The 72089-nt window shown below is 46.0% G+C and overlaps 3 protein-coding genes and 1 pseudogene across 3 annotated transcripts; 3 read left to right on the top strand and 1 right to left on the bottom strand.

Moving 5' to 3' along the window:
* Nucleotides 1–1602: 1602 nt before the first annotated feature.
* On the bottom strand, nt 1603–2540 carry LOC119857409 (annotated as a pseudogene).
* A 19778-nt stretch (nt 2541–22318) lies between these two features.
* On the top strand, nt 22319–23408 carry LOC119849810 (olfactory receptor 51G2-like). Its single transcript, XM_038387039.2, has one exon. It carries the CDS (start codon nt 22473–22475, stop codon nt 23406–23408), a length of 936 nt encoding a protein of 311 aa, XP_038242967.2. The 5' UTR covers nt 22319–22472.
* A 17250-nt stretch (nt 23409–40658) lies between these two features.
* On the top strand, nt 40659–41594 carry LOC119858199 (olfactory receptor 51G2-like). The gene has a single exon (XM_038408228.2). The coding sequence runs from the start codon at nt 40659–40661 to the stop codon at nt 41592–41594; it is 936 nt and encodes a 311-aa protein (XP_038264156.2).
* A 22111-nt stretch (nt 41595–63705) lies between these two features.
* LOC119857109 (olfactory receptor 51G2-like) lies at nt 63706–64771 on the top strand. Its single transcript, XM_038405537.2, has one exon. The coding sequence runs from the start codon at nt 63741–63743 to the stop codon at nt 64674–64676; it is 936 nt and encodes a 311-aa protein (XP_038261465.1). The 5' UTR covers nt 63706–63740; the 3' UTR covers nt 64677–64771.
* The last annotated feature ends 7318 nt before the right edge of the window (nt 64772–72089 follow it).

Below are 72089 nucleotides of genomic sequence, written 5' to 3'. Positions count from 1 at the left end.
CCGTTTCCACCTTCCTACACCTAGCGACACATAGTTGTGACGGGTTGGGTCACAGAAACCCCCTTGGGGCTGCCAACTGATGTGCTGAGACTACCTCTAAGCCCGCTTTCCCTGGAAGCTTGGGACTCCAGTGCCCTGCCTGGTTTGAGCCAGACATGCTAGCCTGCTACAAATACAGCCCCAGGTCTGAACAACATCCCCCAAAAGCTGCAGGCTTAACTGAAAACAGCGTAAGAAGTGTTCCTGTCTCCAACACTCAGATGCCCAGCTCCCAATAGGGTCCAAACCCCAAATAAATCCGTTTTACCCTATATAAAGCTTTTTGTTCACCGTCTATAACACTGATAGAGAGATATGCATAGCTGTTTCACCCCACCCCCAGGTATTAATACATACTCTGGGTTAATTAATAAGTTAACAGTGATTTTATTAAATACAAAAAGTAGGATTTAAGTGGTTCCAAGTAATAACAGACAGAACAAAGTGAATTACCAAGCAAAATAAAATAAAACACGCAAGTCTAAACCTAGTACAGTAAGAAAATGACTACAGATGAAATCTCACCCTCAGAGATGTTCCAGTAAGTTTCTTTGACAGACTAGCCACCTTCTAGTCTGGGTCCAGCAATCACTCACACCCCTGTGGTTACTGTCCTTTGTTTCCGTTTCTTTCAGGTATCCTTTGGGGGTGGAAAGGCTATCTCTTGAGCCAGCTGAAGACAAAATGGAGGGGTCTCCCACAGGCTTAAATAGATTTTCTCTTGTGGATGGAAACCCCTTCTGTCTCTTATGCAGAATCCAGCTTCAAACTGCAGTTTTGGAGTCACATGGGCAAGTCACATGTCCATGCATGACTCAGAACTTTACAGGTGGCAGCCATTGTTCACATGCTACCTTGAACATCACAAGTAGACTTCTTATCTGGATTGGAGTCTTCCATTGTCATTTAAGTGTTTCTTGATTGTGCAATTCTTTTCTTAAGAAGCTGACCAAATTCTTTGGGCTACTTAAAATCAAACAAGTACACAGCCAATATTCATAACTTCGAATACAACAATGACACATGCATACAAATAGGATGAATATATTCAGTAGATCATAACATTTACATGGATATGTTACATGGCATATGTAGAATAAAACATATTCCAGTTATGTCATATTTATATTCATGAGCATATTTGCATAAAGCATTATAGGGTGCAACGTCACAGTGGTGTCACCAGGCACTGTGGGATACATACTCACAGTGCATCGCTCATGTTGTTGACAATGGTGCCCCGAATGTGGACACAATCTGTTGACAGACTTGCTTTGGCAACTTTGCTTTTGTTGATTTTTTCGTGTTGACATAAGTTTCATTGACAAAACTTGGTAGTGTAGACTTTGTAAATGCTGCTGAGTGCTTAGTCTTTATCCTCCAGTGAGCTGTCCTCCCTCACCAGCCCCTCTCCCCTTGCTCTTGGCCTTAAACACTGTCTGAACCTCTCTCTACAGACTGTCGATCAATAGCTTATGTTGTCTCAGGTCTAAGGGTCCAGCAAGGAATAGGTGGCCCATGTTTTTCATCTCCCAGGTCAACTCCAGTGCCAGCATTGACCTTTCACTTTATGAACACTCTGATTATCCTCCCACGAAGGTGTTTGCTTTTCACACTGTACACGATTGGGTTCATCAGGGGTGGGACGAGCAGGTAGATGTATCCCAGGACAATCTGTAGTAAGGGAGAAGAGCCCTTCCCCAATCTGTGTATCAAAGACAAGCTGATATCTGGTGTGTAGAAGAGCAGGACGGCACAGAGGTGGGAGACGCAAGTGTGCAGGGCCCTGAGGCACTCCGTGTGGGATGCAACACTCAGCACTGTTTTGAGGATCATCACATAAGAGAGGAAGATGAGCAGTGAATCTAACCCCACCATGGAGACTGTAAGAAACAAGCCATAGATGTAGTTGACTGTGATATCCGAACAAGCCAGATTCATGACATCCTGGTGCAGGCAGTAGGAATGGGAGAGGACATTGACTCGACAGTATTGGAACCGTTTCAGGAGAAAGGGTAATGGGAATGATACAGCCACCCCTCTTAGCACACATTACAGTCCCATCTTGGATATTCTCAGCAGGGTTAAGATGGAAGCATATCTCAGTGGGTTAGAGATTGCAACAAAGCGGTCAAACGCCATCAGCAAGAGTATGGAGGATTCAATGAATGCAAATGAGTGGATGAAGAACAGCTGGGCAAAACAGGCATCGAGGCTGATCTCCCTAGAGTTAAACAAGTATATGCCCAGTATCGTCGGTATGGTGGATATCGATAAGCCAAGGTCTGTGATGGCCAACATGGAAAGGAAAATGTACATGGGCTCATGGAGGCTTGGATCTGTTTTTATAATGAACAGAATGGGAATGAATTTCCCAATATTGAAAAAACATAAATGAAGCGGAAGGGGATAAAGATCCAGAGATGGACGTCTTCCTGCCCAGGTATGCCAGTGAGAAGGAACATTACAGATTTGAGTTTGGTGTCATTGACAGCTGACATAATGTACAGGACAGGTACCAGGAGTTTTGGACTTTCCCTCCTGAAAGGAAAAAGAACAGGTGACAAGGTGATATTTAATGAGACATCATTCTGCTCTCAGTGCAATTCTAGAGACTCCCAGGAGCTCAAGGAAGATCAGCAAAAACAGTCTTGGATTTACACCACGCATAAGAAGATAGGCACTGCCAGACTGGACCTGCAGTCCATCTAGCTCAGTATCCAGTGACCAGCTCTAGATGCTTTAGTGGAAGGTGGAAGAAGCCCTATAATAGGCAGCTATGAGATTACCTGCTCTCAGGAAAAGTTTCCCTCGACATCCACTAGTAAGACATATTTTGTGGTATAAATCAGGAAGGTTATGGGCCCTTCCAAGACTTTTTAAAACAATCCCCAATACTGGAATTGAATTTTCTGGTTACCTATATACACACCTAGTCACTCTTTGAAAGGTTCTAAGCTCTTGGCCCCATTGATATCTTGTGACTTTGAGTTCTGCAGCCTACTTGAACATGTTATTTTACAATTCACACAGACTCCCTTTCTGGCTTTTAACTTCTGAGTACGGCCCATTGTATCATGACATGTGTGTAAACATATGGAAAGTGCATGGTGAAAATGGTCATTGTATTTATCTGCCCTGCATAGAAGCTATTCATAAACGTGTTTCATTGCCTCATTATATATATATATATGTATATATATATATATATATATATATATATATATATATATATATATATATATAATTTTTTCACCTCCTGAGAGTCCAAATTATGCCACTGTCTCTTAGATTCATAGATACTAAGGTCAGAAGGGACCATTCTGATCATCTAGTCTGACCTCCTGCACAGCGCAGGCCACAGAATCTCACCCACCCACTCCTGCGATAAACTTCTCACCTATGTCTGAGCTATTGAAGTCCTCAAATCGTTGTTTAAAGACTTCAAGGAGCAGAGAATCCTCCATCAAGTGACCCGTGCCCCATGCTACAATCTGCCCTGGCGGAAAATTCCTTCCCAACTCCAAATATGGCGATCAGCTAAACCCTGAGCATATGGGCAAGATTCACCAGCCAGATACTACAGAAAAGTCTTTCCTGGGTAACTCAGATCCCACCCATCTAATATCCCATCACAGGCCATTAGGCCTATTTACCATGAATATTTAAAGATCAATTAATTTCCAAAATCACATTATCCCATCATACCATCACCTCCATAAACTTATCGAGTTTAATCTTAAAGCCAGATAGATCTTTTGCCCCCACTTCTTCCCTTGGAAGGCTATTCCAAAACTTCACTCCTCTGATGGTTAGAAACCTTCGTCTAACTTCAAGTCTAATCTAATTTCAAGTCTAAAGGTACTCTTAAGGTACATGGTATAAAATCTTAGGGCCAGGCTCTTAATTCAATAATAGTGACTTCAACTACATCACTCTAGATTTAAATGTATAAATCTGATCAGAACTGGGAACTATTAATTTTCCCTTACCAAATGCTCCCGGTGATACAATCTGAGCCCCAAGAATCCCACCAAGAGAAGCTGAAGTGCTTTGCCTGAATAGTGTTTTCTGAATCCAGAGGTGTGGATCATCCTACAGCCTTCTCTTCATCCTCATAGGACCTGAATCCTCTCCCCATGCAAGGGATTGTAGTCATCTGGCAAGTTATAAGCTAACATGGACAGTTACTTCCGCTGGATGGGGGAGGGGTTGGCGTCATTCATGGGTGACGTGTGCAAACACTAGGTTTTCCCTAATATCCAGTTGACTGTTCAAGTTACTTCTGCCAAGCTCATGTAAGAGGTGATATTTGTAAATTTCATACAACCTCTATAAAATTCCTCTTTCCTGCACCTCAGCTCTATACTACTGAAACAGAGACTTGCAGAGGGATTGTGTACATGACCCTGACTGTAAGTATTAGAAGCAGCTTCTGGTCAGTTACCAGGAGACAGTATCATTCAACTGTTCACTGAACAAAGAGTTAATAGCACAAACCCATTGCAAACAGTATGTGGAGTACTTCCGAAATACTTTCTAAAGCAAAAGGCATTAAGCAGTAAAGTTTCTACTACTCTTTCCTGTAGAGATTCCAACAACTCTCCTGCTGGCTTTCAATATACAGGCATGTCATGAAAGTTTGATTTGTAATATTTGTATTACAATGAGAAGTTTTGACATAACATTTACACAGCTGTACTTTAATACACACATTATTTCACGAGGAGGATGGTGAAGGAATGGGTTACCTAGGGAGGTGGTGGAATCTCCATCCTTTGAGGTTTTTAAGGCCTGGCTTGACAAAGCCTTGGCTGGGATGATTTAGTTGGGGATTGGTCCTGCTTTGAGCAGGGGATTGGACTAGATGACCTCCTGAGGTCCCTTCCAACCCTAATATTCTATAATTTCACAGGATACAGTGGGCCTTAACATGTAGCGTCTGTCATCTGGATTTCTTCAGAATCTGAAAAGATCACAGTGTCTCAACCCTCATTCAGTTGCTTGTCAGCAAACAAAAGTCTAGTAGCGCCCCTGTCCCTGGGTTTATAGCTGACTGGTTCTCCTCAGGTTCTGTTCTGTCAGTCTGTAGCCTGTATCCGGAGTATCTGCAGCTCTGAATTCCTGCATTCACAATTGAGCCAGAGAGTAAAATCTTTGAAAATGGCATTAGGAAACCAGAGAGAGGACAGAGATGCCGGTAGCCCTGTAACTGTGAGGGGTTTCTACAGGGCAGAGATTCTAGAGCCCTCAGCCATTCAGAAACAGACATACACCCTATCGGACCTGTTACCACAGAGCAATGCAGCTCTGAATTCCTGCGTTCAAAATCGAACCAGACAATAAAACCTTTGAAAATGCATTTGCTCCAATAAAATTCCAGGAGCAAATAAACCTGAGGGGATTTGGGAACTAGTCACTGATAATCCATGGGATCTCCTCTCGCTCAGCCCCTGGCAGGATCGGGCCCAGAGCACATGGCACCTCTAGAAATAGGACCCCTTGAGAAATCCTGATGCAGGGCATTGGAATTTTCATAGTCTGAGCTCACTTTGAATGTCAGATTTCTGTGTAGCTTGAACAGCCCACCATGGAGCATGGTTCCCAAGCTGTCTAGCACTGCCTGTCTTCCAAACCCATCACTGAGTCACCCCGACAGCCCAGCTGTGTCCTCTGCCACTGCACAGAACACCTGCAAATGGAAACAGCTTCTAGCCTTTCCCCTCCACTTCCCATTTTAAAGATAATGAAACCTGCCAACGTACCCAGTTCCTGCTAGGCGTGGAGCCGCTGACACAAAAGGTCTTCACCCTAAAGGACAAGGAGTCATCGGAGAGGTTGCATGGGCAGCAAGCAGTATCTGTTCAGATAGGGAGGCAGTTGTCTTTATGAAGCATGCCGGCACAGTCCCTTGGGGGCCACTTGGACATCAGGGAATGTCAACTGCGTGGCTTTGTATGCACCAGCTTTAACCCCTGTCGTGACGAATGGCAAACTGCTGGAGGCCAATTCACAGGGTTTGCGCGGTGATGCCGCCCAACTGGACTGCAGCTCCAGCCTTGCCACAGTCTCTATTCCTGGAATCCGGGCTTGTCGTTACCAGTGGGGGATTTACAGTTAGTGGGGCCCTATGTGTAGCTTTATTTTTGGGTCCTCCCCCCCCGGTTTGGGACACAGCCAAGAAAATAACATTCTCTCTTATCTGCCCCTCCCATTTTTCATTCTGTTTTTCGTCCTCCTCCTCCTATATTATAAGTAATAGGAAGTAAATGAAAGTAAAGTGAGGTACCTTTATTGGCGCAGGGGGTTGGGGTGTGGGAGGGGGTGTGGGTGCGGGGTCCAAGCTCTGGCCTGGGGCAGGGGGTTGGGGTGTGGGAGTGGGTGTGGGTGCGGGGTGCAGGCTCTGGCCTGGGGCGGGGGTTGGGGTGTGGGAAGGGGTGTGGGGAGTCGGGTTCTGAGAGTACATTTGGGTGCGGGGTGCAGGCTCTGGCTTGGGGCAGGGGGTTGGTATGTGGGAAGGGATGTGGGGGTCGAGCTCTGGGAGGACGTTTGGGTGCGGGTTCTGGGCTGGGGCAGGGGATTGGGGTGTGGGAAGGGATGTGGGGGTCGGGCTCCAGGAGGTCATTTGGGTGCGGGTTCTGGGCTGGGGCAGGGGGTTGGGGTTTGGGATGGGGTGTGGGGGTTGAACTCTGGGAGGACATTTGGGTGTGGGTTCTGGGCTGGGGCACAGGGTTGGGGTGTGGGAAGGTGTGTGGGGGGTTGGGCTCTGGGAGGAAGTTTGGGTGCAGGGTGCAGGCTCTGGCCTGGGGCAGGGGGTTGGGGTGTGGGAAGGGGTGTGGGGGTCAGACTCCAGGAGGACATTTGGGTGTGGGGTGCAGGCTTTGGCCTGGGGCAGGGGGTTGGGGTATGGGAAGGGGTGTGGGGAGTCAGGTTCCGGGAGGAAGTTTGGGTGCGAGTTCTGGGCTGGGGCAGGGGGTTGGGGTGTGGGAAGGGGTGTGGGGGTCAGACTCCAGGAGGACATTTGGGTGTGGGGTGCAGGCTTTGGTCTGGGGCAGGGGGTTGGGGTATGGGAGGGGGTGTGGGGGTCTAGCTCTGGGAGGACATTTGGGTGCGGGTTCTGGGCTGGGGCAGGGGGTTGGGGTGTGGGAAGGAGTGTGGGGAATCAGGTTCTGGGAGGACGTTTGGGTGCAAGCTCTGGCCTGGGGCAGGGGGTTGGGGTGTGGGAAGGGATGTGGGGGTCGGGCTCCAGGAGGACATTTGGGTGCGAGTTCTGGGCTGGGGCAGGGGGTTGGGGTGTTGGAAGGGGTATGGGGGGTTGGGCTCTGGGAGGAAGTTTGGGTGCAGGGTGCAGGCTCTGGCCTGGGGCAGGGGGTTGGGGTGTGGGAAGGGGTGTGGGGGTCAGACTCCAGGAGGACATTTGGATGTGGGGTGCAGGCTTTGGCTTGGGGCAGGGGGTTGAGGTATGGGAGGGGGTGTGGGGAGTCAGGTTCTGGGAGGAAGTTTGGGTGCGAGTTCTGGGCTGGGGCACGGGGTTGGGGTGTGGGAGAGGGTGTGGGGGGTCAGGCTCTGGGAGGAAGTTTGGGTGCAGGGTGCAGGCTCTGGCCTGGGGCAGGGGGTTGGGGTGTGGGAAGGGATGTGGGGGTCAGGCTCCAGGAAGACATTTGGGTGTGGGTTCTGGGCTGGTGCAGGGTTTTGGGGTGTGGGAAGGGGTGTGGGGGTCAGGCTCCAGGAGGACATTTTGGTGCGGGTTCTGGGCTGGGGCAGGGGGTTGGGATGTGGGAAGTGGTGTGGGGAGTCGGGTTCTGGGAGGAAGTTTGGGTGCAGGTTCTGGGCTGGGGCAGGGGGTTGGGGTGCAGGCTCTGGCCTGGGGTAGGGAGTTTGGGTATGGGAGGGGTACGAGGGGTCAGGTTCTGGGAGGAAGTTTGGGTGCAGAGTTCAGGCTCTGGCTTGGGGCAGGGGGTTGGGGTATGGGAGGGGGTGTGCGGGTCGGGCTCTGGGAGGACGTTTGGGTGCAGGGTGCAGGCTCTGGCCTGGGGCAGGGGGTTGGGGTGTGGGGCGTTGGGTTCTGGAAGGAAGTTTGGGTGCGGGTTCTGGGCTGGGGCAAGGGGTTGGAGTGCAGGCTCTGGCCTAGGGCAGTGGGTTGGGGTATGGGAAGGGTGTGGGGGGTCGGGTTCTGGGAGGAAGTTTGGGAGTGGGCTCTGGGCTGAGGCAGGGGTTTGGGGTGCAGGAGTGGGTGAGGAGTGTGGGCTCTGAAGAAGTTTGGGTGCGGTAGTGGTGTGGGCTCTGGGCTGGGGCAGGGAGTTGCGGTGTGGGAGGGGGTGGGGGGATGGGCTCTGGGAGGAAGTTTGGGTGATGGGTGTGGGTTCCGGGCTGGGCCAGGGCCTTGGGGTGCGGGAGGGGTCAGGGGGGTGGCACTTACCTAGGGTGGCGCGGCTCCCAAAGTGACTGGTATTCACACCCCTCTGGCAGCAGCTTCTAGGCCGGGGGGGGGGGGCAGGTGCCACCCCAGCAGCTCCCATTGGCAGCAGTTCCTGGCCAATAGGAGCTGTGGAGTTTGCGCTTGGGGTGAGGGCAGCACACAGTGACACCCCCCCAGGGGCTGGAAGGACATGCCTGCCACTTCTGGGAGCGGGGTGGAGGGAGGGAGGCAGAGTGGGGAGGGAGCTGCCTTAGCCCTGTGTGATATTATTGACATAAACTGTGACCATATAGATCATTGTTGCAATCACTGTTATATATTTGCAGCAAATATTGTACAAAGGTTGTCATATGAGGTGTCTATGAAAAGGTTATGATTTGCTGGTTATGATTATGCTCTCTGTATGTGTGTATCATTTTGTAGTTGAAATTATGAATATTGGCTACGTACTTGTATCTCAATGTGTAGCATAAGTGAAGCATTTGGTCAGCTTCTTGAGAAGGGACTCTGCAGATTAAGTGCCCAATCAAGAAACACTTAATCGACAATGGACTTTAAGAGACTCCAAACCACATCTGAGTTTTCCTGGGAATGTTCAAACTATCATGTAAACAATGGCGTTGGCCTGCAAAGAACTGAGTCATATATGGACATGGGACTCCAAACTCCATCTTGCTGCTGTGATTTCCACAGTAAGAATAAAGGGGTGTCCTTCCACATGGCAGAGAATATAAAAGGCCCTGGAAATTCCTCCATTTTGTCTTCAATCCTGCTTCTTACCTCTGGAGGAAGCTTGCTACAAACTGAAGCTCTGAACAAAGGACTGAATGACCCATCCCAGCTGTGGATGTTCTCCAGAGACTTGATTTGAGCCTGCAGTTTATTCCATCACTGCTACAAGCCTGAACTGTATGTAATTGATTCCATTTAACCAATTTTAGCTCTCATCTATATTTCTTTCTTTTTATGAATAAACCTTTAGGTTTTAGATTCTAAAGGATTGGCAACAGCGTGATTTGTGGGTAAGATCTAACTTGTATATTGACCTGGGTCTGGGGCTTGTTCCTATGGGATTGGGGGAACCTTTTTTCTTTTACTGGGGCATTGGTTTTCATAACCATTCACCCCATAACAAGTGGCACTGGTGGTGATACTGGGAAACTGGAGTGTCTAAGGGAATTGCTTGTGTGATTTCTGGTTAGCCAGTGGGGTGAGACCAAAGTCCTCTCTCTTTGGCTGGTTTGGCTTGCCTTAAACGTAAAGGACCCCCAGCCTGGGGCTGTGACTGCCCTGCTCTAAGCCATTGGTCCTGAATTGATACTCTCAGTGATGTCCCGCCAGAGACAACGTCGTTATACCCCGGTCCGCTGTGCCGCTGCTGGAACATCTCTGTGTGCCCCTGGAGGGGAGTGGGTCTCCGGGGCAGGGGGAGCACATAGAAATGCCTCCTGTGAGGGGCTGGGTCACAGAAACCCCCTGGGGGCTGCCGCCTGATGTGCCAAGATGACTACTCCTGCTCTTGCTTTCCTGCCCTGGCAGCTTAGGACTTCAGTGCCCTGCCTGGTTTGAGCCAGACCCGCTAGCCTGCTGCAAACCCAGACCCAGGCCTGAACCACGTCCCCTAACAGCTGTAGGCTTAACTGAAAGCAATTTAAGAAGTGTTCCTGCCTTTAACACTCAGATGCCCAACTCCCAATGGGGTCCAAACCCTAAACAAAACCGTTTTACCCTGTATAAAGCTTAAATTGTTCACCCTCTATCACACTGATAGAAAGATATTCACAGCTGTTTGCCCCCCCCCCCCCGAGGTATTAATACATACCCTGGGTTAATTAATAAGTAAAAAGTGATTTTATTAAATACAGAAAGTAGGATTTAAGTGGCCACAGCATGCAAGCAGGCTGCCTGCCTGAGCCCTGCTGCACCGCCAGTCAGGACTTGGGGACAGGTTGTCAGATGAGATTTATCCTGCATTTTGTGAGCCCCTCCTGTTGTTGGGGGACCCATGTCACCACATGGTTTGTTTAATGGTTAATCCACTCCTGGTCATCACTGTTCATATGGTTCCGATTAGGCACATGGCTACCTTGGGGGTGGCCAAGTGGTACTGATGATGCTGTCAGAGGTATGATCGTGCTGAAATAAACTAAAATAGAATAATAATATGTGACCTGATTTCTCCCCAGTAGCCCCCTTTCCTTCATTACAAACCCAGGGTGCAGGCCATGGAAGGGAGATTCCACAAGACTCCGTACAAGGAAATTTCCCTCGGATTGTTCTGTGGAGGGGTTTCCTTCCCTTCTCCCTGAGGAATGAAAAGGGGGACCCAGCCTCCAGTGATCCCCAAAGTTAGGCACAGTTCTCAGTGATCCACTGGTCGACTGGCCCACCCACCCCAGTCTCTGGGCCTCCACAACTGCTCTAGGACCTTCTCCAGCTCCCTGCTAGCACAGGTTCATCAGAGATGTGCTACCAGGGCCTGTCACAGCAGCCACTGCCCACAGGATCTGCTGAAGGGGCATTGTACAGGGTGGAGGGGGCTGCACAGAGATGGGAAGGCTGGGTAGAGTAGCTGAGGGGCACAGTATCCCAGTCATAGACTGGTCAGGAGGTTTTGACATTTCCATACCCACTGTGTAGCCATAAGAAAAGGAGTACTTGTGGCACCTTAAAGACTAACAAATTTATTAGAGCATAAGCTTTCGTGAGCTACAGCTCACTTCATCGGATGCATTCACGAAAGCTTATGCTCTAATAAATTTGTTAGTCTTTAAGGTGCCACAAGTACTCCTTTTCTTTTTGCGAATACAGACTAACACGGCTGCTACTCTGAAACCTGTGTAGCCATAGACTCTGTCAGTGCAACCTTCATTGACGTTATAAGGACCAAGCAGATGAAAATCCTCCAATTTCTCTTGGGGATCCAGGCAGCTGCATCTGGGCAGCATCATGGCAGCTAAGCTTTCAGAGAAAAATGATCCATTTCCTATGAAAACTCATCCTGAATAAATGGGTGAAAAGGGAACATTTCAGTTTGAATCTCAGTTATTTACGGCATCTGTTTTCCAGCCGAGCATGAGCCTCTGTCCCTTGTGCTATAGGACCACTTACCTGGGTGGCAGCACTCCCACACTGGGCAGTCCTTTAGGGTGACCATATTTCCTAAGGAGAAAACAGGAGACATCTAGCTGCTCGCCAGAGGCCACCCCTGTCCCCTCCTGTGCAAGGCTGTCTCCTGTGGCTGGAACACTGCCTCCCTGCCTCCAGCTCTGCCTCACCCCATGCGGGGAGCTGGCATCTCCATTCATCTCCACCGAACATTCCTCTGCTCCCCACCATTTTGACAGGAATGGACATTTCTCCTGTTAGCATTTAGAAAGTCAGCAAGATCATATGGGACAAAAGCCTCTTTTAAAAAAAAATGTCAGGTCAGCTGTGACAGGACTTAACTTAGGGACTGTACAAGCCAAAATGGGACCAATGGGCACCCTACCACATGCTCAAATGTGAAATTGCAGAACTACTAACTATGGTTCGGAACCTATCACTTAGCTTCTGTACCAAAAGATTGGAGGGTAGCTAACTTTGATGCCAATTTTTAAAAAGGGCTCCAGAGGTGATCCGAGCAATTACAGGCTGGTAAGACTAATTTCGGTAGTGGGCAAGCTGATTGAAACTATAGTAAAGAACAAAATTGTCAGACATATAGATAAATATAATTGTGGGGGGGGGAAGAGTAAACGTGGTTTTTGTAAAGGGAAATCACGCCTCACCAATCTACTAGATTTCAATCTACTAGAATTATCATAGAATCATAGAATAGCAGGGTTGGAAGAGACTCAGGAGGTCATCTAGTCTAATCCCCTGCTCAAAACAGGACCAACACCAACTAAATCATCCCAGCCAGGGCTTTGTCAAGCCGGGCTGTAAAAACCTCCCAGGATGGAGATTCCATCACCTCTCTAGGTAACCCATGCCAGTGCTTCACCTCCCTCCTAGTGAAATAGTGTTTCCTAATATCCAACCTAGATCTCCCCCACTGCAACTTGAGATCGTTGCTCCTTGTTCTGTCAGTTGCCACCACTGAGAACAGGCAAGCTCCATCCTCTTTGGAACCCCGCTTCAGGTAGTTGAAGGCTGCTATCATATCCCCCCTCACTCTTCTTTTCTACAGACTAAATAACCCCAGTTCCCTCAGCCTCTCCTCATAAGTCATGTGCCCCAACCCCCTAATTATTTTCATTGCCCTCCTCTGGACACTCTCCAATTTGTCCACATCCCTTCTGTAGTGGGAGGACCAAAACTGGATGCAATACTCCAGGTGTGGCCTCACCAGTGCTGAATAGAGGGGAATAATCACTTCCCTCGATCTCCTCGCAATGCTCCGACTAATAAAGCCCAATATTCCGTTGGCCTTCTTGGCTACAAGGGCAAACTGTTGACTCATATCCAGCTTCTCGTCCACTGTAATCCCCAGATCCTTTTCTGCAGAACTGATGCTTAGCCAGTCGGTCCCCAGCCTGTAGCAGTGCATGGAACAGATAATCATCAAGTGACCCATCTCCTGCCTCCCAGTTCCCAGCTTCTGGCAAAAGGAGGCTAGGGACACCATCCCTACCAATCCTGGTTAATACCCATTGATAGACCTATTCTCCATGAATTTATCTAGTTCTTTTTTGAACCCTGTTATTGTCCTGGCCTTCACGACATCCTCTGGCAAGGAGTTCCACAGGTTGACTGTGTGTTATGTGAAAAAATACTTCCTTTTATTTGTTTTAAACCTGCTGCCTATTGATTTCATTTGGTGCCACCTAGTTCTTATGTTATGAGAAGGAGTAAATAACACTTCCTTATCTACTTTTTCCAAGCCAGTCATGATTTTATAGACCTCTGTCATACCCCCCTTAGTCGTCTCTTTTCCAGCTGAAAAGTCCCAGTCTTATTAATTTCTCCTCACATGGCAGCCGTTCCATTCACCTAATCATTTTTCTTGCCCTTTTCTGAACCTTTTCCAATTCCAATATATCTTTTTTTAGATAGGGTAACCACATATTCACACAGTATTCAAGATGTGGGCATACCATGGATTTATATTTTCTGTCTTATTATCTATCCTTTTCTTAATGATTCTCAACATTTTGATATGGTTTTTTTTTGACTGCTGCTGCATATTGAGTGGATGTTTTCAGGGAACTCTTCACAATTACTCCAGGATCTCTTTCTTTAGTGGTAACAGCTAATTTAGACTCCAACATCTTATATGTGTAGTTGGGATTATGTTTTCCAGTATGCATTACTTTGCATTTATCAACATTGAATTTCATCTGCCATTTTGTTGTCCAGTCATGCAATTTTGTGAAATCGTTCGGAAGAACTTTGCAGTCTGCTTGGGACTTAACTATGTTGAGCTGTTTTGTATCATCTGCAAATTTTACTACCTCACTCTTTAGCCCTTTTTCCAGATCATTTATGAATATGTTGAATAGGACTGGTCCAAGGACAGACCCCCGGGGGACACCACTATTTACCTCTCTTCATTCTGAAACTGACTATTTATTCCTACCCTTTGTTTCCTATCTTTTAACCAGTTACCAATCCATGAGAAGAAATTCCCTACACAAAGTAATTTTCCTTCTTGTCAACTGTTGGAAATGGGCCACCCTGATTCCATTGGCCTCATTAGCATTTTCCTTCCCTTGGTATTCACCCCTTCTTGTCAACTGTTGAGAATAGAACACTTCCACCTTAATTGAATTGGCTCGTTAGCACTGACCCCCTGACTTGGGCAACTCCCATCTTTTCATGTGCTTTGATATATATTCTGCTTACTGTATTTTTCACTCCATGCATCTGATGAAGTGGGTTTTAGCCCATAAAAGCTTATGCCCAAATAAATTTGTTAGTCTCTAAGGTGCCACAAGGTCTCCTCGTTGTTTTTTTGTCTTATCCCCTGACATCTTAATTTGCTTAAGAACCTTTGGTGAGGGTCCCTGATAAAACTTAGGACACTATATCCACTGAATCCCCCTTGTCCACCAGCTTGTTGACCCCATGAAATGGCCATTGGCTATTATCTCTGAAAATCTGTGATTTTCCAGATGATTGGAAAAAGGCAAATATAGTGCCTATATTTAAAAAAGGGAAGAAAGAGAACCCAGGGAACTGGTCAGCATCACTTCAGTCCCTGGCAAAATCATGGAGCAGGTCCTCCGGGAATCCATTCTGTAGTACTTGGAGGAGAGGAAGGTGATCAGGAACAGTCAACATGGATTCACCAAGGGCAAGTCAATCCTGACCAACCTGATTGCCTTCTTTGATGAGATAACTGGCTCTGTGGATATAGGGAAAGTAGTGGACGTGTTATTCCTTGACTTTAGCAAAGCTTTTGATACGGTCTCCCATAGTATTCTTGTCAGCAAGTTCAAGAAGTATGGGCTGGATGAATGGACTATAAGGTGGATAGAAAGCTGGCTAGATTGTCTGGCTCAATGGATAGGGATCAACCGCTTGATGTCTAGTTGGCAGCCAGTATGAAGTGAAATGCCCCAAGAGTCAGTCCTGGGTCAGGTTTTGTTCAACATCTTTATTAAAGATCTGGATGATGGGATGAATTTCACCCTCAGCAAGTTCGCAGATGACAATAAGCTTAGGGAGAGGTAGATATGCTGGAGGGTTGGGAGAGGGCCCAGAGTGACCTAGACAAATTGGAGGATTGGGCCAAAAGAAATCTGATGATGTTCAACAAGGACAAGTGCAGAGTCCTGTACTTAGTAAGGAAGAATCCCATGCACTGCTACAAGCTGGGGACCAACTGGCTAAGCAGCAGTTCTGCGGAAAAGGACCTGGGTATTACAGTGGACGAGAAGCTGGAGATGAGTCAGCAGTGTGCCCTCGTTGCCAAGAAGGCCAACGGCATATTGGGCTGTATTAGTAGGAGCATTGCCAGCAGATCGAGGGACATGATTATTCTCCTCTATTTATCACTGGTCAGGCCACCTCTGGAGTATTGGGTCCAGTTTTGCTCCCCCCCCACTACAGAAGGGATGTGGACAAATTGGAGAGAGGGACTGGGATTATTTAGTCTGCGGAAGAGAAGAATGAGGTGGGATTTCATAGCAGCCTTCAACTACCTGAAAGGGGGTTCCAAAGAGGATGGAGCTTGGCTGTTCTCAGTGGTGACAGATGACAGAACAAGAAGCAATGGTCTCAAGATGCAGTAGGGGAGGTCTAGGTTGGATATTGGGAAACACTGTTTTACTAGGAGGGAGGTAAAGCACTGGCATGGTTTACCTAGGGAGGTGGTATCTCTGTCCTTGGAGGTTTTTAAGGCCCGGCTTAACAAAGCCCTGGCTGGGATGATTTAGTTGGTGTTGGTCCTGCTTTGAGCAGGGGATAGGACTAGATGACCTTCAGAGGTCCCTTCCAACCTGAATCTTGAGTGATTCTATGATCATCGTTACTGCTTAGCTGCCCTCGAGATAGCTTTGTGATTAATTGGAACCATAAACAGTGATGACAAGCCCAGATTCCAGGAGCAGAACCTGCAGCACGGCTGGCACTGCAGTCCACTTGGGCAGTATCACCACAAATCTCCTGTGATTTGGCCTCCTGCAGTTTGCCATTGGCCATGACGGGGTTAAAACTGATGCACAGGAAACCAAGCAGCTGAAGTTCCCTGATGGCCAAGTGGACCCCAGGGGAATGTGCCGACATGCTTCATAAAGACACCTGCCTCCCCATCTGAACAGATGCTGCCTGCTGCCCGTGCCACCTCTCCGATGACTCCTTGTCCTTTTGGGTGAAGACCTCTGGTGTCAGCGGCTCCACGCCTAGCAGGAACTGGGTACGTTGGCAGGTTTCACTATCTTTAAAATGCGAAGTGAAGGGGAAAGGCTGGAAGCTGTTTCCATTGGCAGATGTTCTCTGCAGCGGCAGAGAACTCAGCGGGGCTGTCGGGGTGACTCAGTGATGGAGCTGGAGGGCAGGCAGCGCTAGATAGCTTGGGAACTCCTCCCCTCCATCTGCTCATTGTTCATAGTGGACAGTTCAAGCAACACAGAAGTCCTCACATTGAAAGCAACTTTAAAGTGTTAAAACCCTGATGCCCTGAGTCAGGATTTCTCAAGGGGTCCCATTTCTAGAGGTGCTGTGTGCTCTGGGACGATTTTGCCAGGGGCTGAGTGAGAAGAAACCCCACGGAATACCAGTGACTAGTTCCCAAATCATCTCAGTTGTAGCCTGATTTAGGGTGCACTAATAATATTAATTTAATTAATCAATTTTAACTTAATTTAATTTGATTAATAATATTAATACTAATTACTTACTAATATTAATAGTATGGATTTTAGGCTTGCCAATCTGTTTGATCAGAAGATAAAAGTTCTTGTCCCAAATCAGGCTCCACAGAATTTACAAAGGACCCTCGGGGTTTGATGGGAAGCTCACGCTGAGACAGATATAGCCTTAAAGACTTTTTATTAAAATCAGTAATAGTAAGTAAATGGTAAAATACTCAGAGTTTCAAAGTTACAATTGCATTACTGCTATTCAAAAGATACATATGATAATATGGTATTATATGCAACAAAGCTTTGGTTAATATACTCACACCCTTCCTTGATAACCTGGTGGTAAGAGACACAGGAGCAGTCTTGCGGTTCAGGTTTCTCAATTCTTGAGTGAGGGATGCAGTGTTTCAAAGACACAAATGCTACGAGCTATTGAAGCGAACTTAGGGTTTATTTGACTAACTTAAACTTAAAATCAAAACCTAATAAACAAAGAATAAAAACTTAGGAAAACCAAGCTTATCCTATTTCCTTTGAAACTTAAAGTTTAAGAATAACAAGTATAGCCTACTATTAGTAGCAGTCATCATGGATAGAGAGAGAGAGACAGAGAGAGAGAGTAGAAACATAATAAGTAAGAATAGAAAATGGAGTACTCTGTTGAGGTGGGTCACCTTTTTCCCTATGCCCAAATTTCATTCCTCACCCACAAAATGTTAGGGTACTCTTACCCCATAGGCTTGTATGTTTGTGTGTATTGATGACAAGTATATATGCTGTGACGGGGTAAGGCCAGATAGCTATGGAAAAGTAGTGGGAGATAGATATATTAGCTCCAGGCCAAACAAATCCCTGGTACCTGGTTAAGTGAAATGGAAGCTGCTCCAGGTCAATTAAGACACCTGGGGCCAATTAAGAACTTTCCAGAAGGCAGGGAGAAGGCTAGGTTGATTGGGACACCTGAAGCCAGTCAGGGGCTGGCTGAAACTAGTTAAAAGCCTCCCAGTCAGTCAGATGGGAGTGCATGTCAGGAGCTGTGGGAAGAAGTTGCGCGGTTGGACAGGCTGAGTAGTACACACCATATCAGGCACAAGGAAGGAGGCCCTGAGGTAAGGGTGAAGTGAAGCTTGAGGAAGCATGGGCTGCTGTGGGGGAAGTAGCCCAGGGAATTGTACATGTCATGTTTCTAAAAGGTCAGCTACCATCGCTGATACTATTAGGGTCCCTGGGCTGGAGCATGGAGTAGAGGGTGGGCCTAGGCTCCCCCCCTCCTTTGCCCCCTGTTTAATCACTGAGACTGGGAGACAACAGAGACTGTGCAAGGGAGGATAATTTCTCCTCGCCTCCCTCACTGGTTTATGATGAAAATGGCTCAGTAGACTGTGACCCTTGTCTCTAGAGAAAGAAGGGTTACATGGAGGGTCACAGTGAACCTCTGAGGCTAGCGAAATCCACCAGGAAACGTGGGACTCACGGAGGCAAGGACAGAGCTTTGTCACAATGCACATAAGTTTCCTTGCGGTGTATCTGTTAAGTCTGTGGGTACAACATTGCAAAAACCCCTATGCAATTCTCCATTGTCTATTGGTCTAGATAAAAGATCATAGACATAGATGTGGGTACTTATCTATTTAGGTAACAAGGTATAGGTCAACTTTACTTTTCTAAGTAAAAGGTCTTAATATAGATATGCTAACTTTGCCTTAGCTTAACATAGAGGATATGGCTTGTAGGTCTCTTGCATTACAGCCAAACTTACTTTAATATAAATCTATAAACCTATTACAATACATCAAATACTTAAGCTATAAGAAAAGATATATATATATATATCTATATCTATATGCAAGATATATATATCTATATATATCTATATATATGCAAGCAAGCAGGTTAGTCCTATAGGCTACACGGGGAAATGTATTTATGTATTTTTGCAGGGAAATGTAACCATCAAATGTATTTTCAAAGGTCTTATTCTCTTCTCGATTGTCAACGCAGGAATTCAGAGCTGCGTTGCTCTCTGGTAAGAGCTGCAATAGGGCATATTTCCATTTCCTGACTGGCTGAGGCTCCAGCATTTCTACACTGTAGCTACAGGGGTAGCCCTGTAGAGTTACAGGGCTACCAGTATCTCTGCCCCCTCTCTGGTCTTTGAGTGCCAGATGTCAGGCCTTGTAGTCTTCCTTCTCATGGGGTGGAATCCCACGATTCTCTCACCCTCAAACTAGGCCCTGGCTACAACACACTACGGGTCGACTGTGCTTGCCGAGGAGGTCCGAGTGTCTGTGGTTCTTCCCTCTGGGAGTCTGTGACCAGTGATGAGACGAGTGACCAGCCAGCCTTCTTGAACCAAAATACTGTTTAATCTGAACAGCAGGAAGAAAAAAGAAAAGCAGTACTTGTGGCACCTTAGAGACTAACAAATTTATTAGAGCATAAGCTTTCGTGAGCTACAGCTCACGAAAGCTTATGCTCTAATAAATTTGTTAGTCTCTAAGGTGCCACAAGTACTGCTTTTCTTTTTGCGAATACAGACTAACACGGCTGCTACTCTGAAACCTGTCAGCAGGAAGAAAGTGTAACATGGGAGAATCAGAAGGTTTTAAAGCAGCAATTTGAACAGATCTCTGACCCCAAGCCCTTCTGCTCCGATGGGGACCCAGCCAGGCCGAGGGCCTTCAGACTTCCCAGCAGTGTCTGTGCCTGTCAGTCTGAAGAGATTCTCAGCAACAGCTGCCCCACCTCTGGACAGATTCACAGAACTGGCAAAACAAGCTGTGTAATGCAGCTGGAACTCAGAAACGGGCTCTTCCCAGCTTGTAGCTTCTGTGTCGTCTCTTGATCTTCCTGGGGTGGTGACTGAGCGACGGCTTTTCATGAGCTATTGCTTCACTTCTTGCTTGTTTTCCAACAGCCTGCTATTAAATTAGGAAAATCCCAAATGTTAACCCAAAATAGCTCTACAGCAAACATCCCAAGAACTGGGTCTAACATACACATTCATTATGGCAGCTCAGCTCCATGTCTGTCACAATGCTGTTCCCAGATGCCACATATTTTATGAACACAGGACAGAGACAGTCAAAGTGCACGAGAGAGAGAGAGAGAGAGCAATAGACTTCTTTCACATGGGAAATGAAGTTCCATTTCCATGACTACTCATGCATTTGACTTTGAAATCCATTTCCTGCAAAGCCTTATCGTGGATGAATAACAGGTGCTGGGGTTACTATGTACTAGTGAGTCAGAGCTCAGGGAATGAATATTTTCTATACTGACCCCAAGGCTTGTTACCACTCTGGATACAGGCTACAGACTGAGAGAACAGAACCTGAGGAGAACCAGTCAGCTATTAACCCAGGGACAGGGGAGCTACTAGACTTCTGTTTGCTGACAAGGGACTAAATGAGGGCTGAGACACTGCAATCTTTTCAGATTCTGAAGAAATCCAGATGACAAACGCTACATTTTAAGTTCTACTGTAACCTGAGAAATCATCTCTGAAAGAAGATCAGAGGGGAAGGAATGGGTTGACATGTGTGTGCTAAACTACAGATGTGTAAATTTTATGCCAAAACTTCTCATTGTAATAAAATATTGCAAACCAAACTTTCATGAGGAACAGTGGAAACTCTACTGCTTAATGGCTTTTACTCTAGAAAGTATTTCAGAAGTTCTCCACATACTTTTTGCAATGGTTTGTGCTAATAACTCTTGTGCAGTTAACAGCTGTATGATAGTATCCCCTGGTAGCTGACCAGAAGCTGTTTCTAATACATTCGGGGTCATGAACATAATCCCTCACAAATACCGCTGCAAGTCTTTCCAAAAAGTTATAAGAGAACAGAACCACTGGTCTTTGTTTCAGTAGTATTACAGAGCTGAGGTGCAGGAAAGGGAAGTGTTATATTAGTTGTAAGTAATTTGCGCCCATCACCTCTTACATGAGCATGGCTGAAGTAATTTGCACACACAAGTGGGTATTAGTGCAAACGTAGTGTTTGCATATTCACCTATTTGTGATGCCAATTCCTCTCCCAGCCATCTGAAGTAACTGTCTGTATTAGTTTGTAACTTGCCAAGTATCTATAGACCCGTGCATGGGGAGAGGATGCAGGTCCTGTGAGGAAGATCGAATGCTCTGGCTTCAGTTAACATTGGCCAGGCAAAGCACTTCAGCTTCCCTTGGAGGGATTTTTGGGGGTCAGAGTGTATCACCCGGAGCATATTGTAAGGGAAATTTAACATAGCCCGGTTCTGACTGAATTTACACATGTAAATCTGGAGCAACCCAGTAGAAGTCACGATTATTGAATTAAGAACCTGGCACTAAGAATTTATCCCATGTGCTGGAAAGAGAGAGTGGAATAATTTGAAGTCTCAGGAATGGAGAAAATAAAAAGTATATCTGTGAGGCAATGAAACACGTTTATAAATAGCTTCAATGCAGGGCAGATACATAAAATGACCGTCTTCACCATGCACTTGCCATGTGTTTATGGCCATCATGATACAATGGGCCAACTCAGAAGTGGATGACCAGAAAGAGTGTCTGTCTGAAGGTCAGAATTGTAAAATCACAAAGTACTCAAGTAGGCTATGGAACTCCCAGGCACAAGATAGCAATGTGGCCAAGAAAGTCTCAGGCTTCAAAGAGGGATGTGATGTTTAAATGGGTAATCAGGAAATCCAATTACATAAGAACATAGGAATGGCCACACTGGGTCAGCCCAAAGGTCCATCCAGTCCAGTGTCCTGTCTACCAACAGTGGCCAATGCCAGGTGCCCCAGAGGGAGTGAACCTAACAGGTAATGATCAAGTGATTTCTCTCCTGCCATCCATCTCCACCCTCTGACAAACAGAGGCTAGGGACACCATTCCTTACCCATCCTGGCTAATAGCCATTAATGGACTTAACTTCCATGAATGTATCCAGTTCTCTTTTAAACCCTTTTATAGTCCCAGACTTTACAACTTCCTCAGGCAAGGAGTTCCACAGGTTGACTGAGTGAAGAAGAACTTCCTTTTCTTTGTTTTAAACCTGCTGCCCATTAATTTAATTTGGTGGCCCCTAGTTCTTATATTATGGGAACAAGTAAATAACTTTTCCTTTTTCACTTTCTCCACAGCAGTCATGATTTTATAGACCTTTATCATATCCCCCCTCAGTCTTCTCTTTTCCAAGCTGAAAAGTCCTAGCCTACTTAATCTCTCCTCATATGGGACCCGTTCCAAACCCCTAATCATTTTAGTTGCACTTTTCTTAACCTTTTTGAATGCCAGTATATCTTTTTTGAGTTGAGGGGACCACATCTGTATGCAGTATTCAAGATGTGGGCACACCATGGATTTATATAAGGGCAATAAGATATTCTCCGTCTCTATCCCTTTTTTAATGATTTCTAACATCCAGTTTGCTTTTTTTGACTGCTGCTGTGCACTGCGTGGACGTCTTCAGAGAACTATCCATGATGACTCCAAGATCTTTCTCCTGATTAGTTGTAGTTAAATGAGACCCCATCATATTGTATGTATACTTTGGGAATATTTATTTTGCTGATTTTTTTGCTGATTTTCCTTGAGGTCCTGAAAATCTCTAGACTTGCACTGAGAGCAGAAAGATTTCTCGCTAACTATCATCTAGTCTCCTGTTCTTTCTCCTGTTCTTTCTCTTTTCAGGAAGAAAAGTTCAAAAGTCCCCAGACCTGCCCAGGACATTATGTCAGGTGTCAATGACACTAAATTCAACTCTGTAATGTTCCTTCTAACCGGGATACCTGGACTGGAAGACATCCACCTCTGGATCTCTATCCCCTTCTGCTTAATGTATGTTATTTCAATAGTAGGAAATTCAGTCATTCTGTTCATTATTAAAACAGAGCCAAGCCTCCATGAGCCCATGTACATTTTCCTTTCCATGTTGGCTGTCACGGACCTTGGCTTATCCATAGCCACCATACCGACGATACTGGGCATATACTTGTTTAACTCTAGGAGAATCAGCCTCAATGCCTGTTTTGCCCAGATGTTCTTCATCCACTCGCTTTCAAAAATTGAGTCCTTTGTCCTCTTGTTGATGGCCTTTGACCGCTTCATCGCAATTTGTAACCCACTGAGATATGCCTCCATCTTAACTCCACCGAGAATAGCCAAGATGGGCCTGGTGGCTGTGGTAAGATCGGTGGCCGTAATACTCCCACTCCCCATTCTCCTAAAACACTTCCGATACTATCGAGACAATGTCCTCTCCCATTCCTACTGCCTGCACCAGGACATCATGAAGGCAGCTTGTTCAGACATCTCAGTGAACAGCATCTATGGCTTGTTTGTTAAAGTCATGACGGATGGATTGGACTCATTCCTCATCTTCCTCTCTTATGTGATGATCCTCAAAACAGTGCTGAGCATCGCTTCCCACAGAGAGTGCCTCAGGGCCCTGAACACCTGTGTCTCCCATCTCTGCGCAGTTGTGGTCTTCTACATATCAGACATTGGCCTGTCTGTGATACACAGATTCGGAAATAGCTCTACTCACTTGCTTCAGATTATCCTCGGCTACATCTACCTGCTGGTCCCGCCCCTGATGAACCCAATCGTGTATAGTGTGAAAAGCAAACACCTTCGTGAGAGGATAATCAGGGCATTTGTCAAGTGAAGGGTCAGTTCATCACCTGGCTCCAGTGCTGGTGACATGGGGGAGGAAAAACATGAGCTATGGGCATGGCCACGTATTCCATCCTGGATCCTCTTCCCCTGAGGCCCTTTCCTCTGCCCCATCTCTTCTGCGAAGACCACACCTCTCCTATTCCCCTTTCCCTGAGACTCTGCCCCCTTAGCAAGAGTCAGGCCTTGCTAAGAATTGCACAGGGAACCGGAGCCACTGTGAGGTGCCCTAAACCCTCTACATTTTATCCCCCAGGATGTACAAGTAAGGGAATGTGGAGAGTCTTGGTCTCCCCACAGCAACCTTTGCTCCCAGGGCAGCTCTTACAATGGCCTGACTCTGGCCTGGCTCAGAGGCAGAGCCTTGGGGAAAGTGGAGGAGCAAGAGGCTGGGCTTAGTGAGAAAATATGGGACAGAGGACAGGACTTCAGGGGAAAAAGGGGAGTAGGGTCTGAACCAACGCTGACTGCAGTAATCAGGACCGTGGGGGTGATCCTGAGTAAAGGAGAAGGCTGGGGCTGGAGGGTAAGAGACCTGGTGTTTTGGAGAAGACTAAATAAATGCAACCCCCAAAGGGGGCTCTTCTTTTAAGTATCCTTGGCTGACACTAAGTGATTGCAAGGACCTTAGAGGGATGGGCAGGGTTCCTGCAGGGCCACCTCAGACCCCAAAGGGGCACTCTGGGGTGGCCCCCCATCCACAGGGACTTGGCCAGAGTGGGCTGTGCTCTTGGAAGCCGTTACCAATGGGCAGAGGTCATCCCAGCCCCCAGGCTGCTCTAAACTCTGCTGAAGCAGGGAGAAAACAGCCCCGGGAATCAAATCCCTGTAACTGGCTCCTGGCCATCCCCACTCTATACAGCGCAGTGGGGAGCTCTGCTGGTGCAGCAGAGAGTGCAACCAGACCTGTCACCGCTCAGGTGTCTGGAAGGCTGGTCCTGTGGTCTGGGCACGGCTCTGCAACTCCAGACAGCTGGGTTTGATTCCCAGGCCATGCGTGACTGTGGCCAAGCCATTGGATATCTCTGCACAGGTGGATAATAGCCTTGCCCTGCCTCACAGCGGTGGTGGGAGGATAAATACATTCAATGTAGTTAGATACTCTGAGACCCTAAGATCAGGGCAGTGTCAGGGTTCCACAGAGCAACACCTCTGACATTTGTCTATAAAAGGCCTCTTACCACAGCCTCCTGTGACAGCTGGTTTCTGGGAAGCCCTGTGACTCCAGCCCTTTAGTGTCTGTGGCAGATGTGGGGATGACAGTGAGGGTTAAGTAGTGGATTTCTGAGAGTAATGTTGGAGTGTCACAGGGAGTTTCAGCACGGTCACAGAACCAGTGGTTGTAAGCCATTGAGGCTAAATGGGTCTAACTGCCAAACTATGGATCAATGGCCATGGGGGTCTCATCTTTGATGGTCTGGTTGAGAGAAAGCAGTCTGAGGGCGAAGGTCACCTTCACACCTAGGCCCTGTAACATGGACGTGGCTGAGCACTATGGTGGCTGCGCCCAGGATCACACAGGTTTCACAAAGGCTGCTTCCACAGGAAAAGGGCAGACAGATGGGACGATGCTCTAAGAGACACAGGGAAACTCGGCTGGGTCCCAAGAGCTTCTTGTCTTCCCAAAAGAATGTAAGTTGGGCCAGTTCTGTTTGCTAATAAACCTACTCATTTTAAGGAGTTTGGGGGTGACTGTATAGCTCTGGTCACAAGTAAGAGTCTCTAGTGTCCAATCAGTGCTGCTGGGTGATAAGCTTTTATCATAGATGGGATGTTGTTCCCAGCTCAAATAGTTGGGCAATTAAAAACATCAGAATACAAGAACAGCCATATGGGATCAGACAAATGTTCCATCTAACCCAGTATCCTGTTTTCCAATAGTGGCCAATGCCAGGTGCCCCAGGGGAATGAACAGAACAGGCAATCATCAAGTGACCCATCCCTTGTAGCCCATTCCTAACTTCAGGGAAAAGTAAGGCAGAGATACCATCCCTGCACATCCTGGCTAATAGGCATTGAAAGACCTCCTCTCCACTAATTTATCTAGTTCTTCTTTGATCCCTGTTATAATCTTGGCCTTCACTAAATCCTGTGGCAAGGAGTTCCATAGGGTGGCTGTGCTTTGTGTGAAGAGATACTTCCTTTTGTTGTTTTAAACCTGCTGCCTATTAGCTTCATTTGGCAATCCCTAGTTCTTGTGTTATAAGAAGGAGTAAATAACACTTCCCTATGTACTTTCTCCACACCTGTCATGATTAAATTGTGATATTCCTCTCATGACAGGAAAGGATCTGGTTTACAGGGTAAAGAGACCAGATATCCCTGTTTCACTGTGACAATCTTGAGTCTTCTAGGCCAGCATATATTCTTGTTGAGTGATTATAAAGAAGGGACCATTAGATTATCGAGTCCAACCTCCTGGAAAATTTCTCCCAGTTTCCCCCATATTGAGCCCAATGACTTCTTTTTGACTAAAGCATCACTTCTGTTCCTCTAAAGCATATCTTTTAGGGAGGCATCTAATACTGGTTTAGAGATATCAGGAGAATCCACAACATCCTTTGAGAGTTTGTTCCCCTGGTTAATTACCAACACAGCCAAAAATATGTGTTCCTCATTTCCAAATTTAATTTCTCTGGCTTCAGTTTCCAGCTATTGGTCCTTGTTATATCTTTCCCTGCTAGGTTAAAGAGCCCATTAGTACCTGGTATTTCATTCCTGTAAAAGTGCTTTTACACTGGTATCATGTCAGTTCTGAATCTTCCCTAGTTCGATTCACTATGTGCCAGTTTATATAGCCAAGGGTAAGTTGGAACTGACCAAGGAGGGGAAAGATATATTAATCAGTCCCAGGATGACTGTGAGCCCCCAGTATGATGCAGGAGTGAACAATTCAAATGAGATCCTAGAATGTGTCCGAGATAGGGAAGATAGGGAAGTATTAATATCCTTGTAACACTCCTACCAACACTACAAGAAGAAGAATTCTGTGTGGACTCCTCCTGATGGTTGAAATGACAGAGTGGACTTCTACATAGAGTGCTTCCGCAGACGTGCACAGGCTGAAATGGTGAACAAACAGCATTACTGGCCCCATAACCTCATCAGTACAGAATGCAACACCATCCACAGCCTCAGAAACAACTCTGACATTATAATCAAAGGGGCTGACAAAGGAGGTGCTGCAATCATAATGAACAGGTTGTATTATGACCAGGAGGCTGCCAGGCAACTCTCCAGCCCCACATTCTACAGGCCATTATCCTCTGATCCCACTGAGGAGTACCAAAAGAAACTACACCATCTGCTGAAGAAACTCCCTGCTATAGCACGGGAACAAATCTACATGGACACACCCCTAGAGCCCCAACCAGGGGTATTCGTTCTGCTACCCAAGATCCATAAACCTGGAAACCCTAGATGCCCCATCATCTCAGGCATTGACACACTAACGGCAGGATTATTGGGCTATTTGGACTCTCTCCTCAAACCCTATGCTACCAGCATGCCTAGCTATCTTCGAGACACTACTGACTTCCTGAGGAAACTACAATGCATTGATGATCTTCCTGAAAACACCATCCTGACCACCATGGATGTAGAAGCCTCTACACCAATATTCTACAAAAGGATGGACTACAATCTGTCAGGAACAGTATCCCTGATGAGGCCAGGGCACATCTGGTGGCTGAGCTTTGTGACTTTGTCTTCACCCACAACCATTTCAGATTTGGGGACAACTTATACCTTCAAGTCAGCAGCACTGCTATGGGTACCCGCATGGCCCCACAGGATGCCAACATTTTTATGGTTGACTTAGAACAATGGTTCCTCAGCTCTCGTCCCCTAGTGCCTCTCCTGTACTTGTGCTACATTGATGACATCTTCATCATATGGACCCACGGGAAGGAGGCTGTCAAAGTTCCTTCCCCACTCTGCACTCTAGGGTACAGATGTGGGGACCTGCATGAAAACCTCCTAAGCTTACTTTTATCAGCTTAGGTTAAAACGTCCCCAAAGTAAAAACTATTTTACCCTTTGCCCTTGGACTTCCACTGCCACCACCAAACGTTTGACTGGGTTTACTGGGAAAATGTTGTTTGGAAATGTCTTTCCCCCCAAAATCCTCACCAAAACCTTGCACCCCCCTGCCTGTGGAGGGCTTGATAAAAATTCTCACCAATTTGCATAGGTGAACACAGACCCAAACCCTTGGATCTTAAGAACAATGAAAAAAAGCATTCAATTTCTGACAAGAAGAATTTTAATATAAGAAAAGGTAAAAAGAATCACCTCTCTAAAATCAGGATGGTAAATACCTTACAGGGTAATTAGATTCAAAACACAGAGAATCCCTCTAGGCAAAACCTTAAGTTACAAGAAAGACACAGAGACAAGAATATTTATTCTATTCAGCAAAGTCTAATTTCTCAGCCATTTAAAGAAATCGGAATCTAACGCATCTCTAGCTAGGTTACTTACTAAGTTCTAAGACTCCATTCCTGTTCTGTCCCCGGCAAAAGCATCACACACACAGACAGACCCTTTGTTTCTCCCTCCCTCCAACTTTGAAAGTATCTTGTCTCCTCATTGGTCATTGTGGCCAGGTGCCAGCGAGGTTATCCTAGCTTCTTAACCCTTTACAGGTGAAAGGGTTTTTCCTCTGGCCAGGAAGGATTTAAAGGTGTTTACCCTTCCCTTTATATTTATGACAGAGGCCCTTGAAGAATTCCACCTGAATTTCAACCATTTCCACCCCCCATCAACTTCAGCCTGGACCAGTCCACACAAGAGATCCACTTCCTGGACACTACAGTTCAAATAAGTGATGGTCACATAAACACCACCCTATACTGGAAACCTACTGACTGCTATACTTACCTACATGCCTCCAGCTTTGATCCAGGACACATCACATCACCACTGGCCATCACATACAGCCCCCAGCTAAAACCTCTCCAGCACATCATCAATGATCTACAACCTATTCTGGAAAATGATCCCTCACTCTCACAGACCTTGGGAGGCAGGCCAGTGCTCGCTTACAGACAGCCCCCCAACCTGAAGCAAATAGTCACCAGTAACTACACACCACACCTCAGAAACACTAACCCAGGAACCAATCCCTGTAACAAACTCCGTTGCCTAATCTGTCCCCATATCTACTCTAGTGACACCATCAGAGGACCCAGCCACATCACCAGGGACTCATTCACCTGCACCTCATGTACATGGTAGAGGGGTATTGCTGGTACATCTACTAATGTGGTATATGCCATCACATGCCAGAAATACCCCTTTGCCATGTACACTGGCCAAACCAGACAGTCTCTATGTAAAAGAAGAAATGGACACAGATCAGACATCAGGAATAGTAACATACAAAAGCCAGTAGGAGAACACTTCAATCTCCCTGGTCATTCTATAACAGATTTAAAAGTAACCATACTTCAACAAAAAAACTTCAAAAATAGATTTCAAAGAGAAACTGCAAAACTAAAATTCATTTGAAAATTTAACACCATTAAATAAGGGAAAACCACAGGGCTTGAATAAGGGAAAAACGCAGTTGGTGGAAGGGCGCTTGACCAATTGTGGGTTGGGGACAGAACAAATTTGCAATAGTCAATCTTATGAAATATATAGCCACAACAGTTGTGTTAGAAAGGTCGCTGACTGCAAAAGACAGTGAATAACAAGAGGGGGCCTAGTGGGGGAGACGCTTGTTTTTGCTTCTGACCAGTGTTAATTTTGCAATGTATTTCAAGTAAGGTAATTAATACGGAAGTATGTGTAATTTGTCTGTGGTTTTAAGCTTTAAAAAGCTGTGTGTGCTTTGCATCGGGGGGCAGCTACTTTGAGCTGTTACCCTCCTGCTCTTGTAATCAATAAAGGAGCCTCAGGCCTCTTCTGATCCAAACACAATGCGTGGTTAATTTTCCACCACACTGTTTAGTGATGTTTCTGGAGTGTAATTCCCAGAGTTTCTGGTAATCTCAGCATGCTGAGCTGCTAGCTGCCCCCACCTCAGTCACTTGCCCCAGAGAAGAAGGATGATTCAGGGCTTAAAGCGCTGTCCTTGGACTCAGAAAAGCTGGCTTCAGTTCCAGGCTCTTCCACAGACCTCTTCTATGACCTTGGGCAACTCACTTAGTCCATCGGTCCCACAGCAACATGTGTTTTAATATGGCTCAATGTGAAGGTATACATCTTGGAGGAAGAGACAGGCCATCCATATTGTATGGGGGACCCAATGCTGGGAAGCAGTGACTCCGAAAAACACTTGGGGGGTCATAGTGGATAATCAGCTGAACATGAGCTCCTAGTGCCACAGTACAGCCAAAAAAACGAGTTCAATCCAGGATGTGCAACCAGGGGAATCTTGAGTAGGAGCAGGGAGGTTATTTTACCTCTCGTGTTTGGCACTGGTGTGACCACGGCTGGAATATTTTGTCCAGTTCTGGTGTCTATAGTTCAAGGAGGACATTGATACAACGGAAAGAGTCCAGAGAAGAGTCAAGAGAATGATTAAAGGATTAGAAAATCTGCCTTATACTGATAGACTAAAGGAGCTCAATCTATTTAGTTTAACAAAGAGAAGGTTAAAGGGTGACTTGAACATAGTCTGTAAGTAGCTGCATAAGGAATAAAAGTTTAACAATGGGCTCTTCAATGTATCAGAGAAAGTTATAACATTATCCACTTAGCTGGCAGATGAAGTTAGACACATTAAGATCAGAAATAATGTGTAATTTTTTAACAATGAGGGTATTTAACTATTGAAACAATTTACCAAGGGCTGTGGTAGATTCTCCATCACTGACAATTGTTAAATCAAGGCAGGATATAGTTCTAGCTAAACAGCTCTGCTTTAGGACTTATTTTTGGGCAGGTCTGTGGCCTGTGCTAGGCAGGAGGCCAGACTACCTGATCACAACGGTGCCTTCTGGCCTTGGGATCTGCCCAGTAGTGTTAATAGCACTGCTCTACTGCATGCAGTGTTGTACTGATAAATATGTTACAGATTGACAGGCTCTCGAACTCTACAATAAGTGGGCATATTGCTAAGTGCCGTAGAGAGATTTCAGCTCTGTGTGCCTCATAAGGATGGTCTGGGGCATTGGGTGCAAAAACTGAACTCTTCCCAACACCCCTTGGTGATAAGGCCTGTCATTAGCACAGCCTCCTTTGACAAGGAAGTTCTGGGCCCCTGCTACAGTTTGGCAGTAAAAGGGGGAATTAGGACGTGCTTTCAGAGAGTGAAGGATCTGGGAAACATTGCCTGGCTTAGCAGAGCCCTGCTGGGCTGTCCCCGGCTCTGATCCTGATCCCCACCCCCTCCATGAGCACTGAGAGCCACTCTAGAGCTGCAGATAGACCTCACACCCTGCATCCACATTTCCAACATCACCAAGTTTGGGGGTAGCTGGATCTGGGGGAGGCTTTGATCACATCCCTTTCTATTAAACATGTGCATGGCCTTGCTTAACTGTGGGTGCATGTCTCATGCCTAAACATGAGAAAAGACCTTCTGAACTGTGCCTCAGGCACCAAGTGACTCTGCAAGCCAGTCACTGTTATGTTGGCTCTCTGTGGTGTAACCATATTCCTTACAACTGGAAACCACAGTTGAAGCAATAGTAAGGACCAGAATTATCAGATCCACAGAGGAACATGATCTGACGAGTGACAAACATCTACAAGATCTTTATCAAACATTCTTAAAACTACAATAGCCATATGGAAGAATCAACACAGCTTTTCAAAGGGAAATCATGCCTCTCCAATCTATTAGAATTATTTGAGGGGGTCCTCAAACATGCAGGGTAGAGGGATCCAGTGGATATATTGTACTTGGAATTTGAGAAAGTGACAAGGTCCCTCACCAAGGCTCTGAAGAAAAGGAAGCAGTCCTGGGAGAAGAAGGAAGGTTCTCTCATAGATCAGTAACTGGTTAAAAGATACAAAGCAACGGGTAGAAATAAATGATCAGTTTTCAAAATGGAGACAAGTAAACAGTGGCATCCTTCTGGGGCCAGTACTGGGAGCAGTGTTGTTCAACATATTCATAAATGATCTGGAAAAAGGGATTAACTGTGAGGTGGCAAAATTTGCAAATGAGACAAAATTACTGAATATATTTAAGAGAAAAATAGATTTTGAAGAGTTACAAAGCAATCTCACAAAAGTGGGTGACTGGGCAACAAAATGGGAGATGAAATTCAGTGTTAAAAACTGGAAAGCAATACACATCAGAAAACATCATCCCAACTATACATACAAAATGATGGGGTCTAAATTAGCTGTTAGCACTCAAGAAAGGTTTCAGAGGAGCAGCTGTGTTAGTGTGGAGAGTTCTCTGAAAACGTCCACTCGTTGTGCAGCAGCAGTCAAAAAAGCGAACAGAATGTTAGGAACCATTAGGAAAGACATAAATAAGAATACAGAAAATAACACATGCCTCTATATAAATCCATGATACGCCCACAGCTTGAGTACTGTGTGCAGTTCTGGTCACCCCAACTCAAAAAAGATATATTAGAATTGGAGTAGGTACAGAGATGGGCAACAAAAAATGTTTGGGGATCTGGAACAATTTCCATATGAGGAGCAATTAATAAGACTGGGACTTCTCAGCTTGGTAAAGAGAGGATGAAGAGGGGTATGATAGAGGTCTATACAATCATCTGTGGTGTGGCGGAAGTGAATCAGGAAGTTTTATTTGTCTCTTCACAAAACACACCAACCAGGGGGTCACCCATGAAGTTAATAGGCCGCACATTTAAAACAAATAAGAGAAAGTACTTCTTCACACAATGCACAGTCAGCCTGTGGAACTCATTGCCAGGAGATGTTGTGAAGGCCAAAAGTATAAGTGGGTCAAAAAAGGAACTAGATAAGTTCATGGAAGATAGGTCCATCAGTGGCTCTTAGCCAAGATGGTCAGGGATGCAACCCCATGCTGTGGATGTCTCAAAACCACTGACTGTCAGAAGATGGGATCAGATGATGGAGGGTGGATCTCTTGATAATTGCCCTCTTCTATCCATTCCCTCTGAAACACCTGGCATTGGCCACTGTCAGAAGACAGAACACTGGGCTAGATGGACATTGGTCTGAATCAATATGGCCATTCTTCTGTTCTTAAATTGTTCCTCTGATGGATGGGCTGGTGGAGACAAGCCTTTTCCAGGGGCTCCCTCTGTTATAAAGCTGGTGTAGCCACCCTATCAGACATCCATGGTAGGGTGACCATACTTCCTGTTTTGGCCGGGACAGTTCATTTTTTAAGCTCTCTCCCAGCCACACCAACTTTTTTTTTAATTTCAAAAGGAGCCATTTCTCTTGGTTGTTCTTGGTGACTTGATCAGCTGGGAGGAGGAAATGGGACAAATGCCCACTTCTGTGAAAAACGTGGGGAAGTGGGGAATGAAAGAATATTCGGGGAAGGTGAATGAAGAAGCCAACCCCCGAAACAGGGTGAGATGGGGTGGGGGAGAGGGAAGATCTGTGTTCCAGCCAAAGATGACAGCTTCCTAAGCCCTGGGTGGGCTCCTGTAGGGTTCCAGCCACATGCAACAATCTCGTGTGAGGGAGGGAGACATCCTTGGTTGAGCAGCTGAGGGTCTCCAGTTTTCTCATTGGTAAATACGGTCACCCTGAGATCCTGTTCTGCACAGGATGCCAATTTGGGGCAAGTGCTGCCAGCTAGAGGTGTGGTCCTATAGCATGAGGGACAGAAGCTCATGGGTTAAGCAAGAGCTGGGCTGGAAAACAAAGTTTTTTTCACTCCATGAAAAATTTTGACCCAAAGTGAAGTGTTTCCTTTTCATTCACTTTTTTGGGCTGAGTTTTCACAGTAACAGGATGATTTTAATCTGAAAGCTCAGCTGCCATGATGCTGCCCAGCTGCAACTGCCTGGATCTCCAAGAGAAACTAGAGTCTTTTCATCTGCCTCGTCCTCATAACATAATTGAAGGTTGGACTGACTGAGTCTATGGCTGCACCCTGCACTTCCCATCTCTGTGCAGCCCTCTTCAAACTATACAATGCCTCTCCAGCAGATCCTGCAGGCAGTGGCTACTGTGACTGGCCCTGGTAGCACTTCTCTGATGAACCTGTGCTAGCAGGGAGCTGGAGAGGGTCCTAGAGCAGGTGTGGATCCTTCATCATCCTTTTCATTCCTCAGGGAGAAGGGAAGGAAGCCCCCCACCCAGAACAATCCAAGGGAAATTTCCATGTGGTGAGCGTTGTGGAATCTCCCTTCCCTGGCCTGCATGTTGGATTTGTAATGCAGGACAGGGGGCTGCCGGGGAGAAATTTGGTCCTATGTTATTATTATTATATTATATTTTATTTCAGCAGGATAACAGCTGTGACAGCATGATCGTTACCACTCAGCCACCTTCGAGGTAGTCCTGTGACTAATTGGAACTATACGAACAGTGATGACAAGCCCAGATACAAAGAATAGAGCCTGCAGCACGGCTGACATTGCACTCTAGTTGGGTAGCATGAGCACACATTCCCTGTGATTTGGTCTCCTGCCATAGGTCATGAGAGGGGTTAAAGCTGGTGCACACTTAGCCAAGCATCTCAAAAAGAAAAGGAGTACCCGTGGCACCTTAGAGACTAACAAATTTAGTCTTCTCAGCCCCCCAATCTGAAGCAAATACTCACCAGCAACCACACACACACAACAGAACCACTAACCCAGGAACCTATCCTTGCAACAAAGCCCGTTGCCAACTCTGTCCACATATCTATTCAGGGGATACCATCATAGGGCCTAATCACATCAGCCACACTATCAGAGGCTCGTTCACCTGCGCATCTACCAATGTGATATATGCCATCATGTGCCAGCAATGCCCCTCTGCCATGTACATTGGCCAAACTGGACAGTCTCTACGTAAAAGAATGAATGGACACAAATCAGACGTCAAGAATTATAACATTCAAAAACCAGTTGGAGAACACTTCAATCTCTCTGGTCACTAGATCACAGACCTAAGAGTGGCTATATTTCAACAAAAAAGCTTCAAAAACAGACTCCAAGGAGAGACTGCTGAATTGGAATTAATTTGCAAACTGGATACAATTAACTTAGGCTTGAATAGAGACTGGGAATGGATGAGTCATTACACAAAGTAAAACTATTTCCCCATGGTATTTCTCCCCCCCCCCCCGTTCCTCTGATATTCTTGTTAACTGCTGGAATTAGCCTACCTTTCTTGTCACCATGAAAGGTTTTCCTCCTTTCCCCCCCCTGCTGCTGGTGATGGCTTATCTTAAGTGATCACTCTCCTTACAGTGTGTATGATAAACCCATTGTTTCATGTTCTCTGTGTGTGTGCATATAAATCTCTCCTCTGCTTTTTCCACCAAATGCATCCGATGAAGTGAGCTGTAGCTCACGAAAGCTTATGCTCTAATAAATTTGTTAGTCTCTAAGGTGCCACGGGTACTCCTTTTCTTTTTGCGAATACAGACTAACATGGCTGCTACTCTGAAACCAAGCATCTCAGGTTCCCAAATGGCCAAGTGGCTCCCAAGGGAATGTGCAGGCATGCTTCATATATACAGGTGCCTCCCTATCTGAACAGATACTGTCTGCTGCCTATGCCACCTCTCAGATAACTCCTTGTCCTTTACGGTGAAGACCTCAAGCATCAGTGGCTCCACGTCAAGCAAGAATTGGGTAAGTTGGTAGGTTTCACTGTCTTTAAAATGTGAAGTGAAGCGTAAAGGCTGCAGGCTGGCTCCATTCTGGATCCACTCTGATGGGGACCCGGGCAGGCCGAGGGACTTCAGATTTCCCCAGCTATGTCTGAACATGTCAGTGTGAAGAGCTTCTCAGCATTGCGAACTCAGCAACATGGCTAGAGCCCAGAAATAGGCTCTGCCAGCATGTAGCTCCAGTGTTGTCTCTCCACCTCCCTGGGGGGTGACTGAGAGACGGCTTTTCTTCTGCTATTGCTTCTTTTCCAGAAGCCTGGTGTTAAAGTAAGAAGAGCCAGGCTAGTTTCACCTAATACAGCCATAGCATAAATACTCCAATAGTCAACCCAATATAGCTCCACTGCAAACATCCCAAGAACTGGATTTTACAAACACATTAATTATGGCAGCTCTGCTCCATGCCTGTCCCAATGTCATTCCAGTGTGTGATGTATTTTATGAATTCAGGAAATAGACATTCAGAGAGAGAGAGAGAGAGAGAGAGCAATAGACTACATTTGTGTGTGAAATGAGGTTCCATTTCCATGAATACTCATGCATTTGACTTTGAATCCACTTCTTGTAAATCCACATCATGGTGGAAGTAAGAGGTGCTGGGGTTACTGTGTACTAGAGATTTCAGAGTAGCAGCCGTGTTAGTCTGTATTCGCAAAAAGAAAAGGAGTACTTGTGGCACCTTAGAGACTAACAAATTTATTAGAGCATAAGCTTTCGTGAGCTACAGCTCACTTCATCGGATGCATTTGATGGAAAAAACAGAGGAGAGATTTATATACACACACACAGAGAACATGAAACAATGGGTTTATCATACACACTGTAAGGAGAGTGATCACTTAAGATAAGCCATCACCAGCAGCAGGGGGGGGAAAGGAGGAAAACCTTTCATGGTGACAAGCAAGGTAGGCTAATTCCAGCAGTTAACAAGAATATCTGAGGAACGGTGGGGGGTGGGGTGGGGTGGGGGGGGGGAGAAATACCATGGGGAAATAGTTTTACTTTGTGTAATGACTCATCCATTCGCAGTCTCTATTCAAGCCTAAGTTAATTGTGTCCAGTTTGCAAATTAATTCCAATTCAGCAGTCTCTCGTTGGAGTCTGTTTTGAAGCTTTTTTGTTGAAGGATAGCCACTCTTAGGTCTGTGATCGAGTGACCAGAGAGATTGAAGTGTTCTCCAACTGGTTTTTGAATGTTATAATTCTTGACGTCTGATTTGTGTCCATTCATTCTTTTACGTAGAGACTGTCCAGTTTGGCCAATGTACATGGCAGAGGGGCATTGCTGGCACATGATGGCATATATCACATTGGTAGATGCGCAGGTGAACGAGCCTCTGATAGTGTGGCTGATGTGATTAGGCCCTATGATGGTATCCCCTGAATAGATATGTGGACAGAGTTGGCAACGGGCTTTGTTGCAAGGATAGGTTCCTGTGTGGTGTGTGGTTGCTGGTGAGTATTTTCTTCATATTGGGGGGCTGTCTGTAAGCAAGGACTGGCCTGTCTCCCAAGATCTGTGAGAGTGATGGGTCGTCCTTCAGGATAGGTTGTAGATCCTTGATGATGCGTTAGAGAGGTTTTAGTTGGGGGCTGAAGGTGATGGCTAGTGGCGTTCTGTTATTTTCTTTGTTGGGCCTGTCCTGTAGTAGGTGACTTCTGGGTACTCTTCTGGCTCTGTCAATCTGTTTCTTCACTTCAGCAGGTGGGTATTGTAGTTTTAGGAATGCATGATAGAGATCTTGTAGGTGTTTGTCTCTGTCTGAGGGGTTGGAGCAAATGCGGTTATATCGTAGAGCTTGGCTGTAGACAATGGATCGAGTGGTATGATCTGGATGAAAGCTAGAGGCATGTAGGTAGGAATAGCGGTCAGTAGGTTTCCGATATAGGGTGGTGTTTATGTGACCATCGCTTATTAGCACCGTAGTGTCCAGGAAGTGGATCTCTTGTGTGGACTGGTCCAGGCTGAGGTTGATGGTGGGATGGAAATTGTTGAAATCATGGTGGAATTCCTCAAGAGCTTCTTTTCCATGGAGAGACTGGTGAATTGGAATTAATTTGCAAACTGGATACAATTAACTTAGGCTTGAATAGAGACTGGGAATGGATGAGTCATTACACAAAGTAAAACTATTTCCCCATGGTATTTCTCCCCCCCACCCCACCCACCACTGTTCCTCTAATATTCTTGTTAACTGCTGGAATTAGCCTACCTTGCTTGTCACCATGAAAGGTTTTCCTCCTTTCCCCCCCCTGCTGCTGGTGATGGCTTATCTTAAGTGATCACTCTCCTTACAGTGTGTATGATAAACCCATTGTTTCATGTTCTCTGTGTGTGTATATAAATCTCTCCTCTGTTTTTTCCACCAAATGCATCCCATGAAGTGAGCTGTAGCTCACGAAAGCTTATGCTCTAATAAATTTGTTAGTCTCTAAGGTGCCACAAGTACTCCTTTTCTTTTTGTGTACTAGAGAGTGAGAGCTCAGGGAATGAATATTTTCTATACTGACCCCAATGCCTGTTACCACTCCGGATACAGGCTACAGACTGACAGAACAGAACGTGAGAAGAACCCGTTAGCTATTAACCCAGGGACAGAGGAGTTACTGGACTTTTGTTGGCAGACAAACAACTGATTGACGGCTGAGATGCTGCGATCTCTTCAGGTTCTGAAGAAATCCACACGACAAACATGACACTGTAAGTCACACTCTGATATGACAATGAGAAATCATCTCTGAAGGAAGATCCGAGGGGAAACAATGGGTTGACGTGTGTGTACCAAAGTACAGATGTGTAAATATTATGCCAGAACTTTTAATTGTAATAAAAATATTACACACTACTTTCATGACATGAATAGATGTTGAGAGCCTGCTGCAGAGTTGTTGCAATCTCTAAGGCAAGGAGCAGTGGTAACTTTGTGCTTAATGTCTTTGAGTCTATAAAGTATTTCAGAAGTACTCCAAATAGTATTCAAAATGGGTTTGTGCTATTCACACTTTGTTCAGTAAACAGTTGTACAATACTGTCTCCTGGTAACTGACCAGAAGCTGTTTCTAACAATTACATTCAGGGTCATGTTTCATAGTAGCAGCCCTGTTAGTCTGTATTCGCAAAAAGAAAAGGAGTACTTGTGGCACCTTAGAGACTAACAAATTTATTAGAGCATAAGCTTTCGTGAGCTACAGCTCACTTCATCGGATGCATTTGGTGGAAAAAACAGAGGAGAGATTTATATACACACACACAGAGAACATGAAACAATGGGTTTATCATACACACTGTAAGGAGAGTGATCACTTAAGATAAGCCATCACCAACAGCAGGGGGGGGAAGGAGGAAAACCTTTCATGGTGACAAGCAAGGTAGGCTAATTCCAGCAGTTAACAAGAATATCAGAGGAACAGTGGGGGGTGGGGGAGTGAAAGTCCTTCAACAGAAAAGCTTCAAAAACAGACTCCAAGGAGAGACTGCTGAATTGGAATTAATTTGCAAACTGGCTACAATTAACTTAGGCTTGAATAGAGACTGGGAATGGATGAGTCATTACACAAAGTAAAACTATTTCCCCATGTTATTTCTCCCCTCCACCCCACCCCCCACTGTTCCTCTGATATTCTTGTTAACTGCTGGAATTAGCCTACCTTGCTTGTCACCATGAAAGGTTTTTCTCCTTCCCCCCCCTGCTGCTGGTGATGGCTTATCTTAAGTGATCATTCTCCTTACAGTAAAAAGAAAAGGAGTACTTGTGAATACAGACTAACAGGGCTGCTACTCTGAAACCTCTCCTTACAGTGTGTATGATAAACCCATTGTTTCATGTTCTCTGTGTGTGTATATAAATCTCCCCTCTGTTTTTTCCACCAAATACATCCAATGAAGTGAGCTGTAGCTCGCGAAAGCTTATGCTCGCATTCAGGGTCATGAACACAATCCCTCTGCAATATCTGGGTAAGACTTTCCAAAAGTCCTGAGAGAAAAGAACTGATAGTTTGTATTTCAGCAAACACTAGGGCTGAAAAGGGGAGTTTGCATGTAATTTATGCCCATCACCTGTTACAGGAGCACGACTGAAGTAACTTGCACACTCAGTTTGACATTAGTGCAAACCTAGTGTTTGCATATTCACACTTTTGTGATGCCGTCCCTTCCCCCGCCCAGCTGAAGTAACTCTCTGTGTTACCTTGTAACTTGCTAAAAATCTACAGACCCTGACATGGGGACGGGATGCAGATCCTGTGAGGATGTAGAGAAGCCTATAGGATGATCGAATTCTCTGGATTCAGTGGACATTAGCCAGGCAAAGCACTTCAGCTTCTCTTGGGGAGATTCTTGGGGGTCAGAATTTATCACCGGGAGCATTTGGTAAGGGAAAGTTAATAGAGCCCAGTTCTGATTGAATTTACAGATGCAAATCTGGAGTGACACAGTTGAAGTCAATGCTATTGAATTCGGAACCTGGCCCTAAGAATTTATCCCATGTACTACAAAGAGGCAGTGGCATAATTTGAACACTCAGCAGTGGAGAAATAAAAAATATGCATATAATGAGGCAATAAAACATGTTTATACATAGTTTCAATGCAGGAACGCTATATAGAATGACTGTTTTCACCATGTCCTTGCCATGTGTTTACCATGTGATACATATGATACAATGGGTCACACTCAAAAGTGGAGGGCCAGAAAGGCTGTCTTTAGGAAGGTTGCAACTGTAAAATCACACAGTGCTCAAGTAGGCTGTGGAACTCAGAGCCACAAGATACCAATGGGGCCAAGAGCTAAATAGGATTCAAAGAGAGACTGGATGTTTATATGGGTAACCAGAAAGTCCAATTACAGTCATAAGGATTTGTTTTTAAAAGTCTTGGAAGAGCTCTAAACCTTCCAGATTTACATCACAAAATATTTATTAGAGCATAAGCTTTCGTGAGCTACAGCTCACTTCATCGGATGCATTTGGTGGAAAAAACAGAGGAGAGATATCTTGTTCAGATATCTCTCCTCTGTTTTTTCCACCAAATGCATCCGATGAAGTGAGCTGTAGCTCACGAAAGCTTATGCTCTAATAAATTTGTTAGTCTCTAAGGTGCCACCGGTACTCCTTTTCTTTTTGCGAATACAGACTAACACGGCTGCTACTCTGAAATCACAAAATATGTCTAACTAGTTGGTGTCAGGGGGAAACTTTCCCTAGGAGCAGGTTATCTCATAGCTGCGTATAGCAGGGCTTCTTCCACCTTCCTCTATATCATCTGGAACTGGTCACTGGATACTGGGCTAGATGAACTGCAGGTCTGATCCACTCTGGCAGTGCCTATCTTCCTATTGGTGCTGCAAATCCAAGACTATGTATTTGCTGATCTTCCTTAAGCTTTTGGGAGTCTCTCAAGTGGCACTGAGAGCAGAAAAATGTCTCATTAAATATCATCTAGTCTCCTGTTCTTTTTCCTTTTAGGAAGTAAATCTCAAAACTCTTTGGAATGGCCCAGTCCATTATGTCAGCTGCGAATGACACCACATTCAACTCTGCAGTGTTCCTTCTCACTGGGATACCTGGGCAGGAAGACATCCATATCTGGATTTCTATCCTCTTCAGCTTAATGTACATTATTTCGATAGTAGGAAATTCAGTCATTCTATTCATTATAAAAACAGATCCAAGCCTCCATGAGCCCATGTACATTTTCCTTTCCATGTTGGCTGTCACAGACCTTGGCTTATCGATATCCACCATACCGACAATCCTGGGCATATACTTTTTTAACTCTAGGGAGATAAGCCTTAATGCCTGTTTTGCCCAGCTGTTCTTCCTCCACTTTCTTGCAAAAATTGAATCTTCCGTGCTCTTGTTGATGGCCTTTGACCGCTTCGTTGCAATCTGTAACCCGCTGAGATATGCTTCCATCTTAACCCTGCCGAGAATAGCCAAGATGGAGTTGGTGTTTGTGGTAAGAGGGATGGCGGTAGCATTACCATTCCCCTTTCTCCTGAAACGGTTCCAATATTGTCGAGCCAATGTCCTCTCCCATTCCTTCTGCCTGCACCAGGATGTCATGACGTTGGCTTGTTCAGATATTACAATCAACACCATCTATGGCTTGTTTACTACACTCTTCACATTTGTATTGGACTCACTGCTCATCTTCCTCTCTTACATGATGATCCTCAAAACAATGCTGAGCATCATGTCCCACATGGAGTGCCTCAAGGCCCTGAACACCTGCGTCTCCCACCTCTGTGCCGTCCTGCTCTTCTATACACCAAACATCAGCCTGGCTGTGATACACAGATTCTGGAATAGCTCTTCTCACTTACTTAAGATGCTCCTGGCATACATCTACCTGCTGGTCCCACCCCTGATAAACCCAATTGTGTATAGCATGAAAAGCAGATATCTTCGTGTGAGGATAATCAGGGCCTTTGCAAAATGAAGGGTCAGTTCTACACCCAGCTCCAGCATGTGTGACAGAGGAGAGAAAAAACATGAGTGACGGCCATGGCCACCTATTCCATCCCAGTTCCTTTTTCCCTGAGACTCCTCTCTTTGCCTCATCTCTTCTCCCAAGGCCCCACCCCTACTATTCTCCTTTAACTGAGACTTTGCTCCCTCTTCTGGCTGGAAGCCAGAGCCGGGCCATGGAAAGAGGTGCCCAGAGAGCCACAGCCACTGTGAGGTGTCCCAGACCCCCCACATTTTACCCCCAAGGATGTACAATTCAGGGAAATTGAACAGTCTGGGGTTCCTCACAGCAGCCAGTGCTTGCGGAGCAGCTCTTACCATGGCCTGACTTGGCCTGGCTGGAAGGTGGAGCACTGGGGAAGTGGAGAAGCAGGGGGCAGGGCTTAGTGGGAAGAGCTGGTCTACAGGGTGGGACTTCAGAGGAAAAAGGGGAGTAGGGGATGTGGCAAGTCTGAACAAATGTCACCCCAGCAAGCAAGACGGTGGGGATGTTCCTGAGCAAAGGAGGAAGATGGGGCCGGAGGATCGGAGAGCCTGTGTTTTGGAGAAGACTAAATTAATGTGACCCCACAAAGGGGGCTCCTCTTTTAAGTATTCCAGGCTGAGAGTAAGTCACTGCAAGGATCTCAGAGGGAAGGTCAGCATGCCTGCAGGGCCACCTTAGGCCTGAAGGAGGCACCCTGAGGTGGCATCTGTGCTCAGGGACTTGCCCAGAGTGTGCTGTGCTCTAGGAAGCTGTTACCAATGGGAGTATATGTGATGTAATTGACATGAACTGTGACCATATTGATCATTGTTGCAACCAAGGTCCTATAGTGGCACCAAATATTGTAAAGCTTGTTGTGTAAGGTGTCTATGAAAAGGTTATGATTTGCTGGTTATGATTATGCTGTCTGTATTCATGTATTCTTATTATATTTAAAGTTATAATTATTGGTTCTATGCTGTCTGTATTTCAAACTTTGCTATACTTCTGGGTGACACCCCAGACAATTTGGTATTAGCACTACCTAGCCTGCTTGATGGCCGATTAAGGACCCTCAGCTATACAATTGACCCTTTGAGAGAAGGCAGGTACACCTTGTGACTCAGCAAGGCAGGAAGGGACATGCCTATGGACAGAACTGGTTTTTCCATGTCGTGTGCTGGGAAGCTTGTGTTTGGAATTAGAGATTATAAAAGGCAGCTGCATCTTCTCCATTTTGTCTTCAATCCTGCTCCTTACCCCTGGAGGAACTTTGCTACACTGAAGCTCTTCAATAATGGACTGAATGACCCACCCAAGCTGTGGATGGACTCCAGAGACTTGATTTAATCCATCACTGCTACAAACCTGAACCAAGAACTTTGCAATTGCTGTTTGTAATTGATTACTTTGACCAATTTTAGCTCTCATCTATATTTCTTTCTTTTATGAATAAACCGTTAGATTTTAGATTCTAAAAGATTGGCAACAGCATAATTTGCGGGTAAGATCTGACATGTATATTGACCTGGGTCTGGGGCTTGGTCCTTTGGGATCAGGAGACACTTTTTTCTTTCACTGGGGTATTGGTTTTGATAACTGACATAAAAATAAAGGAAAGGATAAACACTTTTAAAATCCCTCCTGGCCAGAGGAAAAACCCTTTCACCTGTAAAGGATTAAGAAACTAGGATAACCTCGCTGGCACCTGACCAAAATGACCAATGAGGAGACAAGATACTGTCAAAAGCTGGAGGGAGGGAGAAACAAAGTCTCTCTCTGTCTGTCTGTGTGTGTGATGCATTTTCCAGGAACAGATCAGGAATGGAGTCTTAGAAGTTAGTAACTAATCTAGCTAGAGATGCGTTAGATTCTGTTTGTTAAAATGGCTGAGAAAATAAGTTGTGCTGAATGGAATGGATATTCCTGTCTTTGTGTCTTTTTGTAACTTAAGGTTTTGCCTAGAGGGATTCTCTGTGTTTTGAATCTAATTACCCTGTAAGGTATTTACTATCCTGATTTGACAGAGGCGATTCTTTTTAATTTTTCTTCTATTAAAATTCTTCTTGTAAGAAACTGAATGCTTTTTTCATTGTTCTTAAAATCCAAGGGTTTGGGCCTGTGGTCACCTATGCAAATGGGTGAGGATTTTTATCAAACCTTCCCCAGGAATGGGGGTGCAAGGTTTTGGTGAGGATTTTTGGGGGAAAGACATTTCCAAATGACTCTTTCCCAATAATAAACCCGGTTAGACATTTGGTGGTGGCAGCGAAAGTCCAAGGGGAAAAGGTAAAATAATTTGAACCTTGGGGAAGTTTTAACCTAAGCTGGTAAAAGTAAGCTTAGGAGGTTTTCATGCAGGTCCCCTCATCTGTACCCTAGAGTTCAGAGTGGGGAAGGAACCTTGACATGGTGGCAGAGCGGTAGGATTAACTTGAAATCAATTTGAGATATTTTGAACCAGAAACACAGATTTTAAAAGGGATTTTTTTTCCTTTGGGCTGCTGGAAAGCAGGTTTCCAACTGAAAGCAGTTAAGAGTTTTTTTCTCTGCTTTGGGTCAGAGGAGAGACAAAAGGGAATTGTTTTTGTGGGCTGGAGTTTTCCCTTCCTAAAGGCAGGGTAGGTTTCAGAGTAGCAGCCGTATTAGTCTGTATTTGCAAAAAGAAAAGGAGTACTTGTGGCACCTTAGAGACTAACAAATTTATTAGAGCATAAGATTTTGTGAGCTACAGCTCACTTCATCGGATGCATTTGGTGAAAAAAACAGAGGGGAGATTTATATACACACACAGAGAACATGAAACAATGGGTTTATCATACATACTGTAAGGAGAGTGATCACTTAAGATAAGCCATCACCAGCAGCGGGGGGGGGGGGGGAAGGAGGAAAACCTTTCATGGTGACAAGCAAGGTAGGCTATTTCCAGCATTTAACAAGAATATCTGAGGAACAGTGAGGGGTGGGGGGGAGAAATACCATGGGGAAATAGTTTTACTTTGTGTAATGACTCATCCATTCCCAGTCTCTATTCAAGCCTAAATTAATTGTATCCAGTTTGCAAATTAATTCCAATTCAGCAGTCTCTCATTCGACTCTGTTTTTGAAGCTTTTTTGTTGAAGAATAGCCACTCTTAGGTCTGTTATCGAGTGACCAGAGAGATTGAAGTGTTCTCCAACTGGTTTTTGAATGTTATAATTCTTGACGTCTGATTTGTGTCCATTCATTCCTTTACGTAGAGACTGTCCAGTTTGACCAATGTACATGGCAGAGGGACATTGCTGGCACATGATGGCATATATCACATTGGTAGATGCGCAGGTGAACGAGCCTCTGATAGTGTGGCTGATGTGATTAGGCCCTATGATGGTATCCCCTGAATAGATATGTGGACAGAGTTGGCAACGGGCTTTGTGCAAGGATAGGTTCCTAGGTTAGTGGTTCTGTTGTGTGGTGTGTGGTTGCTGGTGAGTATTTGCTTCATATTGGGGGGCTGTCTGTAAGCAAGGACTGGCCTGTCTCCCAAGATCTGTGAGAGTGATGGGTCGTCCTTCAGGATAGGTTGTAGATCCTTGATGATGCGTTGGAGAGGTTTTAGTTGGAGGCTGAAGGTGAGTCACAAAGTTCACTCCTCAGGCCCTTCGTTACCAGCACTCCCAGCTATCTTCGAGACACCACTGACTTCCTGAGGAACTACAATCCATCGGTGATCTTCCTAAAAACACCCTCCTGGCCACTATGGATGTAGAAGCCTCTACACCAACATTCCACACAAAGATGGACTACAAGCCGTCAGGAACAGTATCCCCGATACTGTCACGGCTAACCTGGTGGCAGAACTTTGTGACTTTGTCCTGACCCATAACTATTTCACATTTGGTGACAATGTATACCTTCAAATCAGCGGCACTGCGATGGGTACCCGCATGGCCCCACAGTATGCCAACATTTTTATGGCTGACTTAGAACAATGCTTCCTCAGCTCTCCTCCCCTAATGCCCCTACTCTACTTGCGCTACATTGATGACATCTTCATCATCTGGACCCATGGAAAAGAAGCTCTTGGGGAACACCATGATTTCAACAATTTCCATCCCACCATCAACCTCAGCCTGGACCAGTCCACACAAGAGATCCACTTCCTGGACACTACGGTGCTAATAAGCGATGGTCACATAAACACCACCCTATATCGGAAACCTACTGACCGCTATTCCTACCTACATGCCTCTAGCTTTCATCCAGATCATACCATTCGATCCATTGTCTACAGCCAAGCGCTACGATATAACCGCATTTGCTCCAACAGAGACAGAGACAAACACCTACAAGATCTCTATCATGCATTCCTACAACTACAATACCCACCTGCTGAAGTGAAGAAGCAGATTGACAGAGCCAGAAGAGTACCCAGAAGTCACCTACTACAGGACAGGCCCAACAAAGAAAACAACAGAACACCACTAGCCATCACCTTCAGCCCCCAACTAAAACCTCTCCAACGCATCATCAAGGATCTACAACCTATCCTGAAGGACGACCCATCGCTCTCTCAGATCTTGGGAGACAGACCAGTCCTTGCTTACAGACAGCCCCCCAATCTGAAGCAAATACTCACCAGCAACCACACACCACACAACAGAACCACTAACCCAGGAACCTATCCTTGCAACAAAGACCGTTGCCAACTCTGTCCACATATCTATTCAGGGGATACCATCATAGGGCCTAATCACATCAGCCACACTATCAGAGGCTTGTTCACCTGCGCATCTACCAATGTGATATATGCCATCATGTGCCAGCAATGCCCCTCTGCCATGTACATTGGCCAAACTGGACAGTCTCTACGTAAAAGAATGAATGGACACAAATCAGACGTCAAGAATTATAACATTCAAAACCAGTTGGAGAACACTTCAATCTCTCTGGTCACTCGATCACAGACCTAAGAGTGGCTATACTTCAACAAAAAAGCTTCAAAAACAGACTCCAACGAGAGACTGCTGAATTGGAATTAATTTGCAAACTGGATACAATTAACTTAGGCTTGAATAGAGACTGGGAATGGATGAGTCATTACACAAAGTAAAACTATTTCCCCATGGTATTTCTCCCTCCCACCCCCCCCCCCACTGTTCCTCTGATATTCTTGTTAACTGCTGGAATTAGCCTACCTTGCTTGTCACCATGAAAGGTTTTCCTCCTTTCCCCCGCCTGCTGCTGGTGATGGCTTATCTTAAGTGATCACTCTCCTTACAGTGTGTATGATAAACCCATTGTTTCATGTTCTCTGTGTGTGTGTATATAAATCTCTCCTCTGTTTTTTTCCACCAAATGCATCCGATGAAGTGAGCTGTAGCTCACGAAAGCTTATGCTCTAATAAATTTGTTAGTCTCTAAGGTGCCACAAGTACTACTTTTCTTTTTGCGAATACAGACTAACACGGCTGCTACTCTGAATTCTGGACTTTGTAACCAACCTACAAAACACCCTCTGAACCTCTCTAGCCCTTGCTAAAGAAAACCTACAAGATGCTCAAAAAGAGCAAACATGCCAGATAAACATGCCAGAAAGCATTCCTTCAAAGTAGGGGACCAGGTCTTAAAGGCGCTCCAGGCCCATAAAATGGAAGCGTCATGGGAAGGGCCATTCACGGTCCAGGAGCGTCTGGGAGCTGTTAATTACCTCATAGCATTCCCCACCTCCAACCGAAAGCCTAAGGTATACCATATTAATTCTCTAAAGCCCTTTTATTCCAGAGAATTAAAGGTTTGTCAGTTTACAGCCCACGGAGGAGATGACGATGAGTGGCCTGAAGGTGTCTACTACGAAGGGAAAACTGCTGGTGGCGTGGAAGAGATGAACCTCTACATGACTCTTGGGAATATGCAGCGACAGCAGATCAATGAGCTGTGCACTAGCTACGTGCCGACGTTCTCAGCCACCCGAGGACTGACAGAACAGGCATACCACTCCATTGACAGAGGTAATGCTCACCCAATTAAAGTCCAACCTTACTGGGTGTCTCCTCAAGCTAAAACTGCTATAGAACGGGAGATCCTGGATATGTTATTGATGGGTGTAATTCGCCCCTCTGGCAGTGCATGGGCATCTGCAGTGGTTCTAGTTCCCAAACCAGATGGAGAGATACGTTTTTGCGTGGACTACCATAAGCTAAATGCTGTAATTCACCCAGACAACTATCCAATGCCATGCACAGATGAACTATTAGAGAAACTGGGTGGGCCCAGTTCATCTCTACCTTGGACTTAACCAAGGGGTACTGGCAGGTACCGCTAGATGAATCCGCCAAGGAAAGGTCAGCCTTCACCACCCATGTTGGGCTGTATAAATTTAATGTGCTCCCTTTCGGGCTGCAGAATGCACCCGCCACCTTCCAAAGACTTGTGGATGGTCTCCTAGCGGGATTAGGAGAATATGCAGTCGCCTACCTTGAAGATGTGGCCATATTTTTAGATTCCTGGGAAGAACACCTGGAACATCTACAAAAAGTCTTTGAGCGCTTAAGGGAGGCAGGACTAACTGTTAAGGGTAAGAAGCGTCAAATAGGCCTAAGCAGAGTGACTTACCTTGGACACCAGGTGGGTCAAGGAACTATCAACCCCCTACAGGCCAAAGTGGATGCTATCCAAAAGTGGCCTGTCTCAAGATCAAAGAAATCCTTCCTAGGCTTGGCCGGTTATTACAGGCGATTTGTACCGCAATACAAGCCAAATCGCCGCGCCACTGACAGACCTAACCAAAAAGAAACAGCCAAATGCCGTTCAGTGGACCGAAGAGTGTCAGAAGGCCTTTAACCAGCTTAAAGCGACACTCATGTCTGACCCTGTATTAAGGGCTCCAGACTTTGTCAAACCGTTCCTAGTGACCACCGATGCATCTGAGCATGTGGGAGCAGTTTTAATGCAGGAATCAAGAATTCCACCCTGGAGTGTTTCTCAGCAAGAAGCTGTCTGAGAGGAAAAGCAACTGGTCAGTCAGTGAAAAAGAATGTTATGCCATTGTCTACACTCTGGAAAAGCTACGCCCATATGTTTGGGGACGGTGTTTCCACCTGCAAACTGACCGTGCTGCGCTAGAGGGCTTCATACCGCCACAGGAAATAACAAAAAACTTATTCGGTGGAATTTAGCTCTCCAAGATTTTGATTTTGACATCCAACACATCTCAGGAGCTTCTAACAAAGTGGCTGATGCACACTCCTGTGAAAGTTTCCCAGAATCAACTGGTTAAAATCGTCCTTGAGATGTGGAAAATATTGTTAGTCTTTATATACTTGGTAGTATATTTACAGGTGCATGTGTCTTATTAACTCTGTTTTTTCCTGGAGTTCCAGAAAGAAATCCCAGCCAGCGTTTCACCCTACCTGTGATTTGGGGTGTGTGTCATAAATATAAAGGGAAGGGTAAACACCATTAAAATCCCTCTTGGCCAGAGGAAAAACCCTTTCACCTGTAAAGGGTTAAGAAGCTAGGATAGCCTCGCTGGCACCTAACCAAAATGACCAATGAGGAGACAAGATACTTTCAAAGCTGGAGCGGGGGAGAAACAAAGGGTCTGGGTCTGTCTGTGTGATGCTTTTGCCAGGGACAGAACAGGAATGGAGTCTTAGAACTTAGTAAGTAATCTATCTAGAGATGCGTTAGATTCTCTCAAGGTTCCTTCCCCACTCTGAACTCTAGGGTACAGATGAGGGGACCTGCATGAAAACCTCTTAAGCTTACTTTTACCAGCTTAGGTTAAAACTTCCCCAAGGTGCAAACTATTTTACTTTTTGCCCTTGGACTTTTGTTGCCACCACCAAACATCTAACCGGGTTTATTATTGGGAAAGAATCGTTTGGAAACATCTTTCCCCCAAAAATCCTCACCAAAACCTTGCACCCCCCCTGCCTGGGGAAGGTTTGATAAAAATCCTCACCCATTTGAATAGGTGACCACAGGCCCAAACCCTTGGATCTTAAGAACAATGAAAAAAGCATTCAGTTTCTTACAAGAAAAATTTTAATAGAAGAAAAATTAAAAAGAATCGCCTCTGTAAAATCAGGATAGTAAATACCTTACAGTGTAATTAGATTCAAAACACAGAGAATCCCTCTAGGCAAAACCTTAAGTTACAAAAAGACACACAAACAGGAATATCCATTCTATTCAGCACAGCTTATTTTCTCAGCCATTTAAAGAAATCAGAATCTAACGCATCTCTAGCTAGATTACTTACTAAATTCTAAGACTCCATTCCTGTTCTGTCCCCGGCAAAAGCATCACACAGACAGACAGACAGACCCTTTGTTTCTCCCCCCTCCAGCTTTGAAAGTATCTTGTCTCCTCATTGGTCATTGTGGTCAGGTGCCAGCGAGCTTATCCTAGCTTCTTAACCCTTTAAGGGTGAAAGGGTTTTCCTCTGGCCAGGAGGGATTTTAAAGGTGTTTACTCTTCCCTTTATATTTATGACAATAACCATTCATTTCCGTAAGGAGTGGTGCTAGTGGTGATACAGGGAAACTGGAGTGTCTGAGGGAATTGCTTAAATGATTTCTGGTTAGCGAGTGGGGTAAAACTGAAGTTCTCTCTGTTTGTCTGGTTTGGTGTGCCTTAGTTGTGAAGGACCCACAGCCTTGGGCTGTGACTGCCCTGCTCCAAGCAATTTGTCCTGAATTGATACTCTCATTGGTGTCCCATCAGAGGCCGTATTGTTACAGCATGTCAGCCCAGCCCCCAGGCTGCTCTAAACTCCACTGTGGTAGGGTGAGAACAGGCCAGTGAATCAAACCTCTCCTTGCCATCCTCAATCTCTACAGCGCAGAGGGGAGATCTGCTGGTATAGCAGAGAATCCAGCCAGGCCTGTCACCACTCTGGTGACTGGAAGTCTGGTTCTGTGGTCCAGACACTGCTCTGTGACTCAGGACTGCTGGGTTTGATTCCCTTGCCATGTGTCACCATGGCCAAGCCATTGGCTGTCTCTGAGCCTCTGCACAGCTGGATAATAGCCCTGCCCTGCCTCACAGCAGTGGCAAGAGGATAAAGACATTCCAGGTGCTCAGATACTCTGAGATCCGACAATCAGGGCAGTGTCAGGGTTCCACAGAGCATCACCTTTGACATTTATCTATAAAAGGCTTCTTACAACAGCCTCCTGTGACAGCTGGCCTCCGGGAAGCGCCATGGTTCCAGCACCTTAGTGTGTGTGACAAATTTGGGGGTGCTCGGGGGTGAGAGTGAAGGGTAGGTAGTGGATTTCGGAGGGGAGTGATAGAGTGTCAGAGGGATACCAGAGGTTTCAGCACAGTCACCCGATCGATATTTGCGACGCGTTGAGGCTTAATAGGTCTAACTGCCAAACAATGGAGCATGTGTCATTGGGGCCTCATCTTAGATGTCTGGCTGAGAGAAAGCAGTCTCGGGGCAAAGGTCAGTTTCACACCTCAGCTCTGTGACAAGGACATGGCTGAGCACTATGGTGACTGGGCCTAGGCTCACACAGGTCACAGCAAAGGCTGCTTCCACAAGAAAGGAGACAAAAGATGGGAAGATGCTCTCAGAGACACAGAGAAACTAGGCTGGGTCCCAAGAGCTCCTTAGCTTTCCTAAAGAAAGTAAGATGGGCCAGCTCTGTTCCTCTATCTCCAGAGCAAACCCTGTCTAACTCAGCTCATAGTGAGACGTGAGATAGATGAGTGTGGACATGTGACAGCTGTCTGTTATTTTAAAACCATTTTCTGTAATGCTCTGTGCTATTTGACAATAAATCTTGTACTTTTAAGGAGGCTGGGGTGGTCACAAAACCCCTTAAAGGGAAGAGACTGTGCTGTCCAATTGAACCTGCTTGGTGATAATCTTTTAGCATAGATGAGGTGTTGTTTCCAGCTGGAAGAGTGGGACAATTATGAGACTCCCCCCAAGAGAGGAAAGGACCTGGTTAAGAGGGTAAAGAGACCATATATCCCAGTTTTACAGTGACAATCCCGATTCTTCTTGGCCAGTATATAGCTTTGTTGAGTGCTTATCAGGATTCACAGGAGCAACTTGTTCAAGTTGCATCCAAGATAACATTCCACTCAAGACAATTATTAACTGGGTCCAAAAAAGAATTATATAAGTTCATGGAGGTTAGGTCCATCAATGGCTCTTAGCCAAGATGGTCAGGGATGCAGCCCCATGCTGTGGGTGTCTCTAAAACTCTGCCAGAGACTGCCAGAGGATAGGAGGAGACAAGGGCGGATGGGTCACTTAATAATTGCCCTGTTCTGTTCCTTCCATCTGAGGTTACTGCACTGGCCACTATCAGAAGACAGGACACTGGGCTAGATGGACATTGGTCTGAATCCATATGGACATTCTTCTGTTCTTAAATTGTTCCTCTGATAGATGGGCTGGTGCAGAGAAGCCTTTTCCATGGGGATCCCTCTGTTGTAGGGCTGTTATAGCCACCCTAACAGATGTCCATGATAAGGTGACCATACTTCCTGTTTTGGCCAGGGCAATTCCTTTTTTAAGCCCTCTCTCAGCCTCCCTGACCTTTTTATTTTTTTCCCCTCCAAAAGGAGCCATTTGTCCCGATTGCTCTTGCTGACTTGATCAGTTGGGAGGACAAATTCCCACTTCTGTGAGAAAAGTGGGAAGTGGGGAATGGAAGAACATTCCGGGGAGGTGATGGGAGATGTCAGCCCCAAAAAGGGTGAGGCAGAGTTGGAGGGGAGAATGTTCAGCATTCCAGCCAAAGTGACAGCCTCTTGAGACCTAAGTGAGCCCCTGTAGGGTTCCAGCGACGGTCAACAGTCTCGTATGGGGGGAGAAACTGGGGGTCTCCAGTTTTCTCCTTGGGAAATATGGTCACCCTAAGGGGGTGCTCTGCATGGAGGCCAATGGGGGATGAGTGCTGCCACCTAGGGCTGTGATCCTGTAGCATGAGGGAACTGGATGGAGCTAGAGGAAAACAAGAGAGTTTTTTTCCCCCCATGAAAAATGCTTTGTGCTGTTTGCTAATAAACCTACTAGTTTTAAGGAGAGTTGGGGGTGACTCTATAGCTCTGGTCACAAGCATCCCAGATGGAAGAGACTGAGCTGTCCAATCAGATCTGCTTGGTGATAAGCATTTAGCATAGATGGAGTATTGTTCCAAGCTCAAAAAGTGGGACAATTGTAAGACTCCCCCCAAGATAGGAAAGGACCTGGTTTAGAGGGTACAGAGATGATATATCCCGGTTTTATTGTGGCAGTCCCGATTTTTCTTGGCCAGCGTCTATGCTTGTTGAGTGCCTGTCAGCATTCAGAGGAGCAACTTGTTCAAGTTGCAGTCAAGGTACGATCCACTCAAGACAATGATTCATAGCCCTGGTCTACACTATGAGTTTAGGTTGGATTTAGCAATTGGATTTAGATCAGTTTAGCCCTGCACCGTCCACACTACGAAGCCATTTTTTCCAACTTAAAGAGCTCTTAAAACTGGTTTCTGTACTCCTCCCCGACGAGTGGATTAGCACTGAAATCGACCTTGCTGGGTCCAATTTGGGATAGTGTGGACGCAATTTGACAGTATTGGCCTCCGGGAGCTATCCCAGAGTGCTCCTTTGTGACCGATCTGGACAGCACTCTCAACTCAGATGCACTGGCCAGGTAGACAGGAAAAGGCCCACAAACTTTTGAATTTCATTTCCTCTTTGGCCAGTGTGGCAAGCTGATCAGCACAAGTGACCATGCAGATCTCATCAGCAGAGGTTACCATGCAGTCCCAGAATCACAAAAGAGCTCCAGTATGGACCGAACGGGCGGTACTGGATCTGATCGCTGTATGGGGAGGGGGAGACGAATCCGTGCTATCACAACTCCATTCTAAAAGATGAAATGCCAAAATATTTGAAAAAATCTCCAAGGGCATGAAGGACAGAGGCTATAACAGGGACCCACAGCAGTGCCGCATGAAACTTAAGGAGCTCAGGCAAGCCTACCAAAGAACCAGAAAGACAAACGGCTGCTCCGGGTCAGAACCCCAGACCTGTCGCTTCTATGATGAGCTGCATCATAGAATTCTAGGGGGTGCCCCTACAACTATCCCAGCCCCGTGCGTGGACTCTGTCAATGGACTCTCACACAACAGGGATGTGGATTTTGGGAATGAGGAAGATGATGATGAGAAGGAGGTTGAAGCACAGCAAGCTAGTGGAGAAACCATTTTCCCCGACAGCCAGGAACTGTTTCTCACCCTGGATCTAGTACCCCCTCAACCCACCAAAGGCAGGCTCCCGGACCTAGAAGGCAGAGAAGGGACCTCTGGTGAGTGTACCTTTGTAAATATAATACATGGTTTAAAAGCAAGCATGTTTAATGATTAATTTGCCCTGAAAACTTGGGATGCATTTGCGGCCAGTACAGCTACTGGAAAAGTCTGTTAATGTGCATGGGGATGGAGCGGAAATCCTCCAGGGACATCTCAATGAAGCTCTCCTGGATGTACTCCCAAAGCCTTTGCAAAAGGTTTCTGGGGAGGGCAGCCTTATTCCGTCCTCCATGGTAGGACACTTTACCTTGGCAGGCCAGCAATACGTAGTCTGGAATCATTGCATAACAAAGCATGGCAGTGAATGGTCCCCGTGTTTGTTGGCATTCAAGCAACATCCATTCTTTATCTCTCTGTGTTATCCTCAGGAGAGTGATATCGTTCATGGTCACCTAGTTGAAATAGGGGAATTTTATTAAGGGGACTTTCAGAGGTGGCCGTTCCTGCTGGGCTGTTTGCCTGTGGCTGAACAGAAATCATCTCCGCGATGCGGGGGAGGGAGGAAGCAATCATCTCAGAGAATTGTGTGTGTGTGTTGGGGGAGGGGGGGAGGAAGGTGGAGGGTTAGTTGGGTTTGTGCTGCACATTAACCAGAAAACCTCAGCACCTCCTTTTAAAGGGCCTACCCAATGGGTGCTTGGTATGGGAAATGAGGGCACTGCTGTTTGAAACCATTCCCACATGTTAGGAAGGCTAAAGAAGCCAAAAGACTGGGGCTTACCATGGCTGCCTGCAAGCTGAATTCTGTTGTCCGCCAGCCCTGTGTGTGTGATCTCTCACACCATACCGGCAGGCCTTCAATATAAGAGGTAAAATGCAACCTTGTAAAGAAAGCACATGTGCTATGTAATGTTAACAGCTTGGTTCACCATGAAAGAGTCAACCCATTGTTCTCTAAAATGTCTCTTTTTAAAGACTAATCTCCCTTTTCTCCCTCCCGCAGCTGCAAATGTTTCATTGTTCCACGTATCATCTCCATCCCAGAGGCTATCAAAGATTAGAAGCTGAAAAAAACCGCACTCGCGATGAAATGTTCTCTGAGCGCACGCAGGCCTCCCACGCTGAAAGAGCCCAGCACAATGCGTTGAGGGAGACAATGTCAGAGTCCAGGAAAGCACAAAATCAACGTGAGGACAGGAGGGATGAGCGAGAGGAGAGATGGCGTCAGCGTGATGACAGGAGGCAGGATGCAATGCTGAGGCTACTGGAGGATCAAACTGATATGCTCCGGCATATGGTTGAGGTGCAGAAAAGGCAGCAGGAGCACAGACCACCACTGCAGCCCCTGTGTAACCAACCACTCTCCTCCCCAAGGTCCATAGCCTCCTCACCCAGACGCCCAAGAACGTGGTGGGGGGACCTCTGGGCACCCAACCACTCCACCCCAGAGGACTGCCCAAGCAACAGAAAGCTGGCATTCAATAAGTTTTAAAGTGCTGTGTGGCCTTGTCCTTTCGTCCTCCCCTCCTCCCCCACCCCACCCCACCCCACCCGGTGCTTTCCTCCTCCCCCACCTCTCCAGGGTTACCTTGGCAGTTATCCCCCCATTTGTGTGACAAATTAATAAAGAATGCATGAATTTGAAACAACAATGTTTCCAAATAGCCCTTAACCTGTTCCTTTACCACCAAGAGCTGCTCACCTCCTCCCCAGACTGTGCTGCCCAGTGCAGCTGTCTGGGAGCTGACCTTGTCTGTGAAGACTGAGGCAAAAAGAAGCACTGAGTACTTCAAATTTTTTCACATCATCTGTCACTAGGTTGCTTCCTCCATTCAGTAAGGGTCCCACACTTTCCCTGACCTTCTTCTTGTTGCTAACATACCTGTAGGTTTCAGAGTAGCAGCCGTGTTAGTCTGTATTCGCCCTGTAACATACCTGTAGAAACCCTTCTTGTTACCCTTCACAACCCTTGCTAGCTGCAACTCCAAATGTGCTTTGGCCTGCCTGATTACACCCCTGCATGTTTGAGCAATATTTTTGTACTCCTCCCTAGTCATCTGTCCAAATTTCCACTTCTTGTATACTTCCTTTTTGTGTTTAAGCTTACTGAAGTTTTCTCTGTTAAGCCTGCCATATTTGCTATTCTTTCTGCACATTGGGATGGTTTGTTCCTGCACCCTCAATAAGGCTTCTTTAAAATACAGCCAGCTCTCCGGGACTCCTTTCCCCCTCATCCTGCCCATTAGTTTCCGGAGAGAGTCAGAGTCTGCTTTTCTGAAGTCTGAAGTTCCAGGTTTTGCTACTCTCCTTGCTTCCTTTTGTCAGGATCTCAAACTCAACCATCTTATGGTCACTGCTGCCCAGGTTGCCACCCACTTCTACTTCCCCTACCAATTCTTCCTTTTTTGTGAGCAGCTGGTCAAGAGGAGCATGTTACTAGTTACTTCCTCCAACACTTGCACCAGGAAGTTGTCCCCAACACTCTCCAAAAGCTTCCTGGATTGTCTGTGCACTGCTGTATTGCTCTCCCAGCAGATGTCAGGGTGATTGAGGTCTCCCATGAGAACCAGGGCCTGCGCTCTAGTAACTTCCGTTAGTTTTCTGAAGAAAGCCTCATCTACCTCATCCCCCTGGTCTGGTGGTCTATAGCAGACGCCCACCACGACATCACCTTTGTTGCTCTCACCTCTAAACTTACCCCAAAGACTCTCAACAGGATTTTCGCCAGTTCAGAGCAACTGGAGCTCTGAGCAATAGTACTGCTCTCTTACATACAGTGCAACTCCCCCACCTTTTCTCCCCTCCCTGTCCTTCCGGAACAGTTTATACCCATCCATGACAGTGCTCCAGTCATGTGAACAACCCTACCAAGTCTCTGTTATTCCAATTACAGCATAGTTCCTTGACTGTGCCAGGACTTCTAATTCTTCCTGCTTGTTTCCCAGACTTCTTGCGTTCGTATACAGGCACCTAAGATAACTAACCAATTGCCCTACTTTCACAGTATGAATCAGGAGGCTACCCCTGTTGCACCCTCCTCATTGTGTTTCCTCCCAGTAATCCCACTTCCCCGCATACTGCAGGACTTAGGTCACTGTCCCCCAGCGAACCTAGTTTAAAACCCTCCTCACTAGGCTAGCAAGCATGCCTCTGAAGGTGTTCTTCCCTCTCTTCATTAGGTGGATCCTATCTCTTCATGGCAATCCTTCTTCCTGGAACAACAACCCATGGTCGAAGAATCCAAAGCCACGTAGTCTGCAGTGACCCGCTCAGGGTCATTCTTGGCAGTACATCAACACCCACATGGAGAAGTAAGAAGGGTTAGTGGTCCAAGGGCTTGATCAGTCTCAGTAGACACTCTTGTCACATCCTGAATTCTAGTTCTAGGCAAGCAGCACAGTTCTTGAGTCTCCCAGTCTGGACTGCAGATGGAGGACTCCGTCCCCCTGAGAAGGTTGTCCCCAAAACCCACCACCCATCTCCTCCTCGTGGAACCCCCATCCCTAGGATAATGCATCCCATGCTTTCCGGTCAGTGGGGTTTCCTTCTGATCCCTTCCTTCAAATGGCCGTTCCAAATCATTCTCCGCCATAGTACCTGTGCAGAGAGCCTGAAAATAGTTTCTTACTGCTATCTACACTGGGGTGGATGGGTTCTCCTCTTTCTTCTTCTGCAACATACTGCCTGTTTTCGTACCCGTTCTGCACTGCCCTCTCTGATTCTTCTGCATGGTGTGCCTGCAGTACCAAACGCTGACTTCTCTCCAGAAAGTCTTCATCTTCTCTGATGCAATGCAGGGTTCATACTTGGGTCTCTAGTCCTTTAACCTTCTCTTCCAATATGGAGACCAGCCTGCACTTCGCACAGACGGAGTCACTTCTGTCCTCTGGGAGAAAGACAAACATGGCACATCCTATCCAGGTCACAACAGCTAATCGCTCACTATCCATAATGTGTTCCTTCTAAGAGCCTCTTCAGAAGTTGTAGTTACTGATTACAGAAGCCTGAAAGGCAACCCCCACCCCAACATTCTGTGGGATCTCCCCCCAGGCAAACTCCCTATATTTAGCTAATCAAACCAGCCTAGTGATCTCTGTGCAGCCCCATCCACCTGTACAATGTCTCTTCAGTAGATCCTGTGGGCAGTGGCTACTGTGAGAGGCCCTGGAAGCACTCTGATAAACCTGTGTTAGCAGGGAGCTGGAGAAGATCCTAGAGATGTGGAGGCACAGAGATTGTGGGTGGGGGACCTAGCTACCAGTAGATCACTGAGATCTGTGTCTCACTTTGGGTATCCCTGAATCCTGGGTCCCCCTTTTCAATCCTCAGGAAGATGGAAAGGGACCTCCTGTCCCGGGAGGAATCTCCCTTGTGGAATCTTGTGGAATCTCCCTTCACTTCCCTGGCCTGCACCCTGGGTTTGTAATGTAGGACAGAGGGCTGCCAAGGAGAAACCAGGTCCTATATTATTATTATTATTGGTTTATGTTATGTTATTTCAGCAAGATCACAGCTGAGACAGTATCATCATTACCACTTGGCTGCACACAGCGTAGCCATGTGACTAATCAGAATCATATGAACAGTGATGACAGGCTTGGATTCCAGGAATAGAGCCTGCAGCAGGGCTGGCGCTGCAGTCCGGTTGACTAGCATCCCCAGGCATCCCCTGTGATTTGGCCTCCTGCAGTTTGCCATTGGCCGTGATGGGAGTTAAAGCTGGTGCACACTAAGTCAAGCAGCTGAGGTTCCCTGATGGCCAAGTGGCCCCCAAGAGACTGTGCAAACATGCTTCATAAAGACACCTGCCTCCCGATCTGAACAGATACTGCCTGCTGCCTGTGCAGCCTTGCCGATGACTCCTTGTTGTTTAGGGTGAAGTCCTCTGGTGTCAGCGGCTCCCCTTCTAGCAGGAACTGGGTACGTTGGCAGGTTTCACTATCTTTAAAATACAAAGGGAAGGGAAAGGCCGGAAGCTGTTTCCATTGGCAGATGTTCTGTGCAGTGGCAGAGGGCTCAGCGGGGCTGTCGGGGTGACTCAGTGACAGGGCTGGAGGACAGGCAGTGCTAGGTAGCTTGGGAACCCCTCCCCCACATCTGCACATGCTGGGTGGTGGGTTGTTCAAGCTACACAGAAATCTGACATTCAAAGTGAGCTCGGACTGTTAAAATCCTGATGCTCCAAGTCTGGATTTTTCAAGAGGTCCCATTTCTAGACGTAATGTGTGCTCTGGGCTATAACGGGGTTCAAAAAAGAACTAGATAAATTCACAGAAGATAGGTCCATCAATGGCTATTAGCCAGGATGGGCAGGGATGGTGTCCCTAGCCTCTGTTTGCCAGAAGCTGGGAATGGGCGACAGGGGATGGATCACTTGATGATTCCCTGTTCTGTTCATTTCCTCTGAGGCACCTGGCACTGGCCACTGTCAGAAGACGGGATACTGGGCTAGATGGACATTTGGACTGACCCAGTAAGGCCGGTCTTATTTTTTTGGTCTTATGGGCCCAATCCTGCCAATGGCTGAGCGAGATGAGATCCCACAGATTATCAGTGACTAGTTCACAAATTGCCTCAGATATATTTGCTGCTGGAAATTTATTCAGCAAATGCATTTTCAAAGGTTTTATTCTCTGGCTCGATTGTGAACACAGGAATTCAGAGCCGTGTTGCTCTATAGTAAGAGGTCTGATAGGGAATATTTCTTTTTCCTGACTAGCTGACGGCTCCAACATTTCTGCCCTGTAGATACCCCTCAGAGCTGCAGGGATACTGGCATCTCTACTGCCTCTCTGGTCTCTGAGTGCCAGACATCAGACCTTATAGTTTTCCCTCTCATGGGCTGGAATCCCATGATCCTCCCACTCTCAGGCTGGACTCTGGACTACCACACTCTGCGGGCTGACTGGGCTTGCCCTGCAGATCCAAGTGCATTCAGCACCTGCGGCTCTTCCCTTTGGGAGTCTGTGACTAGTGGTGAGATGAGTAACCAGCCAGCCTTCTTGACCCAAAATACTGTTTAATCTGAACAGAAGGAAGAAAGTGTAACATGGGAGAATAAGAGGTTTTTTCAAACAACAGTCTGTACACGTCTCTGAGTCCAAGCCCTCCCACTCTGATGGGGACTCAGGCAGGCCGAGAGCCTTTAGACTTCCCCAGCCATGTTTGTGCCTGTCAGCCTGAAGAGTTTCTGAGCAACAGCTGCCCCACCTCTGGACAGACTCCCAGTGCTGGCAAAACAAGCTGTGTAATGTAGCTGGAGCATGGAAATAGGATCTTCCCAGCTTATAGCTCCGGTGTTGTCTCTCAACCTCCCTGAAGTGCTGACTGAGCAATGGCTTTTCTTGAGCTGTTGCTTCTCTTCCTGCTTCTTTTTTAGCAGCCTGCTGTTAAACTAAGATGAGCCATACTAGTTTCTCCTAATATAGGTATAGCACAAACATCCCAATACTTAACCTAATACAGCTCTCCAGCAAACATCCCCAGAACTGGGGGTTTAACCCACACATTCATTATGGCAGCTCAGCTCCATATATGCCACAGTGCCATTCCCAGTGCTCCGCATTTTATGAATACAGGACACAGGCAGTCAGAGAGCAATAGGCTACTTTCCTATGGGAAATGAGGTTCCAGTTACCTGAATACTCATGCACTTGACTTTGAAATCCACTTCCTGCAAGCTCTCATCACGGCTGAATCACAGGTGCTGGGGTTACTATGTACTAGTGAGTGAGATCTCAAGGAATGAATTTTTCTATAGCAATCCCAGTGCTTGTTACGACTCCGGATACAGGCTACAGACTGACAGAACAAAACCTGAGGAGAACCAGACAGCTATTAACCCAGGGACACAGGAGCTACTAGACTTTTGTTTGCTGACAAGGGACTGAATGAGGGCCAAGATGCTGTCATCTTTTCAGGTTCTGAAGAAATCCAGATGACATAAACTAGGTTGTAAGTCCCACTCTAACCTGAGAAATCATCTCTGAAAGCAGATCAGAGGGGAAAGAATGAGTTGGCATGAGTGTAGTAAAGTACAGATATGCAAATTGAATGCCAAAACTTTTCATCATAATACAAATATTACAAACCAAAGTTTCATAACATGCATGTCGAGCCAAAGCTAGCAGTAGAGTTGTTGGAATCGCTATAGGAAGGAGCACTGGTAACAGCTGTGGAAGAAATTATCTGATAAGGTTTTGTGATCCCCCTAATGCAGGATAATTGTATGTGTTAAGAAGGATGGGAAAGAGTCATCTTATTGGGTGGCCAACAGACAATATGGCAGCAAAAGAGTATCTGAAGGCCCCTGATTATCCAGCTAGTTCCACTTAAAATTCCCCTAACTACAATAAGTCTGTTATAACCCATGGCCTACTGCTAACCGCACTTGGACTATGATTTATCCTCAAAACTTGCTTAAACTGGAAAAAATACTTATCATTGCAATATGTATGATTTTGTCCTTACAAGGCATTGTTGGAAGGGTCTTTGGTCATGCAGAAGTGTATTGTTTGAGAATGCCACCGAAAACCCTCTCTAAGTCTGTTAAAGTGTATGGAAAACAGAGCAGCTTCCCTCCCCGTGTGGGGCTATGCTGATTCTACTGCTCACATAAAATAAAAAAGCATCAGGCAATTCTGATTCCTAAAACAAAGAGTGGTTAATTTTCCATGACACAGTTAATGGCCTTTGTTTTAGAAACTATTTCAGAAGTACTCCACACACTGGTTGCAATGGGTTTGTGCTATTAATTTTTTTGTTCTGTGAACCATTGTATGATGCTGTCTCCTGGTAACTGACAAGTAGCTGTTTCTAACACGTACATTCAGGGTCCTGCATTCATTCACTCTGCAAGACTTGTCCAAACAGCCCTGAGAGAACAGAACCGCTGGTCTGTGTTTTTGCAAAGAGCAGAGCCGAGGTGCAGCAAAGGGGAGTTCAATAGAGGTTGTATATAATTTACGCCCATCAACTGTTACACACTCATGGCTGAAGTAACTTGCACACTCAGCTGGATATTAGTGCACACCTAGTGTTTGCATTATTCACCCATTTGTGAAGCTAACCCTTCCCCCCAGCTGAAGTAACTGTCAGTATTATCTTGTAACTTGCCTGATATCTACAGATCTTTGCTCGGGGAGATGATGCAGTTCCTGTGAGGATGAAGAGAAACTTGTTGGATGATTGAATTCTCTAATTTCTCTTGGAGGGATTCTTGAGAGTCAGGGTGTATCACCAAGAGCATTTGGTAAGGGAAAGTTAATAGAGTTCGGTTCTGATCGAATTTACACATTTATATCTGGAGTGATGCAGTTGAAGTCACAGTTACTGAATTCAGAACCTGGCCCTGAGAATTGATCCCATGTGCTACAAAGAGGCAGTGGCAGAATTTCGACTCTGAGGAGTTGTCATAAACATACAGCTGAGGGTAGTCTAGAATTCCTCCTTACCTGTAAGGGGTTATGAAGCTCAAATAACCTGGTTGGCACCTGACCAAAAGGACCAATGGGGAAAGAAGATATTTTGAAATCGGGGGTTGGGGGTCAGGGGAGGCTTTGTTTGTGCTCTGTGCTGTGTGTTCTCTGGGGAAGCGGAGAAGCATCAGGCCAGAAAACTCCTTCTCGTAAAATCATCTTAAAATGAATCTCAATATTGCAAAAAGAGTAAGTAAATAAGGCAAGGTGTGTTAGATTATCTTTTGTTTTTAGCTCGTGAATTTTCCCTATGCTTAGAGGGAGATTTATCCCTGTTTTTTGTAACTTTAAAGTTTTGCCTAGAGGGCAATCCTCTGTGTTTTGAATCTGATTACCCTGTAAAGTTACCTTCCATCCTGATTTTACAGAGGTGCTTCTTTTACTTTTTTTTTCTTTATAATAAAGTTCTGTTTTTTAAGAATCTGGTTTACCTATTTGGATGGTAGATTATTCTCAAGCCTCCCCAGGAAAGGGGGTGATGGGACTTGCGGGGATATTTTAAGGAAACAAGAACTCCAACTGGTCTTTTTCCTGAATCTTTGTCTAACTCACTTTGTGGTGGCAGCAGTACCCCTCCAAGAACAAGGAAGGATTTGTGCCTTGGGGAAGTTTTTAACCTAAGCTGGTAGAAATAAGCTTATGGGGTCCTTCATGAGGGTCCCCACATCTGTACCCTAGAGTTCAGAGTAGGGAGGTAGCCTTGACAGAAGTGGACAAAGTGAAAAAATGTGTATTATGAGGCAATGAAACACATTTACAAATAGCTTCAATGGAGGACAGATAATACAACGACCACTTTCACCATGCACTTGCCATGTTTTTATACACATGTCATGGATACAATGGGCCACACTCAGAAGTGAAGGGCCAGAAAGGGTGTCTGTGTGAAAGTTACAACTGTAAAATCACAGTTATCAAATAGGCTCTGGAACTCCCAGCCACAAGGTATCATTGGGGATCAGAGCATAGCAGGATTCAAAGAGGGAATGGATGCTTATAGGGGTAATTGGAAAATCCAATTTCATTAGTGAGCATTTTTTTTTAAAAAAGGCTTGGAAGGGCTCTAAACCCTCCTGATTTACACCACAAAATATGTGTAACTAGTGGGTGTCAGGGGGAAACTTTCCCTGGGCGCTGGTTATCTCATAGCTTCCTATTGCAGGGTTTCTTCCACCTACCTCTGAAGCTTCTGGAACTGGCCACTGGATAGTGCACTAGATGGACTCCAGGTCTGATCCTGTCTGGCGGTGCCTATCTTCCTATTAATGGTGTAAATCCAAGAATATGTTTTTGCTGATCTTTCTTGAGGTCCCGGGAGTCTCTAGACTTGCACTCAGAGCAGAAAGATGTCTAGTTAAATATCAGCTAGTCTCCTGTTCTTTTTCCTTTCAGGAAGGAACGTTGAAAACTTCTTGAACCTGCCCAGTCCATTATGTCAGCTGTCAATGATACCAAATTCCAATTTACAATTTTCCTTCTCACCGGGATACCCGGAAAGGAAAACATCTATCTCTGGATCTCTATCCCCTTCTGCTTAATGTATGTTATTTCAATATTAGGAAATTCAGTCATTCTGTTCATTATAAAAACAGATCCAAGCCTCCATGAGCCCATGTACATTTTTCTTTCCATGTTGTCCATCACAGACCTTGGTTTATCAATATCTACCATACCGACGATACTGGGCATATTCTTGTTCAACTCTAGGGAGATCAGCCTTGATGCCTGTTTTGCCCAGCTGTTCTTCATCCACTTGCTTCAAGGTATGGAATCCTCCTTCCTCTTGTTGATGGCCTTTGACCGCTTCATTGCAATCTGTAACCCACTGAGATATGCCTCCATCTTAACTCCATGGAAGTTATCCAAAATGGGACTGCTGTGTGTGCTAAGAGGGATGGTTGTAGTATTACCACTCCCTTTTCTGCTGCAACGGTTCCAATACTGTCGAACTAATATTCTCTCCCATTCCTACTGCGTACATCAGGAGGTCATGAAGCTGGCTTGTTCGGATACCACAGTCAACAATATCTATGGCTTGTCTACTCTACTCTTAACCATTGGGTTGGACTTCTTGCTCATCTTCCTCTCTTATGTGATGATCTTCAAAACAGTGCTGAATGTCGTGTCCCATGCGGAGTGTTTCAGGGCCTTGAACACCTGCATTTCCCATCTCTGTGCTGTCCTTCTCTTCTACATACCAGAGATCGGCTTGTCTGTGATACACAGATTTGGGAATAGCTCTTCTCACTTGCTTCAGTTTGTCCTGGGCTACTTCTATCTGCTGGTCCCACCCCTAATGAACCCCATTGTGTACAGCGTGAAAAGCAAACAACTTCGTGCAAGAATAATAAGGATGTTCATCAACTGAAGGGTCAGTTCCTCACGCTGCTCCCATACTAGTGACCTGGGAGTCAAAAAACACAGGCCATAGCCATCTGTTCCATCCTGGACCCTTACATCTGAGACAAATGGACACAAATCTGACATCAGGAATCATAACATTCAAAAGCCGGAAGGACAACCTCTCTGGCCACTCAGTAAAAGATTTAAGGGTGGCAATTCTGCAACAGAAAAGCTTGAAAAACAGACTCCAATGAGAAACTGCTGAGCTTGAATTAATATGCAAACTAGTTACCATTAACTTGGGTTTGAATAGAGACTGGGAGTGGCTGGATCATGACACATATTGAATCTATTTCCTTAAATTAAGTATCCTCACACCTTCTTGTCAACTGTCTAAATGGGCCATCTTGATTATTACTACAAAAGTTTTTTTCTCCTGCTGATAATAGCTTATCTTAACTAATTAGTCTCTCACAGTTTGTATGGTAACTTCCAAATTATCTATATGTATATATCTATATATATCTTACTATATGGTCCATTCTATGCATCCGATGAAGTGGGTTGTAGCCCATGAACGCTTATGCTCTAATAAATTTGTTAGTCTCTAAGGTGCCACAAGTTCTCCTGTTCTTTTTATCTGCAAGACATGAGCTACTGATCTCCACTTTGTAGAGAGAGGTTCAGATGGGGTCTAAGGCCCAGAGCAAGGGGAGAGGGGCTGGTGATGGAGGAGAGTGCAGTCGGGAAAGGAAACCAAGGCAGGAAGCAGCATTTACAAAGTGACTGTGTTCATGGAGAAGCAGGGGACCGATGGGATGTTGACCCATAAAGAGCCGTATCGGTGGCTGCACCGAACTCAGAATTCCTGTTGATAGAGTCAATAAAGAGAAGGGACGTGGATGTTGTTTCCCGTTACACCTGGCCTGTCCCTGTCCCGTCTCTGGCTAAACATCCAGGGGCCATGACAAAAGCTGCAGGGCTGTTCTGCTGTCGCAGTCCTGGCCCTTCCTGAGCGCTCTGGGTGCTGCGTGATTCATGGGGCTGCACCAGCTATGGACAGGGGCTACTACTTGGGCAGAGACACCCACCCTTCCCCTACGCCTTCAGCCAGATCCTTGTGTCTGAGTGGTGTCATAGACCTGATTAACACAGGAGCACCAGGAGAAGCCATTCAGGCATCCCCTCCCCCACTGATGGCTCTGCACACCCGCTGAGCTCTCTTCCCACAGAGGCAGAGCAGAACTATATGTGTGAGTGCGGGTCTGACACACATGAATCCTGGCAAGAGACTCAGGCCCAGATTCCCTCCACTTCCCCCGATTTGTGCTGCCCCAGCTGATCGGAAAGTGGTAGAAATGCACCTCAACTCCCCCAGAGAGGCACGGCTAGCTCCTATCCCAGCCTAGCTCATGCAGTTTAGGGTGATCACCTATTCAAAAGCTAAAACCAAGACACATGAAGTAGTCCTGCCTCCCTGTGACCCTGTCCCTGCCCTTCTTCTTCCCCCTGAGGCTCCACCCACTCCTCCTCCTCTTCCTCTAAGGCCTTTGCTCCATCTTTCCCCCCACAAGGTTTCATGCTCTGCTCCTCCTCTTCTCCTTGAGGGCCCACCTCCTGGTCTTCCTGGAAGCTAGAGCTAGGCTGTGTTAAGAGCCACCCAGAGATTCTGACCCACTGTGGGGAACCACAGACCCTCTATCTGCCCTGGGAGTGAGGGGGGGCCAGAGGAGGAGCAGGAGTAGGGGCCCGAAAACAGCTCCCATCCCATGACCCTGACTCCCCATGGTAGCAAAATGGAGTTTAGTGTCATGTGGTCTGATCACATGCCTTTGCATTCCCTGCTGAGTCATAGCTTCCATTATCTATAGGTTTTGGAGCAGCAGCCATGTTAGTCTGTATTCGTAAAAAGAAAAGGAGTACTTGTGGCACCTTAGAGACTAACACATTTATTTGAGCATAAGCTTTCGTGAGCTACAGCTCACTTCATCAGATGCTGTAGCTCACAAAAGCTTATTATCCATAGGCTGTCTGGAGCTTTCTCAGGAAGGCTTTTCTCAGGTAGGAGATAAGCTTTTCCTGGGGCCTATTATTTCCCCTAATGTGCCAACAACCAAAATAGGCCCTTCATAACCAGCTGTCTAGACTGTAAGTATTTTGCCTAGTGGGTGTCAGCCTGGTGTAACTACACAGATAAATAGTCAATATTCATAACTTCAGATGCAAAAATAAAAAATGTGTACACGTGAGATCATCATATTCTGCCAATCAGAACTTTTCCATAGACACCTCACAGGACACATTTTGTACAGGATGCGTTATAACTATGTCATAATCATATCACAATGATGAATATGGGGGTAGTGTCACAAAAGCCTCCTCAGCTGCCCTGGAACCTTCATGGCACATATGAAAAGCTCAAGTTCTTCAAGAAGAGACAACTGCATGGTAGCAGATGGGGAGGGTACTGGGTTGCAGTCATGGGCGCAAGGGATGCTCAGGCTTCTCCAGGAGTGGGGGCTCTAGGAAGCCATTACCACCCAGCGGAGGTCAGCCCAGCCCTCAGGCTGCTCAAAACTCCACTGAGGCAGGGGGAGAACAGGCCAGCGAATCAAACCTCTGTAACTGACTCTGTGCCATCTCCGCTCTCTGCAGTGCAAGGAGAGCTCTGCTGGCGCAGCAGACAATCCAGCCGGGCCTGTCGCTGCTCAGAGGGCTGGAAGGCTGTTCCTGTGGTCTGGGCATGGCTCTGTGACTCAGGAGAGCTGGGTTTGATTCCCTGCCATCTGTGACCGTGGGTAAGCTATAGGCGGTCTCTGCACCTCTGCCCAGGTGTGAAATAGCCTTGCCCTGCCTCACAGCGGTGGCGGGAGGATAAATACATTCAAGATGCTCATATACTCTGCAACCCCAAGCTCAGGGCTATGGTCAGGGTTCCACAGAGCTACACCTCTGACATTAGTCTATCAAAGGCCTCTTACCACAGCCTCCTGTGACAGCTGGCTTCTGGGAAGCCCCATGAGTCCAGCCCCTTGGTGTCTGTGGCAGATGTGGGGATGCTCACGGGTGACAGTGAGGGGTAAGTAGTGGATTTTTGAGGGGAGTGTTGCAGCATCACAGGGACCAGTGTTTGTGAGCTATTGAGGCTGAATTGGTCTAACTGCCGAGCAATGGCCATAAGGGGTTCATCTTAGATGATCTGGCTTGAAGAAAGGAGTCTGAGGGCAAAGGTTACTATGGTGACTGGGCCCAGGCTCACACAGGTTTCAGTAAAGGCTGTGTGATGGGTTTGGTCACAGAGATTCCCTTGGGACTGTCACCTGATGTGCTGAAATTACCTCTGAGCCAGTTTTCCCATCCAGATTGGGACTTCAGAACCCTGACTTGTTGAGCCAGACATGCAATGCAGACCTGGGGTCTGGGACACACTCCCAAAGCTACAGGTTTTAGCTGAAAACTGGTCAGCAGGTTACCTGTCTCCAGCACCCAGACACCTAGTTTCCAATGGGATCCAAACTCCAAAAAAATCTGATTTACTCTGTATAATGCTTATACAGGGTAAATTCATAAATTGTCTGCCCCCTATAACACTGATAGAGAGATAAGCACAGCTGTTTGTTCCCCAAAGTATTAATCACTTACTCTGGGTTTATTAATAAACAAATGTGATTATATTAAGTATAAAAAGTAGGATTTAAGTGGTTTCAAGTAATAACAGACAGAACAAAGACAGGTTTCAGAGTAGAGCCGTGTTAGTCTGTATTCGCAAAAAGAAAAGGAGTACTTGTGGCACCTTAGAAACTAAATTTGCTAGTCTCTAAGGTGCCACAAGTACTCCTTTTCTTTAGACAGAACAAAGTAAGTCACAAACAAAATGAAACAAAACACGCAAGTCTAAGCCTAATACATTAAGAAACTGATTACAGGTAATATCTCACCCTCAAAGATGTTCCAATAAGCTTACTTCAAGAACTGTACTCGTTCCTAGTCTGGGCCAAATCCTTTCCTCTGGTACTGTCTTTGTTAGATCCAGCAGACATTTCAGGTGATAATCAGGAGTTTTCTCATGACTGGCAGCCCCCCCCATTCCTGTTCCACCCTCTTTTATAACCTTGGCACAAGCCAGGAATCCCCCATCTCTCTGGGTATCCACCGCTCAAACGTTTTTTTTTACTTTATGGAAAAGTAGCAGATCTAAGATGGATTTCGCATCTTGCGATGCGACCACATCTCCAAGACCTCCAGTCTCCACTCCTCTCAGGCCGACCCCCCCCCACACAGGAAGGCCCGCAGGCAAACAAACCATATACCATCAACTGTCCCAACCAATGGGACCCATCAAGCTCCCAATGCCCCATTGACGGCCCCTGCCCGGCACGACCACAACAGTGACACAAGTCCACATCCCATCTCCCCAACTCCAGACACAGAAACAACACATGCAAATAAATAGGATGAACATACCCAGCAGACCACAAGCTTTCCAATAACATCACACAAGAGACTTCTCACATAAAGTACATTATAGCCACATCACACTCACACTCACAAGCATACCTCCCCAAGGACATAGAGTGCAACATGACAGGCTGCTTCCACAAGAAAGGGGAACCCAGAGACACATGGAACCTAGGCTGTGTCCCAAGAGCTCCTTGGCTTCTCGAAAGAATGTAAGTCAGGCCGTTCTGTTTCTCTATCTCCAGAGCAAAGCCTGTCTAACTTAGGTTGTTGTGATACATGAGATAAATGAGTATAGATGTGTGACAGCTGCCTGTTATTTTAAAACCTTTTTCTCTGATGCTTTCTGCTGTTTGCTAATAAACCTATTAGTTTTAAGAAAGCTGGGGGTGACTGTTTAGCTCTGGTCACAAACCCTGAATGGAAGAGGCTCAGGTTTCCAGTTGGACCTTCTTGGCGATAAGCATTTAGCATAGCTGGGATTGTGTTCCCATCTCAAAGAATGGGAGAATTGTGAGACTCGCCCAAAGACAGGAAAGAATCTTGTTTAAAGAGTAAAGAGACCATATATCCTAGTTTTACTGTGACAATCCCGATTTTTCTTGGACAGCCTCTCTCCTTGTTGACGTCTTATCAGTGTAGTAAGATGAGGCCCTGAAACATAAACTCTTGCATCAGAGGCCTGGTATGAGGTCTAAGGGTTGAACTAAAATAATGGTCAAGACTTTACTAATATAAAGCAATGTTAAGTTGTGAGCAAAAGGCAGGCCCTGCTCACAGAATCTGGCAAGAAGAGGGCTGATGTTGCAAATATACACATACCTAAAAGGTACTGAGTACTGTATAAAAATGTGCCAGGATGGTACCAGAACATTCCGGTACTAGCACATTCCACATAGATAACAAGGAACATGCTGACCCATCCTAAAGACAGGGGCAAAAGGATAATATGATGGATAGACTTGTTTTGATTGAACCAGCATGTACAAGGTAATAGGTGGCACCTTAATAAGTAGCGGGGTTGTACCTCAATATGTTGGGAGTGATGTGTAACTTGTTTTTACCTGTGTATAAAAATTTACCTCGGAGGGGTTGTCTTTATCTGACTTGGGGGCAGTGGAGAATCCTGCCACTGACTGAGCTGGTCCATTGTCAGGGGGCAAATATCTGTAGTGTGTCCAGTAATATGTTAATGGTATGTATGTCCAGTAGTATGTCTGGTAGAGTCTATGGGAAATGGTTCCGATACTGTCAAGTCAATGTCAATGGTGCCTGTCTCATCTTTTGAGTCATCAATCTGTCCTGCTACAGGGACTTTCGCATATCTGAGCCATTCCTTTTTGGTGACAAATCCGAGGAACTGACCCATATTGAGGTATCAGTGCAAGAGGTTGTAATGCTGCACCCTATATTCATCATAGAATTGTGATTATTAGATATTTATGACATAATTATGATACCTCTGGTACAAGGTATGTCTTGTGAGGTATCATTGGAAAAGTTACGGTTTACTGAATAGGATTATCCTATTTCTGTGCATGTATCATTTTGTACCTGAAGTTATGAATATTTACTATGTATCTGTATTTCAAATATGCTTACTCTGGGTAACACCAACATCTAGCCTCTCAGGTAAAACAACAAAGAAGCTAGTCAGGGCTGATGGCTCATAAACCAAGTTAATTGATGATGGAAGAGGTTAGCCTTATCATAGAATCATAGAATCATAGAATATCAGGGTTGGAAGGGACCCCAGAAGGTCATCTAGTCCAACCCCCTGCTCAAAGCAGGACCGAGTCCCAGTTAAATCATCCCAGCCAGGGCTTTGTCAAGCCTGACCTTAAAAACCTCTAAGGAAGGAGATTCTACCACCTCCCTTGGTAACGCATTCCAGTGTTTCACCACCCTCTTAGTGAAAAAGTTTTTCCTAATATCCAATCTAAACCTCCCCCATTGCAACTTGAGACCATTACTCCTCGTTCTGTCATCTGCTACCATTGAGAACAGTCTAGAGCCATCCTCTTTGAAACCCCCTTTCAGGTAGTTGAAAGCAGCTATCAAATCCCCCCTCATTCTTCTCTTCTGCAGACTAAACAATCCCAGCTCCCTCAGCCTCTCCTCATAAGTCATGTGCTCTAGACCCCTAATCATTTTTGTTGCCCTTCGTTGTACTCTTTCCAATTTATCCACATCCTTCCTGTAGTGTGGGGCCCAAAACTGGACACAGTACTCCAGATGAGGCCTCACCAGTGTCGAATAGAGGGGAACGATCACGTCCCTCGATCTGCTCGCTATGCCCCTACTTATACATCCCAAAATGCCATTGGCCTTCTTGGCAACAAGGGCACACTGCTGACTCATATCCAGCTTCTCGTCCACTGTCACCCCTAGGTCCTTTTCCGCAGAACTGCTGCCGAGCCATTCGGTCCCTAGTCTGTAGCGGTGCATTGGATTCTTCCATCCTAAGTGCAGGGTCCTGCACTTATCCTTATTGAACCTCATTAGATTTCTTTTGGCCCAATCCTCCAATTTGTCTAGGTCCTTCTGTATCCTATCCCTCCCCTCCAGCGTATCTACCACTCCTCCCAGTTTAGTATCATCCGCAAATTTGCTGAGAGTGCAATCCACACCATCCTCCAGATCATTTATGAAGATATTGAACAAAACGGGCCCCAGGACCGACCCCTGGGGCACTCCACTTGACACCGGCTGCCAACTAGACATGGAGCCATTGATCACTACCCGTTGAGCCCGACAATCTAGCCAGCTTTCTACCCACCTTATAGTGCATTCATCCAGCCCATACTTCCTTAACTTGCTGACAAGAATGCTGTGGGAGACCGTGTCAAAAGCTTTGCTAAAGTCAAGAAACAATACATCCACTGCTTTCCCTTCATCCACAGAACCAGTAATCTCATCATAAAAGGCGATTAGATTAGTCAGGCATGACCTTCCCTTGGTGAATCCATGCTGACTGTTC

This window comes from Dermochelys coriacea, chromosome 1 (assembly GCF_009764565.3).
Source record: "Dermochelys coriacea isolate rDerCor1 chromosome 1, rDerCor1.pri.v4, whole genome shotgun sequence".
NCBI lineage: Eukaryota > Metazoa > Chordata > Testudines > Dermochelyidae > Dermochelys > Dermochelys coriacea.
The sequence above is the reverse complement of the archived record's forward strand: the minus strand, read 5'-3'. Positions and strand labels throughout refer to the sequence as shown.

What these genes read in the sequence shown, in the direction of transcription:
- LOC119849810 (XM_038387039.2), top strand. Translation starts at nt 22,473, where the DNA reads ATGTCAGGTGTCAATGACACTAAATTCAACTCTGTAATGTTCCTTCTA.
- LOC119858199 (XM_038408228.2), top strand. Translation starts at nt 40,659, where the DNA reads ATGTCAGCTGCGAATGACACCACATTCAACTCTGCAGTGTTCCTTCTC.
- LOC119857109 (XM_038405537.2), top strand. Translation starts at nt 63,741, where the DNA reads ATGTCAGCTGTCAATGATACCAAATTCCAATTTACAATTTTCCTTCTC.